Consider the following 72,089-nt stretch of genomic DNA (forward strand, 5'->3'; position numbering starts at 1 on the left):
TCTAATGGCTCGAAGATTCTTGACTCTCTATTGTTCTTTAAAGCTGGTCTGTCTCACAGTCTTGAAAAGATCACTTTTCATCTCATCACTAGATGAGATGAAAAGTGATCTTTATATTTATATAAAGATCACTTTTATATATTTTATATAAAAGTGATCTTTTATATAAAAGATCACTTTTATATATATTTTTCATTCTTGGTAGTTATAATTTGTAAGATACAAAATCTTACAGAATAAAAGTAATAAGAAGTTGGTTTTATTAATTAAGGAATAGGAATTCTTGTTGCTAGTTGAATAAGATAGTAATATCGTCTGATTTCAATAATAAGAATTATTCACTATGAAATATAAATTTAATGGGTAGTAAGAAATAAAAGCAAGGTCCGAGCACATTAACTTCCGTTATAAGCGGGGAATAAACGAAGAAAACTATTGTAAAGCAGCATGGGTCCAAGCACAAACAGACGAGTTAAGGTTTATGCGGGGCCGTAAACAGGAAGTGGTTTCTTGACCAGCATTTAAGTTTATTTAAATAGATGCTGTGGTCACTAGTGGGAGTTGTGTTTTTAAAACGTTACAGGGTCAAAGGCGTTAGATGAGAGGGAGTGTTTTTATTTGGGATAATCGGCAAACATCAAAGGGCACACTGTATGGGAGAAAATCTGGTAGAATAGTAAAAGGGGGAGTATTGAACACGTGCTACTAGGCAGGCTGAGTAAGGATCTTCTAACAAATGAAAGGAGAAGAATCCGAGGATTGGAAAGAGTGACTGGTAATAGGCGTGGCGGACTCGGGAGTAAGATGAAGGAAGGTAGAACAAAAAGGCAGTGAAAGGGTTGGAGAGGGGGTCAGAAGCAGACAGAGAGGTTTTTTTGAGTGTGGGAATGAAGGGGTTGGAAGGAGAGTGTTAGGCAGAGCAGCGTTAAAATGTTAAGTTAAGATGTAGCAGTGAGTCAGTCAGTCAGTTAGTCAATACGTCAGTAAGCCACTGGCAGACAGAGTTTTTTTGAATGAGGGAGTGAAAGGAATGGAGAAAAGTGCCCTAGAGAAAAATTAAAATCGTCGGACAATAAAGGAAGCCAGACGTATTGTCAGTAAAGAGCAGAAGGCAACTAAAATAGTTGAGAAGGCAGAATAGGTAGAAGTTAGCTCATTGTAGGACCTTACACAACAATTGAGAAGAAATCAACTCCTGTGTTAATAAACAAGATGTCTGATGCCCAGGAGATAATGGTGCTGAAGCCGATAAAATATGGAGTCGGACAGAAGGGAGAACAAACCTGCTGACCAGATGAAATGAATCGCTTTTAAGGAGCAAAGGTACCCGAGACCCAGGAAGCAAATCCGATAACTCCTGTCGAACTCTCCAAGGGTTTGTGAGATGCGTTTCAGATGGAATAGACCTGCTGTTCATCGCAAGAAAGATGAAGGACATGCCGCAGAGCCCTTCAAGATAAATAAGTAAGTGATTAGTTTTCTTAAGTATTCTCATTCACAAAAAAGACTGTAGATACCCCGCTAGCTGAATTAGTAGAACTTTTAAACAGAACACTGAGATATGTATAAGAATTACCCAGTTGTAAGGGTAGGTTATTGTAGGATATGTGCTGAAGGACAATAACTAGAGCATGTTATTAATGTATAGAAGTCTTTTGTTTATTCGAAGTAATTGATTCCTTGGGAACATGCTTTGTAAAAAGGATAGGTGGAACAGGACCAGAGTATGTCTGCCAGAGGCAAAGGTTGATGACGTTGTAGAGCGGATATCATCTTTTAAGGGCACAAAAGGTGATATAGTTGTACACGTTGGCACTAATGATATTAAGAGTAGGAGACCGGCGGAATTACTTAGCAAGTACAGGTCACTGTTGAAAAAAAGCCGTGAATTAGGGTTGAACTTGAAAGTGTCTGCAATTCTGCCCAGACACGATAGGAGGGAGTATATGATGAGAGCCTTGTCGATCAATTCGGCCCTGGAGGGATTGTGCAAGGCTCAAGGGGTAGAATTTTTTTCAGCCTGGACTGTACTTGTTAACAGGAGAGATTGCTTCTACAGGGATGGGATACACTTAAATAGAAAGGGTGCAAGAATTTTTGCTGATGCTGTCGAGGCAGTGTTAGGTGGGTCGGAAAACTGCTAGTTGGGGGGGATACAAGAACTAATAGATTAACAGTAGCCACTGGCAGAGGTGGAAGTGATTCTTGCACTGCTTCTATTGAAATGAGCAGAAGCCTGGAAAACAAGATGCAGGATATTTCAGAGACTGCTGGTAGTCATTGCGGTACAAGTAAACACATAGGTTGTGTTAGGGTAGCTAAGAATAGAAACAGGTGCATGTATACCTGCGTGTACACCAATGCTAGGAGTTTGGTAAATAAATTTGATGAATTTGAGGTATTGCTCAAAACATCAAAGGCAGATATTGTTGGGATATCAGAGACGTGGTGTCACACAGATATAAGTAATGCGGAACTGGAATTTGGGGAATACAATGTGTATAGAAAGGATAGACAGGACAGGAGGGGAGGAGGGGTTATGCTATTAATTAAGAAACACATAAAGTCCAAGGAAGTGAAGCCAGTCGACATCGATGGACAGGGCAGTGTCGAGTCAGTTTGGTGTGACATAAGCATAGGGAAATCAAAATTGAGTGTGCTATAGGCCTAATGACTCTGATGAGTATAATAAGATAATGTACAGGGAAATAGAGTGGGCCAGTAAATCAGAGAGCCTTATAATGGGGGATTTTAATTTCCCAGATATTGACTGGAATTTGTGGGTTGGTCACTCGCACACTAGCAAGGCTTTTGTGGATTTATTGGATGATTGTTTTCTACATCAGCATGTTCGTGAGGCAACAAGAGGGAGCAATACTCTTGATCTGATTATCAGTAGTGATTCTTCATGCATTAAGAATCTGCAGATAAATGAACCACTAGGTGGCAGTGATCACAGTGTGTTGAAGTGGGATTTACTCAAGGAGGTAACTACCATCAGAGGTAAAGGGAAGGGTTTTTGTTTTCGTAAAGGCGACTATGATGGTCTGAGACAGTATTTAAATTCTATACAGTGGGACCAACTGATGATGTTACCAACAGCAAACTCAAAATGGGAAGCATTCAAGGAACTAAACTTGGAGGCTACCAGGCTTTACATAGCAACTAAGAAATATTGTTCAAGGTTTAGGCCTAAATGGTTGTCAGATGAATTAATGAGACATGTGGCAGAGAAGAAAAATGCATGGGATACATACAAATTAATGGGTGATATGGAAGCCTATGATAGATATAAGTTGGTCTGTAACCAAGTCACAAAGGAGATTAGGCAGGCAAAGGCAGACTACGAAAAATCCTTGGCAAAGGATGCAAAGAAAAACAGAAAAGAGTTCTTTACATATTTGAACTCGAGAAGGAAAGCGATGAATCAGATTGGTCCACTGGATATTGATGGTTCAACAGTTGAGGATCCTGCTCAGGTGGCTAACAATCTAAACGAGTATTTTGCATCTACATTCACGCATGAGGAGTTATTCATGAAGGAGAATGATGTAGGTAAAGTAAACATTGTCAGTGAGCTGGATGATTTTGTAATAACTGAGAGGAAAGTGGAGGAGAGATTGTTGAGGATAAACATAAAAAAGGCACCTGGGGTGGATGGGATCTATCCAGTTATATTAAAGGAGGCAGCAAAGGAAGTATGCAAACCCCTAGCCATAATTATGAGAGCTTCTTTGGACTAAGGGGAGGTACCCATAGACTGGAGATGTGCAAATGTAACCCCAATTCACAAACGAGGATCAAAGGCTGACACAAGTAATTATAGACCTGTTAGTTTAACTTCTGTTCCAGGTAAATTAATGGAGGCACTGGTTAAAGAAGCACTGCAGGATCATCTAGACAAGAATTCAGTTATAGCTCAGACGCAGCATGGTTTTGTTAAGGGCAGGTCTTGCCTGACCAATTTTATTGGATACTATGATGTAGTCACAAAAGAACTGGATGCAGGGAATAACTTTGATATTATATATTTGGATCTTAGAAAGGCTATTGATACTGTTGCACATGGAAGACTGCTGCACAAATTGGAGCAGTGTGGCATTGGAGGCAAATTGCTGCTATGGATAAGGGGTTGGTTGAGTGGCAGAAGACAGAGAGTGGTAATCAATGGACACTGCTCAACGTGGACTAATGTTATTAGCGGAGTTTCTCAAGGTTCAGTGTTGGGTCCGTTGTTGTTTTCGGTGTTTATGAATGATATTGATGATGGGATATCAAGTTTAATGTCCAAGTTTGCAGATGATACAAAGGTTGGCAGGGTCGTTAAGGACACTACTGACGCTATGCTGCTGCAACAGGATCTGGAAAGGTTGAACAGATGGGCTGAGAGGTGGCAAATGAAGTTTAACATTGACAAATGTAAAGTACTACATATGGGAAACAGTAACCCCAGAGCAACGTATCAACTCTGCGGTACTACACTGACAGTGGTGGAGAATGAAAAGGAACTGGGGGTAATTGTGCAGGCAGATATGAAGTTCTCTGAACAGTGCAGACAAGCTGCAAGAGTAGCTCATGGTGTCTTGTCAATGATATACAGGAATTTTTCTAGCAGGGATAAGGAGGTGATTATTCCCTTGTATAAGGCAATGGTTAGGCCACATCTTGAGTACTGTATACAGGTCTGGAGGCCTCATTTCAAGAAGGATGTAGAACTGCTGGAACGGGTACAGAGAAGGGCAACAAGATTAGTGAATGGAACAAAGGGTTGCTCTTACGAAGAAAAGCTTAAGTTTTGCAAATTACAGAGTCTGGAGACTAGGCACCGGCGAGGTGATCTGATAGAGGTGTATAAGGCTCTGAATGGTTTGAGCATGCTCAATGCCAATGGGATTCTTCATCTTGTTCAGAATAATCACCTCAGAGGGCATAAATTCAAATTGAGGAAGGACGGATGTCGGATAGATGTGCGGAAATTTGCCTTTGGCCAGCGGGTGGTTGGTTGGTGGAACCGACTTCCATCACTTGTTGTAGAAGTTGATAGCCTAAACAAATTTAAAGCTCAACTGGACAGGTATTTCGAACGAACAGAGGGGTGAAATGGGAGTGTGTTTTTTTTTTTTTTTGGCTGATGCTGAATAAGCTTGCTTTCTTGCATCATATGCCTCTACTAATGCTAATGCTAATGCTAATAATTATTTAATATGCAACAATTAAATATATTTTGGATGGGAATTAGAAGTGAGTGACACCTGTTAATAATCATTTTAATAAGTAAATGAATAAGTATTGAATTTTGGAAAGGAATTAGAGGGAATAAGAAAAACGACGGTAGCCATCAAATGTTCAAGTAGTTATTTGCAGAAATTTGATAGTGGTGTAATTACCTGTATTGAAGAAGGTTGTAGAACATAATCTGTTAGAAAACGGAGTAACAATTATCCAGAAATTAAGAGTATAGAAGCTTAATCCAATTTTGGAGTAAGAAATTGATTTTGTAATGGAAAGAGAATGTTAAAAGATTCTTTGAAAGTCAATTGACCTCAGGTGTAAGGAGGAAGAAACATTATCAGTTCTTGAAAGGGGAATTTTGATTTTCGTCTCTTTCCTGTTAACGTATCACTGTTTTTGACAACTCTGATTCCTTTCAAATAAACAAAACAAAACAAATAAACAAATAAAGTTCAACAAAATTAACAGTAGAAAATTTGATGTAACTCGTGCAGTTTGCGATGATGGCTGCCCCCCAATGAAGAAGACCTCGCATTCTCTCAACCCGCTTGCTTCTCGGGCATTTTTGCCTCCAGGGAACGGACGACTGGTGGTGGTGGTGGTGTAGGCATTCTCTTCAACACACAAAAATTCTCACTGACTAGCTTAGCCACTCTAAAAACAGAACTGTTTGAAGCTGCAAGAGCCTCACTAAGGATTCAATGCCACAGACTTGACGTGTGCACAGTCTACATCCCCCCTCCTACAGTAAAGAACACTTTACAAGAGATCTCCAACTGGATGCCACCCCATTCAATGCCACCCCAAAGCAACATTACTTGTGTGTGGAGACTTTAATATTAGCTCAGGCCAACACAGTCTTCGCAGATTGTTATCTTCTAATCTGGCTGCAGTAGGTCTGACCCTCCAGAATTTTTCCCTACCTGAGGCGCTAATCTATTAGACCTCATATTTGCAACGTACACCCTCACCGTTGACAGCCAGCCTGAAACAGCCATCATGTTAAACCATCTACCAGTAGCCCTCATTCTTCCAATCACTTCCAGGACATCCTGGCAACATCAGGCACCAGTTAAGAAGACAGTGATTAGCCCTTCGCTCCTCAATCCAGAGAAATGCTGCTTCGCAGCATCCATTTTTACTTGGAAAGCCCTAAAACAATGTCATCCACAGTTCGGGCTGCACTTTCTTACCTGCTGGCTGCAGTCTATTGCTCGAACTGCAGAGTCAAAAACAGTTTCAATCTCCTGTCGAAGCAAAGCATGGTGGATCCAAGATCTCAGCCTTAAATTTCAGAATAAACAAAGACCACATGCAAAATGGAAAGCAAAATCAGACCGACTACACAGGATTGCATATCCAAGAGCCCGTGCCCAGTTCAATAGAAGCAAATCTGAAGCCATTAAAGCTTACATCGACAAAACAATCAAGATCGGGAAGGCACCGTTTAAGGCAAGGCATGATGAATTCCCTCAACAACTTAATCCAGTCGAATGGCTAGACTACATCAAAAGATTTAAGCCAAAGTCAAAGTCAGACCTTAAGAGCATTCACAACAGTTGTCAATGAGATGTCCTCGCTACCATCATCATCACAAAAAGAGAGCTTATCCAGGCCATCAATGATATCCCACCAACGTCTTGCACTGAATATGATGGGGTCCCACAATTCATTCTTAAGAGCGTTAGTGTTTTCATCATTGATGCACTCCTAGGTATCTTTAATGGAATCCTCACAACGAAAAGTTTCCCAACAGCCTGGAATCAATATATTGTCCAACCAATCCCCAAAACACAAGGCGCGACATCAATTTCACAATTCAGGCCAATAATGAAAGCCTCATGTCTCCTCCTCAAAGTCATGGCGAAGTGCCTTCTTCCCATACTAACCAACCAAGTTTTGCCATGTGAATCACCATTCATTCACTATGCCTTGAAACGCAGGTCCACCATTACCAACCTACTGGGGATCGCCAATATGGCTGCCGTTGTTACTGCCACGCTGAAACAGCGCTCTGCGATTTATGGATTAAATTATGAGTTCTTAGTGCTTTTATTTCAGGAAAAGTATGTCCAGTGATTTATAAACTACAGTGGACTCTATAGGTGAGGAACTTTTGAGTATTTAACTGGAATTTTGCAAGTTACCAGCGTTTTTTATCTGTTTCCTTTGTTTGCCAGACCTACACTGGTCACCATGTGGCTGGCAGCAGGGATATAGAGAGGCACCGATTTTAACGCGGAAGCCACGTTGGTACCTTGTACTTGACTGGGGAGGGTGCCACGATCTGTGATATATCCAGAGCAAAAGTTGCTCTAACAAGCTGTGCTTACAACTGTTTTAAAAGACAGTGAATAATGTTTTTAGTGACTCCCCCCCGCCATAAACTTCCATGATGTTGTGGAATCTTCTCTCACGTGCCTATTTCAATATTTTAGATGTCACAGGAAACCCCATGCGGAGGTAATCCCACTGCTCTAGGGGCATTTTAACACTTGACTCCCCCCCCCAATGATTTGACCTTGGGGATAGCTGAAATCGTTGCCAGGGTATTGTGTGACAACCATACAACGCACGAACTTGTGTGACCCACCAAACTTCGTCTTTTTAAATCAGCTACAAGAATATATAAACAGAACCCCGCTAATCCGAATACTCCGATTTTCCGATCTGGCCAGAAATGCCTTCGGAAAACCCCAACCAAACCGAAGAAAACATCGGAAAAGAACCAGAACCCATCCTGATTGATGGCAATAGGGACGACACCGAGGAACAAAAACCGACCCCACTTTCAAAAAAAAGGAACAAGAAACCGGGCGTCCCGAAATTCGAACGGGAAACCAGGTCGCAATCTGACCTGAGCAAAAGTAATTTGGAACAACAAAACCAACTGACTGAGATGACTGAAGAAACGCAAACCCTAGACCACACCTTACCAGGGGGCCCAGTACCAGACCAGATTCTCATACTCAGGTCTGCACTGGAGGAAATTTTTGCAAAGCAGAACAATCGAGTTACAACAACGATTCGAGCAGACATTGTCTCACTGTGGACAAAACTGGAAACTATCCTGTACAAAACCCACATAGAGAACGAAAAAATAAACGCCACATTAGAGGCATACCTGCAAGGCGGGGCAAGAGAAATGCCACAGCGTGCCCCGACCTTCTCAGAAGCGCTGAGGAACAAAACCACCACTGCAAACATAAATGAACCTGCTGCCAAACCTGCAAGAGTGTCCTCGAGAAGAACACTCCTACCAACACCCAACATAGTCATCCTAAAGTCAACAGGACAAGATGAACATACAAGCGAAGAAATAAAGAAGGTGGTAATGGAAAACCTGCGGAAAGACCTCGAAGCTACCCGAATTAAAGCAATAAGGAAAACAAGAAACCCAGGGATTGTAATAGAAACGGAGACCAAGGAAGAAGCGGAAATAATCATGTCCAATGCAAAGATCCCAACCTTGGGCCTTACTGCTGAAACCCTAAGAAGAAAAGGGCCATCTGTCATAATATTTGACGTGGACCAAGACATCACCCCCGAGACTCTAACCGGGGAAATCTATAGGAAAAACCTACAGAGAGGACTACCAGAGAGGGATGAAAAGCTAATGGTAATGCCCAAGTATAAAACAAGGGCCAGAAGCAGCGGAAACTGTAACTGGGTAGTGGAGCTGGCCCCAGAGGCCTGGCAAGTCCTTCGGGAACAGCGATCAATTTATATAGAGTGGAGTAGCCACAGGTACAGAGAACACGTGGCTATAGTAAAGTGTTTCAGGTGCTGCAAATATGGGCACACGACACACACATGTAATCAAATGGAACCAACCTGCGGCCACTGCTCCGAAAAGGGGCACAACTTCAGTAGCTGCCCAAACAAAGCAAAAGACCCTGTATGCGTCAACTGCAAGCTACTAAGGCTAGATCATACGCATTCCATAAGAGATCCAAAATGTCCGACATATCAAAAGTTCAAGTGTATATATCAACTCAGAACCGATTATGGGTACGCAACGTAAAAAATATAACGATGGAGTGCTAAAAATTCACCAAATAAATGCGCAACGTGCGAAAGCAGTGGTCGCCCAAGTATGCCTAAAAGCAGAAGAAGACAATGCTGATCTCATCCTTATTCAAGAGCCCTACACTCACATGAAGAAGGTTAGGGGATACCCGCTCAGGTTTAAAATAGTACAGAGTGACGAAGATACACCGTGGGCAGCAATTATAGTCCGCAACCCAGAAATAACAGTAACCAAGATCCCACAGTTATGCACGCCATGGGCAGCATGTGCACATATAATCAGCTCTGTCGGCTGCCTATATGCAGTCTCTCTCTACTGCAGACCTGGCGTCGAGATTGACTTCGCCATTACATATCTCCAGGATGTCCAAACTACCCTAGCAGGACAGAGGATCATAATAGGTGCCGACGTCAACTGCCGATCCCCAGTCTGGCACAGCGCCACGCCGGACCGGCAAGGCACCAGAAACGGCCAAAGACTGGAAGAGTTCCTGGCTAACTCAATATTGACGGTTAAAAATCAACCTTTCTGCCTCCCAACCTTCTGTAATACACTTTGGGAGGCGACCATTGACATCACCCTAATCACAAGAAATATCGATTCCCACGTGACCGACTGGACGGTGCAAAATGCTTGGACCACGTCGGATCACCGTACCATCACCTACCGGATACAGAGAACCACAGCAAGAATCGCAACAGAAAGGACGATGCTAAACAGATTTGCAATCTCCAAAGCCAATTGGGAACTCTACCGAGAACAGCTTATTAGTAGAGCCCAACATGATAGAATTGGGCAAACCAGACAGTATGGCCAAGAAATAAGAGAGGACCCAGACGAACTGCAACAAATAATAACAAACATCATAACCAAGGCAGCTGAAGTTGCCATAAAAAGAAAAACGCTTTCGAGCAAGACCATGCCCTGGTGGACCCCAGAGCTGCAACGACAAAGGAGATTAGTCCAACAAAAAAGGAAGGAATATCAGAGAGCACGGAGGTCGTGGCCACCCGCTGAGGTCACTTACCTGCGCCGCCAATATACAGTACTGAGAAATACTTATACCGAGAGTATAAAGAAAAGTAAAAAGTCCTCCTGGGAACGACTGGTCTCAACTAAAGGTAATGAGAATCCCTGGGGAGTGGTCTACAAGATCACAACAAATAAACTCCCCAGGGGGGAAATAACCACAGCAACTATAACGCCGCAACGCACCCTCACCACAACATGGGACGACTCGGTGGCCAACATTTTGAACACCATTATAAAAGACCCACCGAATATACTCACGGAAGACCAACAAGCTATCATACAGGCAAACGAGACCTATAACACCCAACAAATGGAGCCGCCAATTACCATGGATGAGCTGCAGGAAGCTGCAACACAAATGCGCAACAAGAAATGCCCTGGCCCTGACCTCTTGGACCCAGAACTCGTTAAGAGGGCGGTGGAGCACATACCGGAACCCCTGCTGCACCTATTCAACTGCTGCCTCAGAGTGGGCCATTTCCCAACTAGCTGGAAAACAGCACATCTCAAGCTCATCCTGAAAAACCCAACTAAACCACCTGAACAACCAAACTCTTACCGTCCTATAGCGCTGCTATCAACACTAAGTAAACTCCTGGAGAGAATACTACATCGAAGAATACTCAGCCACTACAAAGAAGCTGACCTAGAGTCACCCAGACAATATGGGTTCAAACCCGGACTCTCCACGATTGAAGCAATTCGGAACCTCCTAGAAAGCGCAGCACAATGTAATGAAAAGTACTTCCTGGTAATTGCGGTCGACTTCGCTGGGGCGTTCGACACCCTCTGGTGGCCGAGCGTCCTGGGCAGACTCCGCAAGGCAAAAATCCCCATGAATTTATATAATTGCATTAGATCCTACCTCTCAGATAGAAAAATCAGGGTAATGGCACCGTTCCGGAGCCTGACAAGATCGGTCCGCAGGGGCTGCCCGCAGGGATCTGTCCTGGGGCCGCTCCTGTGGAACATTGTTTTTGATGAATTCCTGGCACTCGACTTGGGTGATGTCAACGCACAAGCTTTCGCGGATGATCTCGTCCTAACGGTGGTAGCGAGCTCTAGATCACAGTTAGAAGCCCGTGCAAACCATGCACTGCAAGTGCTCCAGGACTGGGCAAACCTGCATACACTGGAGATTTCCCCGACCAAAACGAACTCAATTCTACTGAGAGGAACACTCAACATCAGACGGCCGCCCCAGATAAAAGTAAGGGGAAGCACAATCAAACTGGCAAAACAGATGAAATACCTAGGCATTATCCTAGATTCCAACCTGTCCTTTAAACAACACCTCTTATATCTGAAGGAGAAGCTGAGAAAATACGCAGCACTAGTAGTCAGAGTAACACGCAGAGACTGGGGACTAAACAAAAGAACATTATCCCTCTACTATAAAGCAATTTTCGTCCCAGCAATTACTTATGGAGCCCCAATATGGTACGTCAAAGCAAGAACTGCAGTAAATAAAAGAATCCTCGATACAATACAGCGAAAAATACTCCTCACCATCACCAGGGCGTGTAACACGGTGAGTACCTGTGCGTTGCAGGTCCTGGCGGGAACTCTCCCTCTGGACCTGGAGGTGGCGAGATGTGGGTTGATGTACTACCTGGCAAAGGGAACACCGACCATGTTTGACACTTTTACACTGGACCCTACAAACAACCACCGAATGGAAAAACAGAAAATCATGGAACACCTGAAAGAAACTTGGCAGAGGAGATGGCAAGAGACGACCAAGGGTGAAGTCACACGGAAATTTATACCCTACGTAGACAAGACCTATCCAAAAGCCCCCAAATGGTTCTACCCAGGACTGAACACCACCTTCCTCCTGACGGGCCATGGGCCCTTTAACGCAAAACTGAATTCATTCGGACTGACCGAGGACCCAACTTGCACCTGTGGCAATATGGAGACGTGGCAACATATCATGCACAAATGTGAATGCTATGAGGAACAAAGATCAGTACTCATCACCAGTATAAAATTTGTACCAAAAGACAATGAGCATCACCTCCTGGATTCGGAAGACGAGTACACCGCGTTCAGCCGCTACGCCCAGGACATCTTTAACAGAAGGAGAACAGAAATCGCTATCCGCAACAATATGGAAACATCTGAATAGAAGAACTCCATTGAAACTAACCAAGGAGGAGACTACAGCATGAACATACCGCATGACTACAACCGATCAGAAGAAATTACCAACAAAGATAACTCTCCATTCATGACCTGGTGCAAATGGCCAGGACTGATGCTCTCAACGAATATGACTACCTGAATTGACATCAAAGCAGTACTACAAACTGACCAGAGTCATCACTCCTCTTCCTGATCCCATAAGATGAACACGAGACAAGTGAGACTGAACCAAGACTGTGACCCACCTGAAGCAACACTGAACTGAACATCCAAAAACCATGACTGTGACTGCAGCTACGCTGTTGCCTCGCCTTTTGGCGATCTGGGTTGGACACCTAGTCTGGCCCACTTTCTCTCCATATCCTGGCGGTGGGAGGGGCCGGGACCGTCCCCTCCCCCGTCTCCCCCGTTTACTTCTCCTGGTGCGGCATGGGCATGCCACACTGATATCTGGGGTCGTCTACCCTATTGGCCTCATACTTCTGTCTTTCCCCTCCAGTCTTCAGTCTTTCCCCCACTCTCTCTCTCTATACATCACAGTGTACGCCCCACACGACAAAAACTTAAACTTCCAAATTATAACAGCCAAATCGTGCATCAATTCCGAAACTTAACCTCATTAGCGAACCACCCCCTAAAATCGCGTTATTATTATTATTTTTATTTATTATTACTATTTTTTTTTTTTTTTTAGGCCCTAGCCACTGAAATCTCAGGAAATTAGGTGGCAGGGCCTGCCAGAGTAAATAATTATGCTGGGTGTACCTGGTCTGCCTCCACGGGGCTGAGTGTGGGCAACGTTGGGCCCCAGCAGGGGTCTAGCGGCTAAATGGCCAGAGGAACAACGATACACAACACAATACTTCCAAATCCCATACACTTTTAAATCTCTGGCCTTAACAGTGATCTGTTACACCCACAAAGAAAACCACGCGGAGATGGGGGAAACCCCTGGTGCCGTTTGACACGAACACACTTTACACTTTACACATTACCAACCTACTAACCAACCTTTTTTTTGTAGTAAACTACAAAAAAAAAAATACTTTGATTACCAACCTACTGCAAACCACTAACACCATTCTGGGGGCTCTACAAGATAGGGCTGAGATGGCAATTGTTTATCTGGATATCCAGTCTGCATTCGACAGCATAGATATCCAGCCCCTCCTGCAACTTTGTAAGGACGGATACCAGATAAAAGGCAATATACTGGAATTCTTGAAGTCGCTACTTACGACCAGGGTCCTTCATTTGACTGTGAATAAAAAATCTTTCACAAGGAAAGTTTGTGTATGTGTTCCCCAGGGCGGAGTTCTTTCAGGGCTGCTCTTTACGGCTGCAATCCACCCATTCCTGTGCCAGCAAACAGAATTTATAAGTTATGCAGACGACTTGAAGCTCCTCTATCGGATCACCGGGACAGCCCGACCTGATTCTGTTTCTGAAATCATTATCAACAGCCTTAAGAATCTGATTACATACTTGGCACAGTTTTCTTTTAAGATAAATCCAAACAAATCTGCACAAATGGTGTTTTCACTCAAATCAAACCCAACGCAACTAAACCTGGAAATCCAAGGAATCCCCATCGCCCCAGTCACCAAGCACAAAGATCTCAGAGTTATATTCGACCCTAAACTGAATTTCAAACACCATGTTGCAGACATTCACAACAAGGTCTACAGATCCAGATGAGCGCCAAACAACACCTCCGTCATGTCACAGAGCCTGAGTACACGCTCCAATACATTTACCGGTTTCTGCAGCCAGTCATCACCTATGGTTCAGAAATCTGGGCGTCGGCAACGAAACGACGCTAAAAACCATTGCATCCGATGAGTACTGGCTTCTTCGGTGGGTCCTCTTCAAGCATAAACTGCCACCACTCACACATACTTCAGAGGAATTTATTGTAGCTTAAACACAGAGCGTACAGATATCACCCAACTTCTAAATTTCAGAAAAGTCTCCAAACGGATATTCGCCCTTCGCTTGCTCGTGTCAATTAAAATGATAGCGGGTGAAGTCAATAAGCCAAATTTTTGGCAGATGCAATTGGAGGATCCCCCCGAAACCCTTAAGAGCCCTTCCCTCTCTGTAGTCTGCGGCGTGGAGGCTCAGAATAGGGGATAGATTCCTGCCCATGGAGATGCTCCACAACGTGCAAGAGATGGATGTGGAAAAAGTTCATAGAGGACAAATCGTACAGAAGACGCATCATCAGCGAACAGCTTTCGTCTTCAGCCAAGTGACTGCCATCGTCTTTTCATCGCTTTTCATGTTCTTTCATTTCCAATGTTAATATCAATTTTAAATGTAAAATATGTAATTATACGTTTTATGTTCTGATATATGTTTTATGCAATTTTTCCTGTTTGATCAATTTTATGTTAAACCTCTAGCATTGTCGCTGTTGTGGGTATTATTGCATCAGGCAATCATGTAACCATTCACTGCCTGCAATAAAGATATTAAAAAAAAAAAATGTGGGACAAGATTTTGTATGGTGATGGTAGTATACCATAGAATAACGATGAAATGAGGAGACATGAGAAATTTCGGACAGGTACAAGGGACATTTATAGGGGTTGTATAAAAATTAAAAAAAAAAAAAAAAAAAAACATTACAGAAGTCGATACAAGATGCTCGAAAATATGGTCACATAATATCGATACGGCGTATGATCCCCTCCTAAGGCTAAACAGGCCCGAGGCAGGGAACCATGCTCGATATAAGAGTGTGTATAAGATTCTGTGGCAATCCCATTCTTCCACAGCGCGTACTTTAGGTCACAAAGTCACCGAGGAGTTGGCTGTCGGGGTGCAATGCGTCGCCCAAGGGCATCCCACACATCTTCAATCGGATTTAAGCCTGTTGATAGTGCTGACCACGACAGTCGTTGGATTTCTTCAGTTTCAAGAAATGAACTCACTCCGTCACTTAAGCTCTATGTGCAATAGCGTTGTCGTGCATGAAAAGAAAATCAGGGCCAACCACACCCCTAAAAACTTGCACACAGGATTCGAGGATCCGTTTTCGTTACCTCTGTGCAGTTACGCTATCGCACTCATCAGAGAACGGAACTGTACCCCCATTTGTCAGGGATCCCAGTCGCATATTCATGGCACCAGCTTCGATGAACTCTGCGGTGGTTTGGGGTTAATAGAATACAAACCACTCGCTTCTTACGTAATTGAATTGAGCCTTCTTAACACAGTCGGTTGGAAATGTTTTCACCTGTGGCCGCAGCAACCTCAAAAGACAGTTGATGACAAGACATCGTAGGGTTTGTCTTGTTGTTATAGCCAGATATTGGTCTATTCTGCTTAAGGTAGCCCTCGGGCGACCTTGGCCAGCTCTCTTCTTGTAATGGGTTCTGTCTCTTGAAACTGCTTCCATAGCGCTCAGACGACACTGCGTAACACATTAAGCTAATGTGTCACTTCTACAACATAATTATTAAAATATTTATGCGATTGCCCCGATCCAACGCCCTGCTATCTCAAAGAATCGTCTAAACGACGATGACTTGCCACACTGCGTACCAGAGATGTAACTGTCCCAGTGAGCAAGCCAAAAGAAGGAAATGAAGTGATGTGGTCGAAACCCCTTTTTTAATAGGCATGAATAATTTGTATAATGTTCGGCTCCATAAGGTGGTAGATCGATTTCTACTGGATACTCGGAATTTGCAGCCATCAACTTCTATTATATACTCGGAATTTGCAGCCATCAACTTCTATTATATACTCGGAATTTGCTTATGATATCAAAAATTCGCCTGCGGCGACACCGTTCACAATAAAATATTCATTAAAAGCGTTTTGTTCTGTTAATTTTGTCGAGCAGTGTATTATAGAATTTTTCTCAGCAATTTATTAAAAACGTGCAGAACAAAATCGTTTACATATCGTACCGTTAAATAGCGAGAAAGGAAGGCAAACATATTTGTTTCTACGGAATGTAAATATAGTAGATACTAAAAGGAAACCATTGTTACAATTTGGATTATATGCAACCTTCCTGATTACTGGACATGATCTTGCCTTCAGGTTCCATCAGTTGGGGCTTAGAGATAGCGGTTGGTGTGAGTGTGGTAATGATGAAACTTCAGAGCATCTGATGTTGATGTGTAATAATTATTTGGACTTAAGATCTCGGCTGGAAAGATCTGTTAGACTGTTGGAGAGGGAGAATCTTTGGGTTCTGTTCGTGGATAGGAGAATATTTACATATTTCAATAATTATGTGGTTGAAGTGTTCAGGAGAAGGAAAAGTCTGATGCTAGATAGTAGAGGCCCACCCCTAAGCGGCAGGGGCGGTAAATCCCATGATTAAGATAGGTGGACGAATTGTCAAGACCATATCTTTCTCATGGGAGGCTAAGAGGCCGTAGAGTTTAAACTGAGTTTTGTTTTGAGTTTTAAATTTTCTAACATAAAATAGAATTCCAAAAACGAGTAAAAAGATTCCCACTAAGGCGTTATCCATGGATAGGCTTCGGCCTAGGAAATGGTGTCTTATTGGAGACTTAAATGGAATGTTCGGCAAACGTGAAGTAGGCTAAGGAGAAAACAACCTTGACTAGTGGATAACTTAGTTTGTACACTTTTAAGTGCAGTACGTCTAACTCAGAGACTGGCAGAATAGGTTGTAGTTGGGATTAAGTCAACATTATAAAATAGATGTAGGGTTTTAATGTTAAGTCCCCAGTCTTGTCTGGTAATTCGGAGCAGCACTGCGGTAAAACTCTTAACTTTGACGGACTGGTATAAAAAAAGGCCAGAAACAGAGAAACAAAACAAAATGCATACTGCACTACACTACACTCATTTCTGGTTCTGTGGCGTTGTTCAGAAGACGCTCTACATAAGACACATGTTCATGTCCACACATTATGGGGACATAAATTTCCCCTAAAATTGCAGGATATATAAACGAAAACTTCCATTCAACCAGAGGGTAATCAATTATTGGAACAAACTTTCATCGTTTGTTCTGGCAGTGGTTAATTCAAATGAATTTGAGAAAGAATTAGATAAATTATTAGATGGAAATGTATGGAGGAGGCGGTTGAGTTTCTTTTCATTTATTTATCATTATTATTATTATTTATTTATATATATATATTTTTTTGCTGATGCTGTACAATCTTGCTTCTTTGCGTCACTGCTGCTCCTACTACTAACATGGTCGAGTATTTAATGAAACGATCACACGCTTAAATTTGCTTGTTTCGGTCAGGATTTGTAGGAGGGCTTAATAATTTGCATAAGTCCATAAACTTGTGCTGTCAGTGCCTCCATAATGGATACCGATATGGAACATTGTTAAATATTTTACTTCATCAGTATACACTGGTGTTCAAAGAAAGTGCATCAGCTAGGAATTTCACATTTCTAATCCTTTTTCGCGATGGTATGTTACATTAATGACCAGCATCACAAACAGAAATATAAAAAAAAAAAGATATTTATTAATAGTTAAGGCAAAGCTAAGTAATATTTGACAGGTTGCTCTCAAAATATTCCAAAATGAGCATTTGCAACCTTTATACAACAGTTTTGGTATATACGATAATTATGGCTGAAATGTTATCAGAAGCCCTCAATTTGCTTCAATTTATCATTTTAAATGGAAAACAAAATGAAAAGTTCACCAGGTGCAAACTAATATTTAGTTGAACCGCCTCTGGCCATGAAGACAGCAGCCTACTGTCGAGGCATTGACAAGATCAAGTTATGAAGATAATCAACTGATAGTTCGTGGTTCCAAACACGAATTATGAAGTTCACGAAGGGGCTTTGGTTTCTTTCTGGCAACTGCAGCTTCCACACCATGCCAACAGTTCTCTATAGGATTCAGGTCCGGTCTGTTTCCTGGTCAGCTAAGAGTTGTAATGGACTGTTCTTCCAATCATTTTTTCACCTGTAACAAATGTAAACACATTACTGTCGAACCTGTAATGCAGAAATGAAGCTAAAATAACTACAGAAGTGCCTACTTACACTTATCGCTCGATTACAAGGAGCAGAGTCGTCCTGAAAGGTGCAATTACTTGGCAGGTTGAAATGGTCTCTAATCGTTGGCAGCAATTTGCCTTCCAATGTAGCCAGGTATCCAATGGCATTTACGAAACCTTTTATAAACTTCAAGTGACCTACTCCGCGATACGAAATGCACACCCATATCATTTGGCTGGTAGAGAATTTTACTGTAGACACCATACAGTCTGGATGGTATTTTTCACCACGTCTACGGTGAATCCTTTGTCTCCCATCAGAGCCATGCAGGTTGAATTTCTTCTCATCCGAGAAAATAACTGACTTCCACTACTCATTTGACATGCTGCTACTTACAGTCTGCGCGATAGCACAGTGGCAGCGTCACCGTCCTCCCCACACTGGGTGGAAAAGGTCCGGGTTCAAATCCCGTCGATGACGCGAGGAACTTTAATGGGCTCTTTTCACTCCATGGCTGAGTTAGTCGGTCTCGGGCGTAGATAGTAAGGTTTTTCCCCCAGAAACCGGGGTTAATCGTCCATAGAACACACGCAATTAACAGACACACACAGCACGGCAGATGAATTTAATTATTCGGGGTGCCTAAATATAATTGGGTTTCTTTTTTTTTTTTTTTTTTTTTGCTCCTGCTTAACAGGCCATGTACCGTTCCAGCAAAAATTAACAGCCATGGGAATAGAAAATAACCCATATTGCCACTGTGGTGAAGAGGAGTCCTGGGAACACCTTATGTACGAGTGTCTCACTTACGAGAATGCCAGACTTCAATTCCTCACAGAGATTCAAGGAAACCCCCACAATTAGGAGTCAACTTTACTTCAAGAAGAGGCCAAGATGAATTTAATTATTTGGGGTGCCTAAATATAATTGGTTTTTTTTTTTTTTTTTTTTTTTTGCTCCTGCTTTACCGTTCTTTAACACGCCACGACTAGGCTGTTTTCAATTCTAGAAGAGCAAGACTTGCGGAACTTAAGGCAGAACAGAATAACGTGCCACCCATGCGATCCTCGACTGGGGTAGGATAATGCAAGCACCCTGGGTGCAGGATTTCAAAGGCATGTTGCCCTGCTAACCCAATAACGGTAGGATTCATGCTAGCACTCCTCAGAGTGCAGGATATTCAGAGAGAGCAAAGCGTTCACGCAGGATCACTTGCTCCTGTGACTTTCAACTACCTACCTTAGAGTGGACTGCATTCCATATTGGTCCACTCCGACTACTGTTCCCCACACTCTGACTTCTTCTTCTTCTCTTACTTCCTCATATGCTCCATCCAAAAAAAAAACCCCTTTTTTTTTCTTCTCTTTTCTTTTTTTATTATTATTTTTATTGTTATGGCCTCTGTCTGGAAGCCCAGACAGAGGCCAGAGTATAATGTGCAGCCTGGCTCACTTCCCAGTAGTTGTGGCAGGCAACGTAGAGTCCCAGTAGAAGAACCGCGGCCAAGAAGCCAGAGACACAACAACAGAACAAAGAACAATACTACATAAACCAGCATTACACTTTTTCTAGTTGTGCAGTAGTTCTGCATTCCATCACAGAGTACATAGGGCGCAGATGTGGGAAACCACTGGTAGCGCCTGAACCTAAATACTATGCCACTATGCTCCTTACACCAAAATAATCGGGCCGTTTTCATTTTTTGTGTGAGGAGGCGCCATTTTTGAAGAGGCGTCTTCTGACTGTTACTGCGCTTGCTACCACTCCTGTATGTTCTTCCCATTCTCTTTTCAGCTCAGACAAGAAGCTTTATGGTTTTTAAGGCATAAGCGCTTTAAAACGCAGTCCTGTTTTGGCGTAGAGACTCGTTTGCGTCCGGTTACTTTTTTTTCCTATCAGCAGAATCAGTATTCTTGAGTTTGGAAAGCAATCTACTCACTGTCGACTGATTACAAGACACTCTATAAGCAATATGACGGGAAGAATATCCTTCCTCACGTAAAGCAACAACAGCACTCTTTCTTCGTGGCGTCAACTGCTCGTAACTCGCCATCCAGATACAAGCAAGGAATGACTGCAACTCTTGCAGAGCGTGCTTATATAGCTGAAAGTAACATCTGATGCAATATTACGTCATCACCTATGTGTGTCAATCTTATCTGATGCAATCTGTAAGAAATATTGCTATATACTTACGTTATTAGGAAGGCAATTACAATTTTAAGGGGTTATGCACTTTCTTTGAACACCAGTGTATATAGAAACGCGTGAATACAGAATCAATTTAAATGAGAGAGAGAGAGAGAGAGAGGCACTTAAGGTTTAATATGGTGTACATTCTTCTATAAATATTGTTATGTCTATTGGACAAATGTGTGTGTACTACTAAAGATAGCATGCAGTTCTGAATATTTGGTTTAATATACAGAACTGCTAAGTTCTGCACGAATTGTATAGAGCTGATCAAAATGATGACAACCGTTGTTGAATGTGCCATCTCCGAAGAATTCCTTAATCCATCGCTATTTTTTTTTTTTTTAGCTCTCTCAGAGTTAGCGTTTCTTACAAAACAAAACTGAATGTGACAAAAGCATTTCAACTGAAACAGATACAGTCATCTATTTTATATTTTAATATATTTCCTTGGGCTGCTATTAATGGGCAAGAAGAAGAACAGGACATTTATAGATTTCGGTTTATTTCAAGTTAGTGAATTGGCACTAAAACGAGAAACGTGAAAGTTGTGCAAGTTTGTGAAATGGGAGTTATTTTCGAAAGTGACAACTTAACTTTAGTTTACTTGTTCGAAATCTGGTGATTTAGTAATCAGGAGACGTTTCAAAATCCATATTTTGAATATGAAATCAAATTTCGCTGTCAACACACATTGTACATTAAGAAACAGCCATAGGATGGCTTTCCAGCACAGTATACTTCCGCAAAGGTGAGTACAGTGATCTCAGACAGCTTTTAAATTCTATACAATGGGATCAACTGATGATATTACTAACAGCAAATTCTAAGTGGGAAGCATTCAAGGAATTAATCGCGGAAGCTACTAAAAATTTCACACCTATTAAGAAATACTGTTCAAGGTTTAGACCTAAAGGGTTCAAATGAACTAATGAGACTCGTGACAGAGAAGAAAAATGCATGGGATGCACAGGAGCGGATTAAGGTCGGTTGAGGCCCCGGGCGCAGAAGAAAATATTGGGCCCCTTAAAAAAGAGAGAGAGACAGGGAAAATAAAAATACATGTTAACCATTTTTTTTTAAATAAATAAAAAATATTATGTACTATTAATGTTTTATTTCCAATAAAAATTGAATATAATATATGTATAATATAATTAATAATAGCATAATAATAATCACAAAGTTTTGAACTAATATGTTCAACTAATTTGTTGGGGTTTTGCCTGGGCCCTTCAGAAGTCGGGGCCAGGGCGCGCGCCGATGCGCCCGCCGTTAAATCCGCCTCTGGGGATGCATATAAATTAGCAGGCGACACACAGATATAAGCTAGTCTGTAATCAAGTCACAAAGGAGGTTAGGCAGGCGAAGGCAGATTACGAGAAATCTTTAACAAAGGATGCTAAGAAAAACAGCAAGGATTTCTTTACTTATATAAACTCTAAAAGCAAGGGGATGAATCATATTGGTCCACTTGATATCAGTGGTTCGACTGTTATTGATCCTGCTCAGATAGTAAACAAACTGAATGACTATTTTGCATCTACATTCACACATGAGGAGTTATTAAGGTTTGAAAATGACAGAAGGTTACGAAATTGTAGCAGGGTGCTTAATGATTTTGTAATAACTGAGAGCAAAGTGGAGGAGAAATTGTTGAAGATAAATATAAGAAAGGCACCTGGGGTGGATGGGATCTATCCAGTTATATTAAAGGAGGCAGCAAAGAAGTAAGCAAACCCTTAGCCATAATTATGAGCGCTTCCTTGGACTCAGGGAAGGTCCCCAGGGACTGCAGGTGTGCAAATGTATCACCAATTCACAAAGGGGGATCGAAGGGTGACACGAGTAATTACAGACCGGTTAGTTTAACTTCTGTTACAGGTAAAATAATGAAGTCACTGGTTAAAGATGTATTGCAGAATCATCTAGACAAGACTGCAGCAATAATTCAGACACAACATGGGAATTCAGACAGAGTTAAGGGAAAGCCTTGTCTCACAAATTTGATTGGTTATTATGATGTGGTTACAAAGCAACAGGATGCAAAAAATAATTTTTATATCATATACTTGGATTTCAGGAAAGCTTTTGACACTGTTGCGCATGGAACACTACTGTACAAATTGGAGCAGAATGGTATTAAGGGTAAATTGCTACAATGGATAAAAGGATGGTTGAGTGGGAAAAGACGGTAATGGTGGTAATCAATGGGTGCTGCTCTTCGTGGACTAATGTTATTAGTGGAGTCCCACAGGGTTCGGTGTTGGGTCCACTGTTGTTTTGTATATTTATCAATTATATTGAAGGTATATCAGACTTAGTGTCGAAGTTTGCAGATGATAAAAAGGTTGGCAGGGTTGTTAATGACAATAATGGCAGTGTGCTACTACAACAGGATCTAGAAAATTTGGGCAGATAGGCTGAGAAGTGGTAACTGAAGTTTAAACTTGACAAATACAAAGTACTGCATATGAGTAGAAGTAACCCCAGAGAAACATACCAATTGTGTATTACTACACTTAAGGTGGTAGAAAATGTAAAAGACCTGGGAGTAATTGTGCAATCAGATATGAAGTTTTCTGAGCAATGCAGAGAGACTGCCATGGCAGGTCATGGGGTTTTGTCAATGATATATAGGAATTTTGCTAGCAGGGAAAAGGAGGTGATTGTCCCTCTGTATAAGGCGATGGTCAGGCCACGCCTTGAGTACTGCGTACAGGTCTGGAGGCCTCATTTTAGGAAGGATGTAGATTTTCTTGAGCGTGTACAGAGAAGGGCAGCAAGATTGGCGAGGGGAATGAAGGAGTCCTCTTACCAGGCGAGGCTTAAGTTCTGCAAATTGTGGTGGCTGGAGACTAGGCGCCTGCGCGGTGATCTGATTGAGGTGTATAAGGCCTTGAATGGGTTGAGCACGCTGAATTCTGATGGGATTCTTCTACTTGTTCAGATTACGACCCTAAGGGAGCATAAATTTAAATTAAGGAAAGACAGATGTAGAATAGATGTGCAGAAATTTGCCTTTAGCCAAATGGAAGTTGATAGGTTAAATCAGTGGTTTTCAACCGGGGTGCCGTGTCACCTTAGGATGTCGCAACAACATTTAGGGGTGCCATGTGTTTTGGGTTTTAAGTTACTTAAACTTATTATTATTTTTTAATTTATATGTTTATTTCATTATAAAAAGGTGTACAGTATCTTTTTAATTTTGTGGTGATCTATAATTGATGTTTACTCAGTACCTCTATATAAAGAATAAAACTATATACTGTATATATATATATATATATATATATATATATATATATATTATGAAATGTAATTTTTATAATTATATTATTGTAATAAATATCATAAACGCATAAACATAAATAAACGCAAAATAAAATAAATTATGTAGAGGTGCCGTCATTAAAAAAAGATTGAAAACCACTGGGTTAAATAAATTTAAGGAGGAACTGGACAAACATTTAGAGGGAATTTTTGTGTGATTTTTTTTGGCTGATGCTGCATCACTGCGTTCTTGCATCACATGTCACTACTACTACTGCTACTACTGCTACTATATTACCGTAACGAAGATTTTTCTATCTATGGATTCTGTTTTTACCCTGTTAAATGCCAACTAATTATGATAGTTGGTATTTTACTCAGCTTTTACACTCTTAAATATTGAATCAGAGTTTTGTTCATAACAGTGGCACATTTTGTCTCAATCTGGCTATCATGAGTGCTTCAATAAAGAGAACATCAGAAGTGCGTCTTTGCTTTTTTCACCTGGCTGAATATCTGCCTGCGCTCAGAATTTCTATGAAAAATTGTTAAAAAGGCAAGTTCTTTTCCTTGACAAGTTCATTAATTTGTCTTTTTTTTTTTTTTTTTTTATTAAACATCAAACATCCTTTGCATCATGAATTATATTTGAACATGAATCCGTGCTACAATGCCGCTCACCAGTGACTGGTTATTTTACTTTTCTACTTTTCAAATTAGTAACTATAGAAAGTGGTCATATGGCTTTTCTCGCCACTTTTATAATCTAATCTTTAAATGCTATCAATAGTTGTCACTGTTCTACCATTCTAGAACTACAATTCTACCAATCTAGGTAAATTCTGAAACAGGCGTTTGCACCTTCTTCAAAATCTTTTTTACTTCGTTGACGAGCATCAACACGGAGTACAGTAATAATGGTTTATTCCTAGCAAGACGAACTGTACATAAATATGTGTTGTATCTTAAGGAAGGCGGCTCCTGAAGGGTTATTAAAACTGACACACTAACCACACTAAGGATCTTCTGAAACAGGACCAGGACCGGACACGGAATCGACACTGCTCACCTGTCTCAAGGCAGGAGACATAGAAATGATCACAAAGTCAGACTCTACACATCTCCTGAACCTGATAACCTCTGAGACAAACAACACACCGGACATGATTATTGCTGCAGCTTGTCGCTAAGGCCATTGGCTTCCCCATACCAGTGCACTCTTGCACGGTACTTTCTTCCTACTTCCTGGGTGGAGGGGAAGAGGTCATTGTCTTCTCCCCTCCTCGCCACCCCATTTTCTTCCCTCTGCTGGGGCATGGGCATGCCTCCCTGACCATCTGGGCAGCCTTCTCTATTGATCCCACTTCTGTCTTACCGCCAGTCTTCAGTCCCGCCACACCCTCTCTAACTTTGCGGCCGCTTCTAATGAAACCAAAATTATTCTAAGCCCACACTCAAAACCTTAGTCAACCATACAACAACTCTGTTACCATTCGGCCTACCCCCTTTCAGCGTAAATTATAGTAACTCTCTTTTTTTTTCAAGGTCCTACCACTGAAATCTAAGGAAATTAGGTGGCAGAACCTGCCAGAGTAAATATAACTAAAGTGGGTGTAGCTGGTCTGCCTCCACGGGGACAAATGTGGGCAACGGTGGATTCCACTAGGAACCCAATAGCTAAAAGGCCAGATATACAACGGTACAAAACATTACACATCACAATATCCATTCACGTTTAAATCTCTGGCCTTTACACTATACTGTAACACACGACAATGAATACTACGCGGAGATGGGGAAACCCCTGGTACCGTTTGACCCGAAAACACTATACTTTACACTATCCGCTGTATACCATTCACTTCAAAACGGTTCTACAAGCTATTGAAAAATAAATAAATAAATTACCTCTAAATCATTACCAGAAGGAAATCCAGACGAACTGAATGAAAGTGTCATATTACAGCCACCGGAGTACTAATTTATCTGCCACGTGTAATATGTCAATAAATTGCATGTCTTTTCTGACCAATTTGCCTCTTTGCTGGACGAAACCCGAGTTTCTGGGAGAAAGTCAAGTATTCGAGAATACTCTTCAGTACTCTTGAATACAGGAACTCCCAGACTTACGTAAAGGTTGAGTTCCATGGAACGCTTCGTAAGTCGGTTTTTCGTAAGGTTGGGAATTTCTCCTATGCTTGTGCAGCAACTGTGCTCGCTGAATTGATTGAATCAAAAAATAAATTTTTGAAGAACATGTAAATAGAATTATTTATTATATTTATCCAAGTTTTTATCTCATGCGCAGGAAAAATGGGAAAAGTCTGCAATTTAAAAAAAATTCAAACATAAAAAAAAAAAAAAAAAAAACAGAGAGGAGACAAGCATAACGTCAGTAAGTTTTACCTCTCTAGCATCGTTGCCAGAATCAACGTCTTCAGCTGATAAGTACACCGCTGCAAAGGTTGAGGGCTGTGGAGATTTAGAAGGGGTCGGCCGCTCAACCTTACAAAAAAATATTAATGGATGACTGGACGGTGTCTGTTTTCTTTTCATCGTACATTTCTTTGTAACAAGCAACCATATCATTCACCCCTCTGTTAACTTTCAAGAATCGTTCGCTGTCAGGATCCATCTTCTCAAACCTTGCCGTTGCCGATGCAATTTCATGAAATGCCATTTCTCTGGTGATGAAGCGTCTCGGCTCCTCATTTGGTTCATCTCGAGCTTCGTCAGCATTTTCGTCTTTCACTATCGCTGCCTGCAAATCAATAAGTTCTTCGTTGGATAATTCCTTCTATTCTTCCTCTATTAACTCCTCCACGTCCTTGACATCAACCTCCAACTGAAGTAACTCTGCAACCTTTACAATCTTATCTGTAACCTCTTCATATGATTCGTCTTTTTCAAATCCTTCAAAGCCTTTAACGTGCCGTGGGCATATTTTCTTCCATACTCCATTTAAACAACTTTTAGTAATTTCCATCCAGGCCTTATTAATGTTTAAGAAGTCGTGGAAAATATTGTAAGATTTCCAAAAGTCTCTTAATGTCAAATTTTCTTATCGTCTACTGCAAATAATGCCTGAGCAAATGTTGTGCGTAAATAGTATGCTTTTAAATTCGAAATAACACCCTGATCCATAGGTTGGATGACTGAAGTCGTGTTTAGCGGTAGAAATATGACTCACACGTTCGAATTGAAATAATCTAGATGCGTAGGATGTCCAGGAGCATAATCGAATAGAAAAAAAATCTTGAAAAGAACGTCTTTGTCTTTATAATATTGTTCAACCTCGGGAATGACGCAGCATTTACACCAATCCACAAAGAGAGATATTGTTATCCATGCTCTCTGCTTCGATCGGAAATGCGTGGGTAGGGTGGCTTTATTGATGCCCTTAAATGCACGAGGATTTCCAGAATGGTACACAAGCAGTGGTTTTAATCTGTAATCTCCCGCTGCATTAGTCCCCAAGCAGGAGTTTGGCCCCATCTTTTGAATGCTTGGAAACTGCCACCATTGTCTTTTCCTCTTTGGCAATGTATATTCGATCCGGCATGTTTTTCCAATACAGAGCAGTCTCGTCACCGTTAAAAATTTGCTGCGTTCAATAGCCGCCTTCATCAATAATTTTTTCCAACACATCACAAAATTTCTCTACAGCTGCAGAATCGGCTCTGGCCACAGAGAATCGACTGCATATGTTAACGTTGTGGAAACGAGCGCGATGCTTGAACCTATTAAACCACCTTGAGATTATAACAGACATCTGGTCCTTGAAGTTGTCACAGACATTCTCTCAGATATGCCAGACAAGCTGCACTTGCTACCTGGGAGTCAAAAACGCTGACGGAACTGATATTCGGGCGACACTCAAGTCAAATGGACCCAATTTAGGCGAAGTCCGGACGGTCTGTGACAGCCAAATCCTCTGCTTGCACCTTCACGATGGTGGGACTGTTAGTAATCCTGGGTATAACCTCCATGCACAAGTACGTGGTGGATGACCACCCAGGTGTGAACCAACGTAAGCAGGGGTCGAGTTGTGGTGCCCCCACCACATGGAGGAATGCCGCCCCTCTATGTTACCAGGCAATACTACGTGGTAGATGACTCTCATCAACCGGTGCAATACCACCACTTTGCTTATTGGAGGCTTGAAGTGGTGGAGCCCATGTTCAGTCTCTACAGCTAAGTTCCAGTCAACCCTTCCCTTTCTCTTCCATCATGCAGTATGTTTGATGACATTTGAGGTTATGATGAACATCGTGGCGAGATCCAATATTCCTCACATTTCGAGGGTACAGCTCTAAAACGGTGTTCGCAGGCCGGCCGCAAGTTAGTACACCGGACCAAACCTAATGGTAACTCTCTAGGAGGCTTCCGGATCAGCTAGTGTATAATCTTGCTACCTCTACTCTGTCAGATAGTGACTGGGGGGGAGTCCGAGTAGTGTGTATGGTGGAGCATTGTCGAGGCCACGTTATGTCAAGGACCTGCGTATGTTCTTACCATGTTTACGCCATATCCAAAAATTTCATTACTTCATACAGCATGTCCCACCCACTTTTTCTTACTATTAAATACACTATGAATTGTCAAACTAATAGAGTAAGCTTATCTGCGAAAAGATCTAAACCTCCCAAGCACTTCCTAATTCATTTCACAAATATACGTGGTCTCAATTCTAATCTTAACGATGTCCATTTCCACATGCAGTGTGTGTAAAGTGTAAAGTGTATTGATGTCTAACGGCACCAGGGGTTTCCCCCATATCCGCGTTGCTTTCATTGTAGGTGTACCAGTTCACTGGGAAGGCCAGAGATTTAAACGTGTATGGATTTTGTATAAGTGTAATGTTATGTATCGTTGTTCATCTGGCCATTTAGCCGCTGGACCCCTACTGAGGCCCAACGTTGCCCACACTTGGCCCCGTGGAGGCAGACCAAGTACACAGTAGTATGGAGCTTTACATACACAGTAGTATGGAGCCTCTGGCAGGCCCTGCCACCTAGTTTCCTGAGATTTCAGTGGTCTGCCAAACCCCATGTACTTTTTCTGACAGAATCTCAGTTATCGGTTGATTCAATTACTGCTCACCTCAGATGCCCAAATTATTCGCTGTATAATTCCTTTTGCTTCAAAGGTGGTACTTGTGCATATGTCCGTTCCAATATTCCCTGTCAGAGAATTGGTAATTTTAAATCTCTTCTTTTGGATCTTCTCTGGCTTAAAATCTCTCTACTTCATTCTGCCAAATTCATCTGTTGTCTTTACCGTTCTCCCAACTCCACTAATCACTTGGAACTCTTTGACTTCCTCTCTTTGCAACTTGACTTTCTCCAGTCCAACTTTCCTAATAGTGAGGTAAATTTCCTAGGTGATTTTAATGTTCACAACTCCAGCTGGCTTCCGTTTTCTAGTCACACCAACCCAGCTGGTAGAGATGCTGAGGCTTTTGCAATTACTAAGGACCTTGCACAGATTGTTCATTTACCTACAAGAATACCGGACAATCCTAATCATACAGCCAACATGCTTGATCTTTTTTCTCACAAACAACCCTTCTAAGTACACGGTTGAAGTGACAGGTCCTTTAGGCACTTCAGATCACAACTTGGTGATTGTCTCTTCCACAATGTAGCCTTTATCTCATAGCTATTCCGAACCTCGTGTTGTTTCGCATTACAAGAATGCAAAATGGGATAACCTGCGAGATTTCCTTTCTTCTTTTCCTTGGTCGGATTACTGTTTCAAAACTTGTGATGTCAATGTTTGCTCAGATCATGTCAGTGAAATTATTCTTGCAGGAATGGAATCCTTTATCCCACACTACACTTTAAAATCTCGTCCTTTATCTAAACCTTGGTTTTCCAATAAATGTGCTAAGGCTGTTCAAGAGAACAATGTTGAATATCGTAATTGGCTTGTTTCTAACTCTTCAGTTTCATTTTCTGCCTACACCAAAGCTCGCAACAATTGTAAATCAGTTATTAATCAGTCGAAACTAGAGTTTGAACAGGCTAAGAGTAGAAAACTTGCTTCTTGTTCTAATGGTAGCCGAGCATTCTAGTCCCTTGCCAAAGCTACTGGTAGCAACATTTGCCCATCTCTGCTCCCACGTCTGTCCAAACCAGATGATTCTGTTGTCACTTCAGACAAGGATAAAACTGACCTGCTAGCATCCAATTTTTCTTCCAACTCATATATTAATGATCTTGGTAAAACACCCCCCCCCCCTACCATTCCCAACACGCTCCATTCAATGCCTCCTGTGGTCTTCCGTCAAAAGGATGTCAGAAGGATTTTGACGAATCTTGATGCTAAGAGAGCTCCAGGTCCCGAATGTATTTCTCCACTAGTTCTCAAAGCTTGTGCTCCTGAACTTACTCCTATTCGTTGACGCCTTTTTTCACTTTCTTATTCCAAAGGTGTTTTTCCTTCTGCTTGGAAATTTGCTCATATCCAGCCAGTTCCTGAAAAGGGTGACAAATCCCTCCCATCCAATTATGGTCCCATTGCAATTACTTCTACTCTTTCTAAAGTAATGGAGAAATCAATTCCCGTCAACTCTTAAACTACCTAGAAACCTTCCGTCTGATCAACGATCGCCAGTATGGATTCCGTCAGTGTCGATCTACTGGTGATGTTCTGGCTTATGTTACCCATTTATGGACTAATTCAATGGAAAGGTTCGGTGAAACACAAGTAGTTGCTCTTGATATCTCAAAGGCTTTCGATCGTGTTTAGCATAAAGGTCTTCTAAACAAGCTTCCATCTTATGGTTTGCCAACTGTTTTTAGTAATTGGTTATCCAGTTTTCTCTCTGATCGCTTACTGAGGGTGATGGCAGATGGCTCTCTGTCTTCTAACTTTTCTACTAATGCCGGTGTCCCCCAAGGTTCAGTTCTTTCCCCCACTCTTGTATATTAATGACCTTCTTCCATTGACTGGAAATCCTATCCATAGTTTTGCCGATGATAGCACATTGCATTCCACTTTCCATTTTGAGAAACCTTGCACTGTTCAATCACCCTCAACTTCTCGAAAATCTGCTACCAATTCCTTAAATGCCGATCTTCAGGTAATCTCCAGTGGGGCAAAGACAACTTAGTTGATTTCAACCCTTCTGAAACTCAGTCTTGTCTTATATCTCGCAAAAAGGATTCTTCTTCTCCTATGCTTATCTTTAGTGACACTCTGATTTCTAGGCAAAATGATATATCTCTTTTGGGGATTACCCTGACTTCTAATCTCTCTTGGCACAAGCACATTACAAATACTGCTTCCTCTGCATCTAAAAAACTTGGTTTTCTCTTTCGCTCTCGGCGGTACTTTTTTTCCAAACAGCTGCTCACTCTGTATAAATCGCAAATCCGCCCTGCCATGGAATATTGTTCCCACATCTGGGGTGGTGCCCCCAAAACCTTCTTGATGGTCTCCCTAAAACCTTTCTCTCTCAGATTTCTTGATTCCATTCAGAAGAGGGCAGTTAAGTTAATTAATGATTCATCTCTGACAGAGTCTCTGCACTCGCTGTTTCATAGACGTACTGTTTCTGCTGCATGCCTCTTCTACAGATACTTCCATGGGCATTGTTCTTCTGAATTGGCTTCTATAATTCCCGCTCTCGCTTTCAAAACAGTCCGAACACGTGCCGCCACCATCCAACATCCATTTACTGTCCAACTTCAAACTCACAGAACCAACTTTTCATCCTCCTCGTTTAGTCTTCAACTGCCGTTTTAAAAACCCACACAATTGAGGTTATCAGTATTTTCGAAAATGCAGTAAGTTCGAGTTTACTACCCGTTTATAATTAGACGCACGAACAGAAAAGCCCAATAAATCGGCAAGTGCAAATTCTTTTCATTGTTTTGTGGTCGTGACTTCCAGAAACGTGCTTTTGAAAAATATCACAAAGGCTTTCAAAGCTGATTCTTATAACGTGATAATGATGAAAGGTAGTACAATTTCCATTATAAATATGGCCTTTTACAGAGATTGTTGTTGTTGTTTGTTATTTGTTGCATTATCAACTAAGGCCATATTGCTCCGGTGATATGCGGTGGTCATTCCCTGACCTTTCCGCATCCTCCGTATTTGGTGGTCACGGGCTCGAACCCCGGTCTAATCAAGAAGTGTGTGCTACGCACTGCTACTCCTGCCCACCTGCCCAAGGAGGCGCGTTTTAGAGAGATAAATAGCTTAGTAATATAGCGAAAATTTCATACTTCCAAGGACTTGGAACGAATTATTAAAAAAACAAAAAAAAACAATGTATTACTGGGTTCACATTACGATATTGTCACGATATTTATTTATTCCTACGGGATTCAAAACACGTTTCCACGTTTTTTTTTTTTTTTTTTTTTTAATTTTGCACAGGCAGGCAACAACTTACGTAAAGTATAATTTCCGTTAGTCGATATTACGTAAGTAGGGGAGTTCCTGTACTTGACTCGCGAATGGGTGGGCCATTAGAGAATTTAATTCACATGCATACACTGGTTTCTGAAGCGAGAAAATAATGAAGGCCCTATTCCAAAAGTTTGTATAGCTCAGCCTTAAATTAATTTAAGCTGTCAACTTCCAGCAATGAACCCGCGGCTAAAGACAAGTTTCTGCACATCTATTCTTCAGTTTTTCCTCAATTTGAATTATGACGCCCTCAGGTGCGGAATCTGAGCAAAAGGAAGAATCCCATCAGCATGGAGCTTGCTTAACCCATTCAAGGCCTCATACACCTCAATCAGATCACCTCGTAGATGCCGAGTCTCCAGACTTCAATTTTCAGAATTTAAGCCTTTCTTGGTAACAGCAACCTTTTGTTCTACTCACTAATCTCGTTGCCTTTCTCTGTACTCGTTCCAGCAGCTGTATATCTCTCCTAAAATGCAGTACTCAAGGAGTGGTATGCAGTACTCAAAGTGTGGTATGCAGTACTCAAGGTGTGGTATGCAGTACTCAAGGTGTGGCCTGACATTGCCTTATACAAAGGGATAATCACCTCCTTATTCCTGCTAGTAAAATTCCTATATATCATTGACAAAACCCCATGAGCTACTCTTGCAGACTGTCTGCACTGTTCAGAAAACTTCATATCCGATTGCACAATTATCCCCAGATCTTTTTCATTCTCCACTACCCTGAGTTGATACTGCAGAGTTGATATGTTATGGCTACCCATATACAGCATTTTGCATTTGTCAATGTTAAACATCAGTTGCCACCTCTCAGCCCATCTGTTCAACTTTACCAGCACGGGCTGATCCGAAAACTGAACGAACCCGGTGCTTGAATTTGTTAGTGAACACCTGGCAGAATAGATGGAATTCTACCGAAAAAGGAGCCATTACAAAAAAATTCGTTCCGGACGTAACTACACTACTTTCGTCATCCACCAGAAAATAGTTTTCACCCTCACTGTTTACCTCCTACATACTAATTGGAAATGGTTCTCTTAACGCAAAGGCGCCTCCGTAGCCAGATGGGCAGGAGCAGCAGTGCATAGCACACGCTTCTTGATTAGACCGGGGTTCGAGCCCGTAACCACCAAATACGGAGGATGCGGAAAGGTCAGGGAATTACCACCGCATATCCCTGGAGCAATATGGCCTTAGTTGCTAATGCTCCTAAAAACCAAACAACTTAATGCAAAACTTTACTAATTCAGACTTTCTAATACTGTCTCCTGTGGATGTGGGCTACCGGAAGACTCTTCTTACGTCCTTTTTGAATGCTCCATTTATGAGGACCTAAGATTGGCTCTTAATGCAATAGTTCCAAACTTGTCTCCTGGATGTGAGAAGATACTCATATCTCTCAATAATTTCCAAGCCCTTCAAACCTTCTGCAATGCTGCTTTTAATCGCAGGAAGACTTTCAACCTCAATATTAAAACTGAAAACTCAATATTCAAAACTGAAAACACATCATAAATCATAATACCGCCTGTTGCCGCGTCTGTCGTCCTGATGACGTCATATAAAACATTGTTGTGGTTTTCAAGAACACGCAAAGGTTTTAACAGATGCTGCACTTTTCTGGCTCATTCGTTATCAAGACTCTCTGCAATTAACTCCCTCCTCTGCTCAGTGATACCGTCATCAACCAGTGACTTCTGATACCACTCCAGATTAAAAGAACAGATTTTATATCTAGAACTTGTTCCTGAATTGCAGATCTTGTTTTTGGATGACATTACTACTGCTGTTTGACTGTACACCTTTTCTCCTTGTGGATTACTTTGGGCAGCACTGGTTAAACATATTTTCTTTTTCATTTCTTCGTTTTCTGCTGTCCTGTGTGTGCGTGCTGTGGTGTGGTGTGCTGTGCTGTGCCAGCTTCCTGGCACAGGGGTTCTTGTGATTGAGTCCAAACTCGCTTTGGACATTCAGTACGCGACTGTTGAGGTTGGCCATGGTACATGCGTAGTTGTGGCCTACCTCCCCGTGGTGTAGACGGACACTGGGCAGGCTTTCCAGGTGATAGCCTGCCTGTTGACAAAACGGCCAGAAACAACTAAACAACACAACAACATACACACTGCACAAACATAATAATATGACACATATTTCTGGCCTCTTACACAGCACTGTAATCATCACAGTGTACAAAGGCGGAGTTGACCTTTGTTCAAGTACCGTCCTACATACCTAAACATCAATGCTGACCAGGTACACCCTTTCATGGCAACGGTCTTCCCCTCTGGTGGTGCCGTCTTTCAGCGGGATAATGCGCCATGCCACACCACGGGGATTGTTCGACTGGTTCGCGGAACGTGAAGAAGACTTCCAGGTATTGCCGTGGCCTCCAATTCCCCATACATCAATCCCATCGAGCATCGGTGGTTTGTGTTGGAACAGCAACTCCGATCTGCGGCGTCTCAACCACGGACCTTACAGGAGTTAAAGGATCAGTTGGTTCCGTGTTCGTAGCAGATACCACAGGACGCATTTAGAAATCTTGTACCGTCCATTCCTCGCCGGGTACGAACTGTTTTGGCTGAACGTAGAGGACCAACATCATATTAGGTAGGTGGTCATAATGTTTTGGCTCATCGGTGTATTTATTATTAATTTTTAAAAATGTTTGTACAATGTATGTTAACTTTTATCACTACTCTTGCCTCCAGGTTGTGACAGGTTTTATGTTGTACAAATATACGTACTATACACGATTTATAGCAGTTCATATTCTATATACAGCATATGATACTTTTGCAATAAAAAATTACAATATTAATTGATTAATTGGCCAAAACTGGTGTAAATGAGTCTGATTTCCATTTTAACTTTTGCGTATAATTACGGTAATTTCCGAACAATAAGATTTTAACGCACTCACATTTTAATGCACTCGCATTAAAATGTGAGTGCGTCTTACGGTTCATCATACATTTATATTATATCGCGTCTTATATTTTATATTTTATGAAAGCCAAATTTTGAAAAACTATTTACTGCATATTGTTTGAACACAAATTCACATGTGCTTACTTAATAAAACATCAGTATAAAAAGATTTTACTCGTTGTATGCAGTCAATACCTTAGACGATGCCTTAGAAGCACTTTCGGATACACTACACTTTATTGCTCTTGAGGGGGCATCAAAACGCATTAAAATTTCCGATCGGGCAAATTCCTGATTTAGTCCAGAAGTAAAATATGCTTTCAAGAACAAGCAAAAACTCTTCTGAAAATGGAAAAAAACTGAACACCCACCTGATTATATTCAATATAAAGAAGCTAAAGCACGGTTCATTAGACTGAAACGTCAAGCTCACTATGACATGGTGCGATCACATTTAAAGAAAGGAAGCGGGATATCTAATAAGAAAAGACATACGGATATAATGCCCGAGCACATCTTCTCAGAATGGACCCAAGCCACCTTTGGAACTCCTCTGGCAGAAAATCAAGTTGACAGTGAAGCCAACACAGAGAAAATCCGTGAAGCAATCAGCAAACTGAAGACAGAGGTCTATGCTGAACTGTCTCAAATGAATATCGCCAGAGATGACATTAAAGCCGCTGTGAATAGCCTCAGGAATAAAGCCACAACTGGGCCTGATAAATTCCCGCTCTTCATGATTAAGATCAACAGTGTATGCATTATAGATCTGCTCCTTCACATTTTCCACAAAATTTTAACTGAAAACCACTTTTCGAAGATATGGAATACGTACTTCGTTAAACAAGTTCCTAAAAATAAATCCTAAATCCGCCTATTGCAATTGGATGTTCGTTTCAAAAAATATTTGAGAAATCCATTTTAAATACCATCAACCATCACTGCTTCGGGCATAGACCGGAGTCATTCAGTGAACCCACAAAGATCTACTACCACGAATCTTATGGAGACTCTATTTCGAATCCAACAATGCCCTTAACTTCAGACAGCAATTAGATATTGTCTTCTTAGACGTTGCATCCGCTTTTGACAGTATCCCCAACTCGGCTATTACTATCATCTTGGAGGAATATTTCCATATAACTGGGTACGTATTAGCTATAATAACGGGTTCTTTGAGGGAGAGACACAACACTGCCATAAATGGAATTTTCAAAGAGACCTTTCGAGTCAACAGGTGGTGTCCTCTCTGCTACGCTCTTTGCAACAGCACTGCATCCTTTCCTGACCCAAAATCAAAAACAATTTGTCGTATATGCAAACGATTTGAAATTTTTCATCACCTCGAACGACCAAAGCACATCCTTACAACGAAACAAACTCCAAAATCGCCGAGTTTCAAGAATACCTTAATTTCATGGGGCTCCAACTAAACAAACACAAGACAACACAAATGGTTTTCACCAACTAGATAATAAAGAAACATATATCAATACGCGTGAATGGCCAAAAAAAGTCAGGACACATATTGGATTGGTCTGAAACGGGACAAAAACCTAAACTTCACATCGCACTTCGGACATGTAAAAAAGAAAACTTACGCAGCGCTATGGACCTCCAGACAGGAGCTGGTAGGTATCAGGAACCCTGGCCTGGTTAAACAATATATTTTACGATGCGTCATCCCCATCCCTCTCTACGCATCTCAGATTTGGTCTTCTGTCCCAGATGCTACCATCAAGGCTTTCCTGGGTTTAGAGTACTGGATGCTGAGATGGTTAAACAGGATCACTACGCAGCCATTTACAATCTCAAGAGCTATTTTATATGCCAACTTGGATGTCACGCCTTGGTCTCACATAATTGTCACCAAGGACATTCTCACGTTTGCAAAACTGCTGACCGGGAGACTCGACTCGACGAAAACTGACTACCTGCTGACTCGGCCCCGCATGACGCAAAGGTAGACGAATAGGACACCATCCCCTCCACTCAGTAGCCCGCTCACGCAGCTCGGAAAGCTTCAGCGATTTTTTCCTTTTAACACCATTAAGATGTACAAGGATCTTCAAGCAGACCCAGAAAAGCTTTGCACAGAGAAGAGGTACAGGACTGAAGTGTTTCAGAATGCATTACTCCACCTATAAATGTTGAGTGAAGCCCACAGATGAAAACAAAAGAGAATGCAGGAAATGAAGAATGAACTGTTCGGGACTGTTTTTGCTCCGCACTGGTGCTTCTGTTATGTTTACATTATACGTCTTGTCTTTCTGTTATCTCGTTGTAAATAGTGGTGTAGATGTGAACATTCTCTAATTCCTTGTAAAATTGCAAATTATGCTTATGCTCTCTCTCTCTATCTGCCTGTCATGTAAAATAAGGCAATGATATGTATAATATAATTAATTAAACAATGTATAATTTATTAAGACAATGATATGTATATAACTTATATTTGTATATATGAATGTGCACCCCCTTGTTAATAGCCGTAAGCGGGTGTCTCTTAGGAGAAAATAAAGATAATAATGCGTTAGCTATTCTCACACTAGTCATTTCTACTGTTATGGTGTGACGCTCCACTTTCTTCAAAATGTCATCGTCCTCAGGTACATCAACTGCTGATTCTACATTTCTTGAAATACATGGTAACTGTGTCTTGTTTCACCAACTCCCACTAATTTTCGTCTATTCGCACACCTGGGAAATGCCGTTGTCGCCACTTTCGCCCTGTCAAATCGCGATTCGGTGCCTCCATCCATTTGGTCCACTCCTCACGCATGAATACTCTAAAGAGTTTGTTAATTGAGATATTCAATGTCGTTAATTGGCTAATGCCTCCTCAAATTACAGCTAACTCCATATTTAATTCGGTAACTGTCCTTTTGCTTTTGTTACGTGAAAGCTGAAATCTAAAAAGAGCTAGCTTTTTTAGAAGGGCACCTGGACGTTTTCGCTATACTGTATCTAGCTGAGGCTGAAGATAAAGACATCACTGCAAGCAGCCTGACGTAGCCCAGTGGTCAGGAGCGAGAGTGCATAGCACGCGTTCCTTGAGTGGACCGGGGTTCAAGCCCGTGACTACTAAATACGATAAATATTTGTATTTACGATTCATTGTAAACTCTACTGACTTGGTTGTCGTGCCAGAGTATAAACAGAAAAATTTATTTATTTAGTACACATTCGGACAATAAGACGTAGGGGGATTTTAGGTAACATTTTCTACGAAAAAAATGCGTCTTATAGTCCAGAACATACGCTAATTAGACTTTTGTAATGGTCGGGCAACTCAAATTCGCAATTATAATTATAATAACTTAATTATTTCCCTGTACGGACAATTGAGAATTGGGAAGAGAGGAAATGTAAGGAAAAGAAAGGAAAGTCAATTAGGAAGAACGATGCGAAGTGGTTAAAAGTGCATTAATAATACAGTTAATGAAATAAATTAGGACAGGAAAATCTGTAGAGGAATATGCACAAAACTCATATTTTTTTAAATTAAAATTAAAGAACATTACGAACTGAAACTAAACGTTTTCGTGATATTCATATTCTTCCAACCTGTGAATTAGAGCAGGAGAAAAGAAACCTGCGCTTATAATTATATTATAAGAAGATAAACTGCCCATAAGGAAATTTAAATTCCACTGTACATGCATTATAGATGCTATTTTTTTTCACATGCATACTACAAAGTGTGAAGGAAGAATCCCAGACAAGAGTTAGAAAAACAGATATGTGTTATCTATAACGAAGCCTTTGGCTATCTCTCTCTCTTTCTCCACGTCTGTTGGCTACTCAACTAGAGCAACCGGTCGCTGAGTGAACCCATTGGTTTCTCCTGTCCTCCTTGGCGGTTACAACATTGCCTATGAGGTCAACGACACTCACTCACTGCTTGTTCGGTTTGAGACAGTAAATACCTCTATATACATATATATATATAAGACAACTCGTTGATGACTTCCACAATGTAAGAGTCCATTGTGGGAAAATTACTTAAATATCACGTTTTGCAATGCACTATAAATCTTCAAAATTTAAGGTAAGAATTTTTTTTATTTTTTTCTCTCCCTCTTTCTTTCTTTCTTTTTTTTTTTTTTTTTTATTATTTTGTTTACTAAAAATGAAGATACCTGTTCCGGTCAGTTTTACCTACACTTTAATATCACGAGACAGTAAGATCTGTTTGATTTTTTGATATTTTAAGTTTCACAATACAATAAAATATGAGCCCTGAGAATGCATAAATGAAAACGAATTGTAAAACTACTATACCTCAAAGTCCGCCACCTCGGGGAGGGAGAGTCAGAGAGCGGAGGACGAAGAGTCAGAGCGCCAAACGTTTAGTTTTTATGAATGATAAAGAGCGCAGAGACGCCAAGAATTTGTAGTTTCCTTACTGATGAAAACAATATATCATCGAATCGCAATGTGCATTTAAAATACAGTATATAAATTTAGAAGTATTGAACATGCAAGAGAGGAATTATGTGAGTTTCACAACATTCACCTGAACGCTCTCCTCACTGATCCGGCAGTAGTTACGACTACTGTCCTTCCACACCATATGGAAAAGATCTGGGTTCGAGTCCTGTGTAGACAGAAGAAACTTCCATTGAGATTTTTTTGATTCTTCATACCGTGGACCAGTCAGTCGGTCTCGGGAGAGAATTGCATGATTCCCCCATTCCAGAAAATCCAACAGACACGCCAGCAACAGAATTTACGCAATTCAGAGAAGCGAGATACTGACGACTCATCCTTAATTTCATTGCGCAAAAATCTAATGCAAGTCAGGGCTCATATGTTAACAAAGATTTAAGAGTGTCTTAAACATTATTGTAAATATAAGCTGATGTTCGAAACATGAAAATACCAGAAGAATAATATGAATAATAATATTAATTGATTGATTAAAATTTAATAAAAGTAACAGCTAATAAAAACATTTCAGTACATAATTTGAGACAGTTATACGGCAAGAGGTAACAAACTAACAACATCATAGTTACGTCACCACAATACAGAACATTCAGTTAACAATCAGCAGGATATTTTTTGTAGAGTCATGGGAATTAGAAAATGCAAAGTAGCTCCGTACCATACATTTCAATTAATAATATATATTTTTAGATGATCTATTTATGGATGCAACTATGTTCAGAACTGTACAGAAAATTCGTAAAATTGTGAAACTATTTAGAAAATCACCAGTGCGAAATATTGTACAGTACTATAAAGTTATATAAATTCTGTACGGGAAAAAAAAAATGCAGCTGCTAAATAGGACTGCCAAAATCCGTTTGAATACATTAGAAAATATGACTGAAAGATTTCTTAGAATTAAATCTCCTATTCAAAGATCTTTGCAGAATCTAAGTCTAAGCCATTTGTGAATATCAGAGGCTGATTACGAAATAGCATCAAATATACTCAACATTTTAAAACCGGACAGAATAGCAATTGTAGTTTTGAATAGCGAAGTTGCTATATTTTTAACTGGTGATGGTGTACTGAAATTTTTATTTAAGGCTTTAAGAGAGAACGCTTCTGAAATAAGTGAGAAATTCCTCGTTGCATTGAGAAAAAAAAAAAAAAAAAACACAATTGTCATGTCAAAAGAAGGGATGTGTCATTAATTTCATTAATAAAATTTATTCAAGCCTTATGATAGGAGAAAAGGACAATTACTTTGCCATTAGTTTGAAAGGTGAAGTTATCAGAAAAGATAAAACAATCATGAAAAGACTTTTGATTTATTCAGATGACAAGAACTGCGCTCAAGAACCAGGTGAAAGAAATCTCGGGAATGGATCAAGATGTTAGTATGACTCTGAATCAACAATTGGAAGAATCAATCCGTAAAAGCTTGATACCATGCCAATTAATTGATGATGACTTCCGGCCATTATCCAAAGAAATTAATGTAAATAAAGCAATGGGAAAGATAACAACCAATTTGTAACAACTTAAAAATACCTTAAGTACAGTTAAATTAACGTCAACTCAAAATGAACGAATTTCTTCATTTCGGCAAATTGTCTCCAAAAGAAGGGCATGATTATCGGATAAATCAGACTGTCTGTTTCTTAAACCCTTAATTTTTGAAATGTAATGAAAACTAATGAATGGATATAGGTGTTTTCTTTTTGATCGTTCAATGTCTTATAGGCTTTGTTTATTGTTATGTTTCAGATAAAATTCATCACACGGTATTAATTTTGAATTGTATTATTATTATTATTATTATTCTTCTTTATTTTTCTTCAGAGACAGACAACATTTTATAGTATGAAATTAGAGTGTGTTTGCATACTTCAGATTCAGCAAATTGATTAAATCGGTAAACATCATATTAAGGTGAACATCACATTAAGGTAAAAAGGTAAACATCATATTAATTTAAGAAAAATTAATTATATTATAAACAAGCAAATACAAAATAACTTAAGCAAAACGAATTATAAGAAACAAAACAGTTTAAAGTTCAATTATTATCTTTATGTTTTTTTTTTTTTTTTTTCTAAATGTATAGACTCTAGCGTGTATACATTTAATTATCAGTATTAGTTTTAGTTATCACCCAGGAAGCGCTGAAGTATCCTGGGCTTTTTCTGCTCAGCTAAAAAAATAAATAAATAAAATAATAAGAAGAAAAAACTTCGTGTGTCACTCCTAACGTAGGTCTACATTCAGCTCACCTTTGAATCTCCCAAAACTATCAGTCTCAACTACCCTGAGATTGTTTCGAGAGTGTCCAGGGTGCCATTATTTTATCTCAGATAAGTAGCCGTTTTATTACTGAAAATTTATTGGCTTTTTTTTGTTCTATTTTTATTTAAAACTAGATGGGCAGTGATTATTTGTGTTAATATGATAAAGTCGGTAAATATTTTACTTGGGCTCTGAAATTGCTGAATAACGAGTATCGGAGTAAGAGGAAATTCTGTCCCTATTGTCAGTGTTAATCGTATTGAGATTTCGTATTCCTTTTCATATTGCTATTTCACATTCCGTTTTGTACAAATGTAACATTATAGCGTAGTATAAAAACGTAAACTTGATAGTATAAAATAATAACTTGGTAGTGTAATATATACATAATAAAGCAAACTTAGTAGCGTAATACATAATAACATACACTTGGTAGCATAATACGAATTATTGCATTTAAGTATATCTTAGTTTAGTATTCTCAAATTAAATTGAATTTAAACTGAAATCATGCCTCAGAGTAGAGCAGCAGAGTAAAAGGCTCAAAGTAGCAGGAGTGCTGTGGCTGGGGAAAGAACTGAAGTGGGCAGTTCTACGAATCACAGCCCTTACAAAATGTTCTGCTTGTTCGACATTTGCGGATATCTGGAACGGAACATGATATAGCCAAAGAAGATGTCTTTGAGTCTGTGTTTGGTGCAAACAGTGTGAAGAAAACAAGAATGAAAGTAGCGTTCTGATATGAGTTTGAAAAACAGAGTTGATACTCTCGAAGTAATTAAAATGAGGGGGGGGGGGCATCAAGCTCTCAGCAGCCCGCCTGAATGCCCGAACTGACACTCGTGCATCAGACACGATGGAAATTCCAAAGACGGAATGCGCCGGTTCCACAGGAGGGAACCAGTGTATTCTGTTATTGTCGTTGACTTTACTGTCAGGGAAATGGAAAATATATATTGTAAGATAATGATAGGTGGAATAGGACTAGGGTATGTCTACCAGGGGCAAAAGTTGATGCCGTTCTAAAGCAGATATCATTTTTTAAGGACACAAAATGTAATATTGTTGTACACGTCAGCAATAATAATATTAAGAGTAGGAGAGCTAGGACTTGCTCAACAAGTACAGGGCAATATTGAGGACAAGTCGCGAGTAGAGCGATTGAAGTAGAATTTTTCTGTGTGGTCTGTGTTGTTAACATTATAGACTGCTTTTACAGGAATGTAATACATTTAAACAGAAGGGGTGCAAGAATATTTGCAGATGCTATTGAAGCAGTGTTAGGTGGATTGGAAAACTATAAGACCGAGTCTGTATTTCTCCCGGCCCCCAAGCAGGGGGAGGACATACAGACTAATAGATTAAATAAAAAAAACAGGCAGATGTGATTCTTGCACAGCTTCTGTTGGAATGCGCAACAGCCTGGGAAGCAAGGTCTTCAATGCCTGCTGGGGGTACTCATGGAACAAGCAAATACATGAGCTTATTATTCTAATAGTAAAATCAGGTGCGTGTGTATCGTTGCATGCATACTAATGCTAGAAGAATATTACATAAATTTGATGACCTTTTATCTACTGGTTAAGTAGTCCAATATAGATATTGCATGCATATCCAAGACATTGCGTCACACGGAAATATGGTGTGCAGAATTTCATATGGGGAGTACAATATGTACAGACAGAACAAAGTAAAGCGTCATATTAAGGCCAAACGAACTAATTCTTATACAGTAGTCATGTGTATTACGTCCGTAAAATTGCATATGTTCCCAAGTCGATTTGCTTGTTTCGCTGGAGAAAAATCTGAATATCAGGAGGAAAAGCCTTCTTGTTCACGCGTGACACGGACTGATTTAGCCAAGGAGTTAAGAGTCCATGAAAGTTCCTCCCGTCATTGACGGAATTTCAACCGCTGTGGAGAGAACGGTAAAAAAACAGCTCATATTGCTCAGGGGATATGCGGTGGTCATTCCCTGACTTTTCCACATCTTCCATATTTGGTGGTCACGGGCTGGAACCCCGGCCTAATCAAGAAGCGTGTGCTACGCACTGCTCCTCCTGCCCACCTGGCTACGGAGGCGCCCCATGCCGTGGACTGCACAGAAAAGACAAAGCCTGTATTAATAGGGACACCCAAGAACTAAATTATATGCCTATGTGGATCCTTTGGCCTTTGAGGTCGTCGCAGACATTCCCTCAGATATGCCACACAATCTGTGCTTGCTACCTGGAAGTCTAAAACACTGATGGAACTGATATTCAGGTAAAACTCAAGTAAAGTAGACCTAACTTCGGCGAAGTCGGGACGGTTTTTAACAGCCAAATCCTCTGCTTGCACCTTCACGATGGTGGGAATGTTAGTAATCCTGGGTATAACTCTCATGCGCAAGCATACTTTGGGTGAATACCCAGGTGTGAACTAAAGTAAGCATGGGTCGAGATGTGGCGCCCAAACCACACGGAGGAATACCGCCCCTCGGTGTTACCAAGCAATACTAGGTGGTAGATGACTCTCATCAACCGATGCAATACCACTACTTGTTTATTGAAGGCTTGAAGTGGTGAAACCCATGTTTAGGCTCCAGAGCAAAGTTCTGGTCAACCCTTCCCCATCTCTTCCATCATGCAGTATGATTGATGTCTTTTGAGGTTATGATGAACACCATGGCGAGATACAAACTTCCTTACATTTCGAGGGTACAGCTCTAAAACAGTGTTCGCAGGCCAGCAGCTAGTTAGTACACCGGACCGGACCGAACCTATTGATAACTCTAGGAGGCTTTCGGTATAATCTTGCTAATGTATAATCTTGCTGCCTCTACTATGCCAGATAGTGACTGGAGGGAGTCCGATAGTGTGTATTCGAGGGGGGGCGCATTGTCGAGGACACGCTTTTTCAAGGATTTGGGCATGTTTTAACCATGTGTACGCATTATCCAAAATTTTCATTACTTCATACAGCGTTGTCCCCCCCCCCCTACTTTTTCTTACTATTGAATACACACCATGGATTGTGAAAGTAATAGAGCAAACTTAGCTGCGAAAAGTTCTAAACCTCCCAAACACTTCCTAGTTAATTTCACAAATATACGTGGTATCAATTCTAATCTCAATGGTATCTATTTCCACTTACAGTCTGCCAAACCCCATGTACTTTTTGTAACAGAATCTCAGTTATCGGTTTTCAACCACTGTCATTTCAGTTCCAAATTATTCGCTGTATGATTCCTTTCGCCTCAAAGGTGGTACTTGTGCATATGTCCGTTCCAATCTTCCCTGTCAGAGAATTGGTAATTTGAAATCTTCTCTGGCTTAAAATCTCTCTATCTCATTCTGTCAAATTCATCTATTGTCCCTACTGTTCTCCCAACTCCACTAATCACTTGGTACTCTTTGACTTCCTCTCTTTGCAACTTGACTTTCTCCAGTCCAACTTTCCCAACAGTGAAGTAATTTTCCTTGGTGATTTTAATGTTCACATCTCCAGCTGGCTTTCGTTTTCTATTCACACAGACCCCACTGGTCGAGATGCTGAGGGTTTTTGCAATTACTAATGAACTCGCACAGATTGTTCATTTACCTACCAGAATACCGGACATTCCTAACCACAAACAACACTCCTAAGTACACGGTCAAAGTGAGTCATCCTTCAGGCAACTCAGATCACAACTTGGTGATTGTCTCTTCTCCAATGGAGCATTTATTTCATGGCTATTCCAAACCTCGTGTAGTTTGGCATTACAAGAAGGCAAAATGGGATGACCTGCGAGATTTCTTTTCTTTGGTCGAATTACTAATTCAAAACTTCTGATGTCAACTTCACTGACACGATCTGTTTGCTCAGATCGTGTCAGTGAAAATATTCTTGTAGGAATGGAACCCTTTATTCCACACTCCACGTTAAAATCTCGTCTTTATCTAAACCTTGGTTTTCCAATAAATGTGCTAAGGCTGTTCAAGAGAAGAATGTTACATATGGTAATTGGCTTGTTTCCAATTCTTTAGTTTCATTTTCTGTGTAGACCAGAGCTCACAACAATTGTGAAGCAGTTACTAATCAGTCCAAACTAGATTTTGAACAGATTAAGAGTAGAAAACTTGCTTCTTGCCCTAATGGTAGCCGAGCATTGTGGTCTCTTGCCAAAGCTATTGGCCGCAACGTTTGCCCATCTCTGCTCCCACTCTGTCAAAACCAGATGGTCTATTGTCGCTTCAGTCAAGGATAAAGCTGACCTGCTAGCATCCCATTTTTATTCCAAATCATGTATTAATGATTTTCGTAAAACACCTCCCGCCATTCCCAGCACGCTCCATTCAATAGTTCTTGTGGTCTTCCGTCGAAAGGATGTCCAAAGGATTTTGAAGAATCTTGATGCTAAGAAAGCTCCAAGTCCTGATTGTATTTCTCCACTGTTCTCAAAACCTGCATTCCTGAACTTACTCCTGTTCTTTGCCGCCTTTTTTCACTTTCTTATTCCAAAAGTGTTTTTCCCTCTATTTGGCAATTTGCTCATATCCAGGCAGTTCCTAAAAAGGGTGACGAATCCCTCCCATGCAATTATTGTTCCATTGCAATTGCTTTTACTCTTTCTAAAGTAATGGAGAAATCAATTAACCGCCAACTCTTAAACTACGACGGGTTTCCGAAAAGTAAGGTAACACATTTTTTTTTCTTAATAATGGTGAAAGAGAATGAGATGAAACGCGGTGGACAGATAGACCCGTTAATAACGTTCAAAAAGACTGCCAGTGCAATGCTGCGATACTATCGCCTTACAGAAGATTCCAGTTGCAAAATGGCGGCTACCATGCGAGTGTGGTCCAAAACAAGTGTTCGTGAAATTATTTGCTTTTTGCAAGCAATAGGGTCTTCACCAAGTGACATTCACCGTGAACTGGTTGCTGTGTAAAAGGTGATCACAAAGAAGCAGGTGTTTTTTTTTTTTTTTTTTTTTAGTGCAATGAATTTAAAGCGGGTCTTGTTGACATTGAATATCGACAACGGGCGGGCAGGCCTTCATCGAGCAAGATAGAAGACAACATTTCGCGCATTAAGGGCATTGTTCTTGAAAACAGGAGAGTGAAACTTCGTGAAATTGCACAAATAGTGAACCTTAGTAAGTCGACTGTTCACGAAATTATTCACAATGTCCTTGGTTTTCAAAAAGTGTGCTGCCGTTGGATCCCCCGACAATTGTCAGAGGAGGACAAAGCAAAACGCACGGCGATTTGTCTAAAGAACCAGTTACGATACAGAGACGAAGGAGAGGATTTTCTCGATCGCATAGTCACAACAGACGAAACGTGGGTTCACCACTTTACCCCGGAGAGACAAGGCTCCATGACCCGGAAACATCCACAATCTCTTGTGCGCAAAAAATTTGAAATTGTTCCTCTTGTCCGAAAACTGATGGTCACAGTGTTCTGGGATAGCCAAGGCGTTCTGTTGGTGGATTTTTTGCCGAAGGGAGGAACAATCAACGCACAGCTTTACTGTGCAACGTTGGAAAAACTGAAAGCCAACATTCGACGCAAACGACTAGGACTCCTGACAAGAGGCGTGATTTTGTTGCACGACAACGCAACTCCACACCACTCGTTAGTGGTTGCGCCGTAATCGTTGGGGAAACTCTGTCACATCCCCCTACAGCCCAGACTTAGCGCCTTCAGACTTACATTTGTTCGGCCCTCTGAAAAAACACCTTTCAGGAAAGCATTTCACTACGGATGAGTAAGTTCATCAGGCGGTGCAATGTCGGTTACTGAGTGTGGGCACGGACTTCTTCCGTACTGTTATTGATAAACTGATCCATCGTTGGGACAAGTGCATCAATAAAACTGGAGACTTTGTGGAGAAGTGGTGCATGTCACTTATTTCTTGGTGTGTAATTTCAACTTCGTATTGGGTATTGGGTATGTTGAGGGTCTAACGCTCCTGGGATTTTTCCCATCTCCGCGTAGTTCTCTGTATCGAGTAACAGTGCCCTGTCAATTTCAGAGGTTTGACAGCGTGTGGGTCATGTAGAATGTAGTATGTTGTGCCCATTGTTCATCTGGCATGTCAGCCGCCGGGCTTCTAGTGGGGCCCGCGTTTTACCATACTCAGCGACGGGAACGCCGGCCGGGTGTACCAATAAGACTAATTGTACTCTAGCAGGTCCTGCCACCTACTTTCCTGAGATTTTAGTGGCTAAGACCTAAAAAAAAATTATTCGCGGCTTGTTTAATATTACGATTTGTTTAAACATTGAGTGGGGTTTTCGCTGAATGAGTTTCTCTAGAGGTCTAATAGTTCGGGAAGTAATTTTGGTGTATTAGATTTGGACCTGTGGTGTAATACGCTGTGTAGGAAAAAAAAAAAATTTGAGGGGGGACAGAAGACTGAAGGGTAGAAGTAGAAGAAAGGAACTGATAGGGAAGGTAGTCCCTCGTTTTTCAGTGGGCATGCCCATGCCACACCAGAAGGAAAAGTGGGGGTGGCGGGATACAGCGAAAGAGTCGTCCCCTCGCCTGGGAAAGCAGGCTGGAACAGATGACCAGCCCCGTTTGCCAGATGGCCTTCCTCAGCTTTCAAGGGAACCGTTCAAAGTTCAGAGGATGTCCGTTCCAGTTCTTGTATTTTTGTCCTTTCAGGAGTCACCACACCACGGAGCACTCAGTGGTGTACGCGGAAAGAAACAGTTTGTCGTTTCCATTTAGTCATTGCGGTTTTCTCGTTTTGTCTAGTCCGGTTTTCGGGTTGTTGTCTTGTCTGATTTCACCTTGAGAGAGTTGGTGAGAAGGTAGGCATTTTGTTGCGTTGCATGTTCTGTATCACCATTTTTATGTCACTCTGTGTAAGGCGATGAGTGTTCTTCGCCTGGTGAAAAGCTGCTGAGAAAGTTTGTTAGTGCTCCATATTCTTCACTCGAGTCCAGCAAATGTGATTCCATATTTTTGGGAAGTACTTTATTGTTGTCATTAACCTACATCGCAGGTCCTCATAGTTTGGGCAGTTCCACATGATGTGTGTCCAACTCTCCGCTTCACCACACACGCATCTCGGGTCTTCTTCCAATCCCAGCTGGGCCAGCTTTTCTTTGAAGGCGCCATGGCCTGTACATATGATGTGTGGAGCCCTGGTTTGAACCAAGTGGGCGTTTTCGGGAATATTTTCCCCAGGTCCAGGATGAATTTTTTGGTGATAAAGCCTTTGGTGGTTTCAGTCCAACAACGTCGCCAGATCCGGGTGAGGTGGTTCTGAAGCCTGTTCTTTTCCTCTTTGCATGGCATGCTGTTGTTAACCGTGTAATCTAGGAAAATGCAGCGGAGTCACTTCACTATATGGTACTCTATTTGATTCCACTGTTTGCAATTTCCAAGTCTAGAGGAAGGACCCCCGCCGGGACCTGCAGGGCGTTAGTGCTTGTGGTGCTACAGGCTCGTGTGACAGTGAGCAACACAGTTCTTTGGATTGCGTTCGGGGTCCTTCGATTTACAACCATTGCCGTTTTGATATACCAAGCTGGAGCTTTGTACAAGATGGCTGAGAGGAAGACTGTTTTATAATACAGGTTGAGGGTATGTTTTGATAACCCCCAGTCCCGTCGTGCGATTCTTGCTAGTAGGCCAGCGTATCTTTTTATTTTTGTGCGAATGTAAGATATGTGATGCTTGAAGGAAAGATTGTTATCAAGAACAACGCCAAGGTATTTCATTTTGTCGTCTTGGTGTCAATCTTAATTTGGGGCGGCCTGCGGATGTCAAGTCTGCCCTTGAGTAGAATGGGTGTAGTTTTTCCGACGATACTTTTAAGTCATGGATCCTAGCCCAGTTTTGGTGCTTAGCCATGGCCTGGTTTGCTTTTACCTCAGCTGGGCCCTGTTATTCGCAGCAACCATCAGGATCAAGTCATCCGCAAACACCTGGGAAAGCACGCCCTCGAAGTCAAGGTTGAGGAACTCGTCGAGGATAATGTCTCCCAGGACAGAACCCTGGGGGCATCCCCTGCGGCCCGGTTGGTGAATTTTACCACATGGTGCAGTAACCTGGATTCTTCTGTTGTCAAGGTATGATTTAATGGTACCATAGGTTCCCAGGCAGCTGAACCCTTCTGAGCCTCGCCAGGAAGCTCGGTCACAATATGGTGTCAATCGCCCTGGCAAAGTCCACGGAGATCGCTAAGAAATATTTTTATTGGCATGCAGTAGCAGAACTGATGAGGTGACGCAGGGCTTCGGTAGTGGACAATCCTGGCTTAAATCCATATTGCATTTGGGTGGTCAATTTTGCTGTTTGATAGTGATGGCTTATCCTTGAGTGCAGCAACCTCTCAAAGAGTTTACTAGCAACTGGTAGGAGAGCGATTGGTCTGTAAGAACTTGGTAGTATAGGTGTCTTGGTAAGATTTTTCACTATCAGTTTAACTACAGCAACCTTCCAAGAGGTGGGAAAGGTACTGGAATTCAGACATCTATTGTATAATTGCATTAGAGTAATAACTGCGGAGCGTATTCTACCACTTTTTTAATTATTTCCGGCTCCAGGAGATCGGGACCGGGGCATTTTTTATTTCTAATTTGTGCTGCAGCCAAGTTCAATTCCTCCAATGTGAAAGGTGGTTCCTGCTGTCCGCTGGCATATGCTTCATTCTCGGCACAGATGGGAATTTGTTCCGGCAGAGTTGGTGTTGGTTCAGGATAGATAGCCTTCAGTATGTTGCTCACCGATTGATGCCAGTTTGTTATCAGTTCCTTGTGGTGTCTGTGTTGTGGTAATAACTTCTCCCCTGGGGAGCTTGTTGGTGGTGATTTTATACATCACTCCCCAGGGTTCCCTGTTTCCAGTTTCAGTAATCAGATTTTCCCAGGTCTTGCGTTTGCTTTTGACTATTTCGCTAGTATACTTATTTCTCGCCGTTCTGTATATATTCCTTAATGCCTCCACTTCAGCTGGCGGCCAAGATCGTCTCGCTCTCTGGAAGGATTTTCTTTTACTAATGACTAATGTTTCTTTTTTTAATGTCTCATCTAAGGTGTATGGGACCAGTCCTGGGGTTTGTTTTCTTCTCTGGATGGTCTTTTGGCTTGCATTAGATCACACAGGCGTTGGATTTGCTCCATTTGCCTAGCAGCCGCGGAAATAAGGACTTTTTTAAAACATTCCCAGTTCGCCTTTTGAACCGCAAAGCGTGTCTCCATTTGTCTGGGAATTTGGTTGTACTCCAGGTTTCTTTGTAGGCGACAAGTAATTACTCTGTGGTCGGTGGTCCTCCACGAGTCCTGGACCCACCAGTTCAGGATGTAGCCTGCCCGACTTCCAGTGGCCAGGGTGACATCGATAGTCGCCTCCCACAGAGTGTTGTAAAAGGGTGCCAGTTGGTGCGCCTGTTTATTATGAACAGTTGCGAGGTAGAGATGTATTCTTGCAAGAGTTGGCCGTTTCGGGTTCCGTTCCGGTCCGGGGTCAGGCTGTGCCAAGCCAGGGAACGACAGTTTATATCAGCTCCCACCAATATTTTTTGATCCGGGACAAGGTCGACCATATTTTTCAGGTATCTGATGGCAAAGGTGATTTCTTTTCCCGGTTTGCAGTAAAGTGAGACCACATAAAAGCTGCCCAGGGGGTATATTGCTGAGTAATTTTCGTGACAGTGTAGTTCGGATTTCTTACTGCTATGGCTGCCCACGGCGTTTCTTCCACTGTCTCACGATTTTATAATTGATTAGGTATCCACACACACTCGGTTTTTGGGTGTGTAGGGTTCTTGCAATAGCAATATGTCTGCTCCTTCCTCATCAGCCTTGATTCTGAGCTGCTCTGCGACAGCCCTTGTATTCTGTGCGTTCAGCTGCATTTAATTTAACTCTGGTTGTGTTATAGTGTTTACTGCATCTCTCCATAATCGGTTCGGAGTTGGTAGAGACTCTTGGTTTTGAGGTAAATGGGGAATTTTAGATCCCTTACTAAATGTGAACATTCTAACTTTGCAGACGCAATTTACGCATATTGGATTTTGTCCTCCGTTTGGGCACGTCTTGTATTCGTGGCTTTTACTGGAGCAGTGGCCACAGGTGGGGGTATCCTGGTTACACGTGTGGGTGGTGTGGCCAAATCTGCAGCACCAGAAGCTTTTTGTGGTGGGAGCCCCGCTCGATGTAAATTCTATTCTGGTGCTTAAGCTTCGGCCAGGCGTCTGGGGCCACTTCAATAATCCAGTTTCTGTTAGATCCCATATTTGGTTTGTGAAGTATCTGGGCATGACCAAGTTTTAGCCTTGTTCTTGCTGGTTCACCGGGTGGAAAAGGCCCGGGTTCGAATCCTGTCGATGACGCCAGGAACTTTAATGGACTTTTTTCACTCAGTGGCTGAATTAATCGGTCTCAGGCGTAGATAGCAAGGTTTTTTCCCCCAGAAACTGGGTTTTCCGTCCAGCAAAACAGACAAATCTACCAGAGAACACACGCAATTAACAGACATAGACACACACGGCAGATGAATTTAATTATTCGGGTGGACTAAAAATAATAGTTTTTTTAGTTTTGTTCTTGGTGGTGTAACTCTCGTAAGTTCCTGAAGATAATTTCTGAGGCGATTTGACTGGGTATCAGGTCTTTATCCACTTCAAAGACGATGATGGTTGGACCTCTTTTCTTTGGCATCTCTGCTGTAAGCCCGAGGGCAGGAAATTTTGGGTTATCCATTATTGCTTGAATATCTTCCCTAGCCTCCGTTTCAATAATAATACCCACATTTCTGGTTTTTCACATGGATTTTATCTGTGTAGTTTTTAAGTCCTCCTTCAATTCTCTCATGACTCTGGATTTTATTTCTTTGCCGGTCTTAGCTTTCTCAGTATTTTCAACATCAGCGGGTCTGAGGACGACCAGGATCTGTGTCTTCAATAATGGTTGGCTCTTCCTCTGTGGGACGATTGTTGTTTGCTGTGGTTGGTTTTGATTTATCAACAGCGCATCGGCATATGTGGACGCATGCTGTGGCATTTGTTTTGCCCCACATTTCATATAGGTTTGCAGCCTCGCTGCAGCTCTCTCAATTTCAAAGTGTGTTTCTGTCATGATAGTTGCCTGTTAAATATTGTGACGATTTGTGCCCTCACTCCTGCGAAGATTCTGCTCGATTGCTCCTTAAAAATGCTTTCAAGGGCGGTCTTCGGGCTGAGTGCCTTTTCGTGTATTGTTCCCTCTCGGAGAGCAGGGTCGAGGGATGGCGTCTACTGTTTGTCCTGCTTATCTTCTGAGGAATCCTTCAAGATTAGTATTTTCTCCACTGTGTTCCTCGATTCCGTCTTCGACCTCGTTTCCCTTTCACCGTTTGCTTCATGCCTTTTCTCTTTGCTTGTGGGGTTCCAGTTCGGGGATCGTCTTCTTGGCGATCCAAAATTGTTAGGTCGTTGTCTCCCCCTTGTAGTTGGGATTTTTTTGTTGATTTCTCTGTTCTTCCTTCCAGTTTTCCTGCTTTCCGGATACCCCTGGCCGGGGGGAGGGGGAGGTGATGGTCCCTCTGTCTCCTTCCCTCCTTGCCACCCACACTTTCCCTTCTGGTGGGGCATGCCCCACCAAATCTTGGAGTCACCCTCCCTATCGACTCCATTCTTCTGTCTGTCGCTCCCCCCAGCCTTCAGTCTCCCTCCTACTCTACCTGCACGCAAGCGAAAGCCCCACACATCCAAACTTAATTACAGCCAAATTTGATTCGCCCACAATTTTCGGCCTCACAATTCTAGCACAACCACCACGCGATAACCTCTAAATTTTTTTTTTCTTTTTTTTTTACTTAGTTATTTTTATTATTTATTTATTTTTTTATTTATTTATTTTTTTTATTTATTTATTTATTTTATTATTTTTTTATTTTTTTATTTTTAAGGTCCTAGCCACTGAAATCTCAGGAAACTAGGTGGCAGGACCTGCCAGAGTACTTATTTAAAATATTGGTGTACCTGGTCTGCCTCCACGGGGCAAAGTGTGGGCAACGTCTGGCCTCAGCAGAGGCCTGGCGGCTAAATGGCCAGAAGAACAACGGTACACAACTCTATTGACCCCAGTCTTTCCTAGCTAATCCCCCCTAGCCTTCAGTCTTCTCCCCTCTCTATCTCTATGCCAGCGCAAGACCCACACCAAAATTCTAGCTTCTTTAAATTATTTTGCCCTCTCCTCGGCCATTAAATTTTCAAACGCAATCCCTTTAAACCGGGAAACATGTATGTAATCAACATACAACGTGCAATTTTTTTTTTTTTTTTTTTTTTTAGGTCCTTGCCATTGAAATTTCAGGAAAATAGGTGGCAGGACCTGCCAGAGTAAATGCAAATTACTAGGTACCTGGTCTGCCACCACGAGGCGAAAGTGGGGCAACGTTGGGCCTCAGCAGGGGCCTGGCGGCTAAATGGCCAGAAGAACAACGGTACATGACACCACACATTTCAAGATCCATACACTTTTAAATCTCTGGCCTTTACAGTGAATTGTATCACCACACAAAGTAAACTACGTGGAGATGGGGGAAACCCCTGGTGCCGTTTGATCCTAGATACACTTTACACTTTCCGGATAAATGGGTCCGTGGCTGAGTTAGTCGGTCTCAGGCGTAGATAGCAAGGTTTTTCTCCCCAGTAACTGGGGTTTTTTTCATCCAGAAAAAACAGGCAAATCGACCATAGAACATACACAATTTACAGACACGAATACGGGTTAATGTATTTAATTACAGGCAACCCTAAAATAATAATAATAAAATAATTTCAGGATAAATGGGATTTATCCGTAAAACGGATTTTTCCAGTTGCTATGATAGGAGGGCTCTAAATGTGTCGAACGTCGTAAACCACAAGTCTGTGGCACCATTTGTAATGCAAAATTTAAGTTTTTGAGCTCTCCCCCTCGGGGTGAATTAATCAAATCAAGGTATTTACCAGGTTTAGGGTTTCTACTTGCTTGTCAAGTAGGTAGGACGTCGACGGCCAATGGCGTGTCTTCCTGCCGATCACGTAACCAAGTTGTTGTTTTAATGTAGGCTGGGGAAGGAGCAATGCCACCCAACAATGAACATCATTAGATCACACAAAAACAAAATCAACCAGGATTTTAAAATATGAAGATATATCATTATGTAAATTATACAGGCAGTAATCGGAGTTCGAGTTCGTTGTCCTACACACAATATTAAGTAATAAAATTAAGTAATACATTAACTGTAATAATATTAAGTAATAAAAAGACTATTGTTAATTCACCAATGTTTTCAATGTCCGAACCTATATAGCGTAAGTGAGCTGCTCATGCTAACGTGAGCGGCATAATGCAGAAATTTTTAAAAGTTCCATAGATAACAAAACGCCTTAGAAGTTCGGGTAAATACTAATACCAATAGACTCACCACATCTTCTAGAATCCTCCGGTCGTCACGAAAATCCAATTAGATCACTTTTAATAACTTTGAAAAGTTAAAAGAAGGAGCAGAGGCACCAAGCGTCTGACCGGAATCAAGCCAGCGCTCTCTCTCCTTCAACTTCTTATTATTAAACCTCACCGAGAGAAAAAATGCGTTACCTTACTTTTCGGAAAGCCCTCGTATCTAGAAACCTTCCGTCTGATCAACGATCGCCAGTATGAATTCCGTCAGTATCGATCTACTGGTGATATTCTGCCTTATGTCACCCATTTATAAACAAATTCAATGGAAAAGTTCGGTGAAACCCAACTTGTCCTCTGTTCAGTGAAACACAACATGTCCTCTGTTCGGTGAAACACAACTTGTCCTCATAACCCATACTAATGCTCCACCAACCCGCACTAACCTACATAAATCTGGCCTTTACGCAACAGTTGCTCTTGATATCTCAGAGCCTTTCGATCATGTTTGGCATAAAGGTCTTCTACAAGCAGTTGCTCTTGATATCTCAAAGGCTTTCGATCATATTTGGCATAAAGGCCTTCTAAACAAGTTTCCATCTTATGGTTTGCCAACTGTTTTTTGTAATTGGTTATCCAGTTTTCTCTCTTACCGCTCACTAAGGGTGATGGTAGATGGCTCTGTGTCTTCTAACTTCTTCACTAATGCTGGCATCCCTCAAGGTTCAGTTTTTGCTCCCACTCTTTTCCTCTTGCATATTAATGACCTTCTTCCATTGACCGGAAATCCTATCCATAGTTTTGCGGATGATAGCACATTGCATTCCACTTTCCAGTTCAAGAAACCTCCCCTGCTCAATCAAATTTTAATTTCTCGAATATCAGCTACCAATTCTTAAATGCCGACCTGCAGGTAATTCTTCAGTGGGGCAAAGACAACTTAGTTGATTTCAATCCTTCTAAAACTCAGTCCTATCTTATATCTCGCCAAAAGGATTCTTTTGCTCCTATGCTTATATTTGATGACACTCCGATTTCTAGGCAAGATGATATATCTCTTTTGGGGATTACCCTGACTTCTAATCTCTCTTGGTACAACCACATTGCAAATATCGCTTCCGCTGCATCTAAAAAACTTGGTTTTCTCTTTCGCTCTCGGCGTTACTTTTCTTCCCAATAGCTGTTCACTCTGTACAAATCGCAGATTCGCCCTACCATGGAATATTGTTCCCATATCTGGGATGGTGCCCCCAAACTTCTCTCAGGCTTCTAGATTCTATTCAGAAGAGGGCAGTTAGATTAATTAATGAATCATCTCTGTTAGAGATGATTCATCTCTAACAGAGTCTCTCCACTCTCTGTCTCATAGACGTTCTGTTTCTGCTGCATACCTTTTCTACAGATACTTCCATGGGCACTGTTCTTCTGAATAGGCTTCTATAATTCCCGATCTCTCTTTCGAAACAGTCCGAACACGTGCCGCCACTAGCCAACATCCATTTTCTTTCAAACTCACAGAACCAACTTTTCACCTTCTTCGTTTATTCATTCAGCTGCCGTTTTGTGGAACAACCTTCCTTCATACATGTTTCTTGAAAATTACAGTCTACAAAATTGCAACTGTAATGTCAACAAATATCTTCTTTCGGCTTCTCAACCTACAACCCATGCACAAATTCAAGTACTATAAGTTTTGGGTCAAAACACAAGCCCCTAGGCTAAGAGGCCGGATGAACAATACGGCTAAAACCCACCATAACCCATACTAATGCTGCACCAACCCGCACTAACCTACATAAATCTGGCCTTTACGAAGTATGTAATCATCACATAGCTTGACGCGGGGTTGAAGGAAACTCCGGGCGCCAGATAAAAATTAACACTCTAGGCCAGCGGTTACAGAACTGTGCGCCGCTGCGCCATAGGTCACCGCAGCGAACTCACAGGGGCCACGCGGGATATTTTAAATTTTAAGGAAAACACAGCGATACTCGACATCTGTCGGTCAATACGCGAACTGCTAGCTCGAGGTGGTTCACAGTTTCATTACTTATTAATTTGTTTGGACCTAAGTACTTAATAAACGGAACAGCCTGTGGCGTGGAGGCTCAGGATAGGGGGATAGATTTTTGCACATGGAGATGCTCCACAACGTCCAGGAGATGAATGTGGACTACAAAAGTTCATAGAGGACAAATCCTACAGAAGATGCATCATCACGGAACAGCTTTCGTCTTCAGCCGAGTGACTGCCATCGTCTTTTCATGTTCTTTCATTTCTCATGTTAATATTAATTTTATATGTAAAATATGTAATTATACGTTTTATGTTCTAATATATGTTTTATGTAATTTTTCTTGTATTAGTTATTTTATGTGAAACCCCTAGCATTGTCGCTGTTATGGATATTATTGCATCAGGCAATCATGTAACCATTCAATGCCTGCACTAAAGATATTAATAACTGTTAGGTATTTCTTTTGGCCTAAGGGCGCCTTGAAAAAATTACTGAGATATAAGGCCGCCTTGAAAAAAAAATTTCTGAGACACTAAGGGCAGTTTTAAAAAAATTACTCAGAGATTAAGGGCACCGTGAACTGAGAAAGTTTGTGAACCTCTGCCATGTTTGTTGAAGATATTTGGTTAGTCGTTTATTTTCTGCATTGCTGTTGTTGGTCGGGTCTGTGGTGAAGCCAATGCAAGTTACACTGTTCCCCTCTTGATAGTTGATATAGCATGCCACAGCGGACAATCTCCAGGTCCAAGGGTAGGAGCCCCACAAAAGGGCATGGAGTGCATGTGAGCTGACCGTGCAGCATGCTCTGGAAACGGTGAGTAAGATGCTGCACTGTATCGTTTCTAGCTTTCTTTTATTGACTGCGGTGGTTGCTTTTTTAAACCAGATCCCTGCTGCATAGCTGATGGCTGGAATGAAGAAAGCCTTGTAAAAGAGGTTCAGGGTTCTTTTCCTTAAGCCCCAATCCTTTCGCGAGACTCTTGCTATGAGGGCTGAGTAGTTTTTGATCTTTTTTTTTGTAGATATACGAGGTGTGGGGTGAATGAAAGATTTTTGTCAAGGATGATTTCTAGGTATTTTAATTCCGTGGTCAGTTTTATGGTTTTTCCTTCTATTTTTATCTGAGGTGGCCTCCTGATATCAAGGGAGCCTTTCAAAAGTATTGAGGATGTCTTATAAGGTGATATTCTTAAGTGATGATTTTTTGACCATTCTTGGAGGGTATCTATGGCCCTGTTTGCAATAGCCTCAAGTTGTGCACGATTGTCCGCCTCCAGCATCAGGACCAGGTCATCTGCGAAGGCTTGAGCACCTGCTCGGTTTAGATCCTGGTTGAGGAAGCCGTCCAAAACCAAGTTCCAGAGGAGAGGCCCCAAGACTGATCCCTGTGGGCATCCCCGGAACACCGGCCATGTGACTTGGCTATAGGGTGTAGATACTGAGATTCTTCTGTCCGAAAGATAGGTTTTGATGCACTGGTATAAGTTGCTGGGAATGTTTGCCTCCAGGAGTCTAGGTAGTGTTAGTGAAATTTCTGTAGTATGTGTTGCGAGTATCCGTCCTCTTTACCGACCAGGCACAAGGACAGGCAGGATACAAAGGGAAAAGGCGCTGTGCTCTAAGTTAAGCATCATACAAAATGTAAGGAAGTGCATTCAGTTGATATGGGTGGTCAGTGCAATGTTAAGCCAGTTTGATGTGACATAAATATTGGAAAAACGAAAATAAGAGTAGGCGTGAGTTACAGGCTTAATGACTGTGATGAGTATAAACACAGATATGCAGAGAAATAGGGGCCAGTAAATCAGAATGCCTTATAATGGGGGATTTCAATATTCCAGATATTTATTGAAACTTGTGGATTGGTTACTCACATACTAACAAGTCTTTCGTGGATATCTTGGATGGCTGCTTTCTACAGCAGCATGTTAGTGAGGAAAGAAGAGGAATCAATATTCTTGATCTGATTATCAGCAGCGATTCTTCATTGTATTAAGAATCGGTAAGTAAAAATACCCACTGGATAGCACTGATCACAGCAATTTACTTAAAGACCTAACTACTGTCAAGAGCAAAGGAGAGGATTTTGTTCTACTAAGACTAAGGGTGACTACAGTGGTCTCATAAAGTTTTTAAATTCTGTGCATTCAGACCAAATGATGATTACCAACAGCATTTTATGAATAGGTAGAAGAAGATTCATAGAAGCTACTAAGCATTTTATTAACAGGTAGAAGACGATTTATAGAAGGTACAAAGTTTTTTTATACGAACTACAGATACTGTTCAAGTATCTGAGTGGATGTCAGATGATTTATGAAACTCGTGGCAGAGACGAAAAATGCATGGGATGCATATAAATTATCAGGTGACGCAGAAGTTTAAGTTGACATAAACTAGTCTACAATCAAGTTACAAAGCAGATTAGGCAACGTAAGGAAGATTACAAGCAGTCTCTGGTAAAGAATGCCAAGAAAAGCAGTTGACTTCTTTACTTATACAAATTTGTACTAACAGTAGAAGGAAGGGACTGAATCATATCGGTCCACTTGATACAGTTGAAGTTGTTTAGCAACTTCAACTGTATCAAGGATCTTCAACTGCTAAACCGGGTTTAGCAGTTGAAGATCCTATCCAAGTTGCTGACAAACTGAATACGAATTTTGCATCTACATTCACACAGATGAGAAATTCTTTAGGGAGAAGAATGCAGAAGTTTATGAATTTCTAACAGGGAGCTAAATGATTTTGTTATAACTGAGAGAAAAGTGGAAAAGAATTTGCTGAAGTTAAACATAAAAAAGGCACCTAGGGTAGATGCGATCTATTCAATTATATTAAGGAAGATAGCAAAGGAAGTAAACAAACCATTAACTGTTATGTGAGCATCTTTGGATTCAAGGGAGGTCCCTATGGGCTAGAGGTATGGAAATATATCTCAAATTCATGAAAGGGGATCAAAAGGGGGCATGAGTAATTAGAGACGTGTTAATTTAACGTTTGTTCCAAAGAAAATAATGGAGTCACTGAATAAAGAAGTAATGCACAACAATCTAGATATCTAGATTCTAAAAAGCAATGCATTTATTTTAGAGTCAAAGCATGGATCTGTTAAGGGGCGACCTTGCCTGATCAATCTGAACTGGATACTGTGATGCAATAACAAAGGAACTGGATGGAAAAAATTAATTTTGACATCATACAAAAATTTGTATACTGGAATTTCAGGAAAGCTTTTGATAACTGTTCCACATAAAAGACTGCTATAAGGATTGGCGTGCTGGGGCATAAAGGGCAAGATACTGCTATGAATAAATAGATGGCTAATACTATGTGCCAGATGTTTCCACTAAGAAGACTCTTAGCGGCCCGGACGTGGGTGTTTTTACATTGGGGTTTCCATCGAGTGACAGATCTCCTGATGATGACCCAGTGTTACAAATGTATCACTTATGACCATGGGGCTAGATACTGTAGAGGAGATGCCTTTTGTGACTATTGTGCTGATCGCAACCATTTAAGGAATGTAAAAAAAGTAAATGAGCCGCCAAAGTGTGTCAACTGTTGTGGGAGGAAATTCCCGTCTGAGCACACCACAGTAGACAGTGGAGATGGGGGAAACCCCTGGTGCCGTTATACATCAATACACCAGTAGACAAGAAATATCCAGAGTATTTCAAGGCTATAGACATCATAAAAAGAACTGACTATGATGACTAAGATATGGATGCTGCGGTTGCTGCTTGGAGGAGCCTCCCCTGGGTTGGCGCATGGAGAGTTAGTAGAGGCACTAACAAAAGTATGTGTTATGATGAGTGGTTGCGCTTGCTGGTGGGCTGAGACTGCTGTCAGGTTTGAAAGCTGCGTTGCGTGTTGGGGGACCCTCTAGTGGTGTAGGTTCACACAGTGTGATGTATACTGAGTGATCACTGAATTATGACCACCTACCTAATACTTTGTAGGTCTCCTCTTTTGCCCTCAGTACAGGAGCTATCCGACGTGGCATTGATTCAACAAGATGTCGGAAGAGTTCGGGAGGTATGTCCAACCAAGCCGTGTGTAATGCGGTCAGCAGTGCAAGTATGGAGGTGATTGGTGTATCCAGACGCCTGATATGCCTTTCCATAATGTCCCACAAGTACTCTATAGGATTACTATCGGAAGGAGTTCGGAGGCCAATCGATAAGCTGGAAATCAGAACTGTGTTCCTCAAACCATTTCTACAACAAGTGCCTGATGGCTCGGTGCATTTCATCTTTGTAGACACCCTCGCCATTCGGTAAACAGTGTAACATAGCGGGGTGTACATAGTCAACAAGCAGTTGACGATAGCGGAGACCATTGGTATGTTGTTCCCCATGCACCAGGGTGTATCCATTGGTGTATCCAGTCGCCTGATATGCCTTTCGACAATGTCTCATATAGCTGCGGCCGTGCATCTTTCGAACCTCAGGGACCACTAAACTCAAAATTCTGAATCCCGCGAACCACTACCATGATTTTTTTCATAAAAGTAACATTCTAAATATGAAATGGTACTTACACTTGATTTTGCACTCCAAGTTATTTGCAAAAAATTGGATATCATTAATGTTAATATAATTAATAATGTAATGGCCTTATAATGATAAAAAAGCAGTATAATAAATAAACGCAGATACATTCATTATGAAAAATGCTAAAAAAAAAAAAAAAAAAACATTTTAAATTTCATTTTATTAAAAAAAGAATTAACAGAAACAATTAATATTAACAATTATCAAATATCGAGTGCACCTCGACATAGTGGTGTATAAAGGATTAATTATAGCAAAATAATCAGTGTGACATTTATTGCTGCTTGTTTGAAATAAGCTGTTGGATCCTTGGCTCCAATGATGTTACTGGAAAACGGAGAGCCGTTTGTATTTCTAGCCGAGAGTGGTACTTGTTTTTAATTGTCGTAATTGATGAAAATGTGTTTTCACACATATATGTAGTTGCGAATGGAATTAAAATTTTGATGGCCTTTTGACTCAGCACTCGGTACTCACTTTTTACGGAAAGCCAAAAATGAGATCTTGTTAGGGACGAGTGGAATTTACCTTAGAGACTGTCGTCGGACGATAGATCGATTAGGCTTTCTTTTTCTTTCAGTTCAAATTATTATCCTCGATTTTCGCCGAAAATGGATCTATTATCCACATATTTCTTTGTCTGGGGTCCTTTTCCTTTGGGTAATAACGACCAAAAGAGTCAGTGAGCGACTGTAAGTGCAATCGAACAAGAGTTATTACCTGTCGGTTGACATCCTCCTGTTTCATATAATCATCAAAATTTGGGAACATTTGCAGATCTTCTTCAGCCAACAGCGTTTGCCACAGCAATATCTTCCTTTGAAATGCATCCATTTTGCCTCGCAGTGTGAACACGTCCGTAAGCTGTCCTTGCAAGGACGTGTTCAGCTCGTTTAACAGAGAAAAAATATCTGCCTGGTATGCAAGCTTGGCTAGCCAATCACTGTCGGACAAGAGATCATGGAACCTCGAATTATTTTGCTGCTGAAAGAATAACTTGATTTCGTGGCGCAGGTCGAACAATCGGGTTAGTACTTTGCCCGTCGACAGCTATCTCACCTCAGCGTGAAGAAGAACATGAGTATGCTGAGAGCCCATTTCTTCACAAAGTGTCTGAAATATTCAAGAATTGAGCGCTTTGTGGCGAATTTCGTTTACAATTTTAATTACATCAGAGAGTACTTCGTGCAGTTTTGGAGATAATCTTTTCACCACAACTAGCTCACGATGTATAATTCAATAAGTAAACAAGATGTCTGGGTGTCCAACGTCTTTAACTTTTGCAACAACTCTTGAACGATGTCGAGTCATATAAGCGGCACCGTCTGTACATATCCCAACACATTTCTTCCATTCAATATTGTGTTTCAGGAAATAACCATTAAGTGCATTGAAAATTTCAGAGCCTGTTGTTCTAGCCGACAAGATTAGCGAACAGAGGCGTTCTTCCTTTAATTCTCCTTGGCAATCAAACCTCACAAAACAAAGAAGAACTGCCTTGTTAGTTATGTCTGTTGATTCGTCAAGTTGAATTGAATTAAACGTAGAATTTTTCCCAAGTGCAATTACTTGATTTTCAATGTCTTCGGCCATGTCTTCAATTCTACGCTTCACAGTGTTAGCGGACATAGGAATTCCTTTCAGTTTCTGGACAGCCTGTTTCCTCGAAACCTCTTCACAGGCTTGTAACAAGCAAGGCTTAATTAATTCTTCTCCAATTGTATACGGCTTTTTACATCTCGCGATTTGAAGTGCTATCAAATAAGATTTTACTAAAGACTTATCTTCAACAATCATTGTTGCTAATGAACCTTTTGCTTTTGCAAATTTTCACGCATCCTTTGGAAGTATTCATTTGGTTTTTAGCTAAATCTGGGTGTTTTGACTGCAAGTGTCTGCCGAATTTCGAAGGTTTCATGGCATCATTGGATAAACGCTCAGAACATATAATACAAAGCGGCCGTGGATCCAGTTCACTTCCAGGTTCTTAAATAAATCCAAACTTCAAGTAGTCCGCATCATATTTTCTTGAAACTTTGAACTTTTTCTTCTCTCCGCTTCCAGTTCTAATGTCCTTTCTGATGATGCCTTGCGGTGGCTGCGGAGGCTCTGATTCATTATTCAACTCATGACAACGCGATGTATTACCCAAGAAACGCAAAATGCTTGCTTGTTTTTTCTCACTCATTGCGGTTATTTTATTTGAATCTAAAACCACACAAGAAATAAGATACCACACAAGAAATCAAACTCAAGCTCTTTGATGCCATTAAATATCACACTGTACACATTAAAATAAAAATATCACTGGTCACTTACCTTAAGAACTGCGACCCGCGCCGTGCCCAGGCTAGGCCATTGATAAGAAATAGAAATAGCTTTCTATATTTTTTTACAATAAAAGCATCGCTAATATCGGATATTGCACTGGGCCTTTTATAAACATGCAACGTAATAAGGCAAAAATTGCAAAAAAGTAGAATCAGAATATAATGAAACATTTTAATAAACACGAAAATTGCAAATATATTCAGATTACTCTGCGAAACACCAAAATCCTCTCGCAGACCACTGGTTGCCGACCACTGCTCTATAGGATTGATATCGGAGGGAGTTCGGCGGTCAATCGATATGCTGGAAGTCAGAACTGTGTTCCTCAAACCATTCCTGCACAACAAGTGCTCGATGGCTCGGCGCATTTCATCTTGGTAGACACCATCGCCATTCGGTAAACAGTGTAACATAGCGCGCTGTACATAGTCAACAAGCAGTTGACGATAGCGGAGACCACTGGTACGTTGTTCCACATGCATCAGGGGTCAAGTGCCTACCAGTGAAACATGCCCAACACCATACAACCACCTCCACCGGCCTGCACTTTTGATACCATGCATGAAAGTAAAAAAGAAGGAGTAAAAAAACGTGACTCATCCGACCAGCACACCTTCTTCCAGTCTTCTAACGTCCAACTTGCATGCTATTTGCACCAAGTGAATCTTTTACACTGAATGAACCTTGGTTAGGAGAGGATGCCGTACGGGTCGTCTGATGGTACAGCCCATACTTGCGACGCATGGTCATGCCAGATATTGTTCCGGATTGGCCCATGTTGTATTGGGTAGCCAGCTGTTCAACAGTGCTGCGCCTGATCGCCTGTACGAGTCGGCGGACCCGGCGCTCATATCTAACATCAACCTTTTTCTGACCTTAGCAGTTTTGCCGTCGGGTCGTTGTTTGGCCATTTTGACGCCAGTCCTGGTACACTTTAACAAATGCGGGTCTCAAACACCCCACCAGTTCAGCCGATTGGGAAATCGAGGGACCAGCTCATCGAGCACCCACAATCTGTCCTCTATCAAAATCCGATAAATCGTTCCTTTTACCCATCCCGCTCGGAATTTTACTACCTACTGAACCACTGACACCTTATCTATGCTACGTAGGTCGACTAACTCGGCACTCTCGTACCTCACGTGGTCAAAGGGTCGCATTCAGATTTCACAGGGGTGGCCATAATTCAGTGATCACTCAGTGTATATTAATGTCAGACCATGAAGGGTGTTGTGCTATATAAATATATATTGTCAAGAATGATGTCTATGAACTCGAGTTATTTCGTAGTTATTAAGTAATGTTGTTTATGATAAATCAAAGGAATTCTTATTAGTTATATATTTTATACAAATGCAGATAGCAACTGCCAATGACTGTGTTATGAAGAGAGCGAGCCTCCCCCACCAGACCCGAGTTGGGCTTTCGAGTAGGGTCGGCCTAATGGATGTTCGCCCCACTCAGACTTATAGTAGCTGCATCAGATTGTTTAAATTTAGGTTGAATGACGAGTTGTCAATCGATTAGGAAAAAGATTTCCGGGATAGGATAGGGCTACCTAACTCCTCGTGGTGGGCGTGGAGACGCCGTTTCCGCTGCGATAAAGGTCGTTTCTCTCTGTCATTGAGTTATGTTGTAACTTATGAAATCCCAACCATGAAAGGTTTAGATACAAAAAAAAAAAAAAAAAATATATATATATATTAGGGTTACCCGTAAATGATTACATAAACTCGTATTTGCCTGTTTTTCTGGACGGAAAAAACTTGCAATCTACGCCTGAGACCGAATAACTCAGCCACGGAGGGAAAAAGCCCATTAAAGTACCTCGCGTCATCGACGGGATTCGAACCCGGGCCTTTTCTACCCGGTATGAGGAGGACGGTGACGATACCATTGTGCTACCCGCGCAGACAAGGTTGAGATACAGCTGAAGCTGAGAACTAGCGGTATTTGGGCGGAAGAACAGGTGTCAGTTAGGACAGAGGTTCATATAAATGACAAATGACTCCAGTCCCTAATAACATTCGGGGCTGGGGTCATTTGTTGTGTTCTATATTTATTAATGATATTGAAGAAATATCAGGATTATATCTAAGTTTGTAGATGATACAGAGGTTGGAATGATAGTTAATGACTGTAATCAGGGTAAGCAACAGTTACAAAATTTGGAAAAATTAGGCAGATGGCTGAGAAATGGCCATTGAATTTTATCAATGACTAATGCAAGGTACTGCATGTGGGTAGTAGTAATAACAGATTAACATATTAACTGTGCGGTTCCACACTCAGAGTGGTGGGAAATGAAAAGAAGACCTGGGAGTAATTGTGCAGTCATATATGAAGTTCTCTGAGCAGTGAGAATGAGCAAAAGCCCAAGAGCTGTCCTACCAGGACAGCTCTTGGGCTTTTGTCAATGATATACAGGGTGATTCACTACCAGTGCGACAAACTTGCAGGAGGTGTAGGGGGCACAAAGACGAATCGGAATCACATAGTATTGCAGGGTCCCAAAATGCCTTCATCATGCGGCAGAGGACGTTGAACGGGAGGTCGCGTGAACAGCGATCCCGCTGGAAGTCAGCATTTGTGAAACGTTGCTGTTGAAGAAACCAAGTAGCAAAAATCCTCCGGAGTGGATAATCCGCAGGCTCCAATGACTGAACGCGTTGCAGATGGTATGAACTCATTTGGTTTGTTGACAGTATCCTCCATACAGTGGATTGGGAAATACCCAATCGTTGGCCTATCGCTCGAGTCCTCGTATTCGGATTGCCTTCTGCAAGCCGTAGGACATTCTCCTCATTGTCTAGCGTCCTCGTCGTTCGCTCTCGATTCATGGTACCTCTCGTGAAACAACGAGTCTCACGTAACCTTCTGTGCACACGTGCGAAAATCGTATGATGAGGAGCACGCCCGTGCGGGAAACGTTCCTGGTACAAGCGCAGAGCCGCGCGCCCGTTACAGTCCGCAGCTCCATCCGCAAGGTGCATGTCGGCCAGTTCAACGTTTCAATACTCGTTCATCCTACTGCCTCGGGAACCGGTTCGCAAATGCTGACTTCCAGCGGGATCGCTGTTCACGCGACCTCCCGTTCAACGTCCTCTACCGCATGAAGAAGGCACTTCGGACCCTGCAATGCTATGTGATTCCGATTCGTCTTTGTGCCCCCTACACCTCCTGCAAGTTTATCGCACTGGTAGTGAATCACCCTGTATAGGAACTTTACTACCAGGAATAAGGAAGTGATTACACAATCGTATAAGACAGGGTTAGTTAGCATCTTGAGTACTGCGTACAGGTATTGCAGCCTTATTTTAGAAATGATTTAGAGCTTGCTTCTGGAACGCGTGCAAAGAAGGACAACAAGGTTGGCAAGGAGAACAAAGGGGATGATTTGTGCTGGTAGAACAGACATTTATTTCCTGGTTTTGCTGGCAAATCTGGTCGATTTGCCAGGAAAACAGGCAAATCGACTAGAGAATACACGCAATTTACAGGCACAATACACATCGGTAGATGAAATAATTTCCGGGTGACGCTAATGTAATAGTCTAACAGACTTACCAAAAAAGGCTCCAGTTCTGAAAATTGCACTGTCTGAAGACTAGGCACAAATGCTTCCCACAGTTGTTGAAGATTGGATGGTTGCACCTCATCCTACAGGCACTCAGTTGGATTGAAATCTGATGAATATAGAGGCTACAGTAGGCTCATTCAGTATTTGGCTGCATTTAATGCCAATCCTCATTCATTACAATGGTTTTGTTGGTCCTATTACCATTGTGCATGGAGTTTTTTAGCTTCATTTTTATTCTTTACCCGTTGGGTAAAGAATAAAAATCTTATCCAATGATTGGCCGATAATTAATCAGATATACTTAACTAAATAATGGTGTATGTAAACGATTCTATCAGAAGCGATTGATTTCTAAACATATGATGGAATACCTGTTATCCAATATATCAATTATCCGATTATTTTCCCCACTTTTTTTAACTTTAACTTTTTAATATTTAACTTTTTTTCGCTTTCCTAATTTTCCTCCCTATTTTCCCTAAAAAAATAATACATTTTAGAGAATAATATATACAGTGAGTGTTCACTGAATAACAACTATTTACCTAATACTGTGTTAGGCCATTCGCACGGATAACAGCCACCATTCGCCTAGGCATTGAGTCCAGTAGATGTCTGACGACGTCTGTAGGTATCTGCAACCATGCTGCCTGAAAGGCTTTCCAGTTTCGGAAGATATGACGGTTGCGTGTCCATACGTCTCACTTCCCGTTCTAAAACATCCCACAGGTATTTAATTTGATTAAGGCCATGGGAATTTGGGGTCCAATCAAGATGGTGATAGCTTGGAAGAACCCTTTTCTGTCCGGCAGAAAAAATGCAGGGTGCAGTTGGTCTCCTGAGAGCTGCCAGTAGACTTCACCAGTATGTAGACGCTAGGGGAACGAATGTGAACGGTTGTATGTTGTTGTTGTTGTTGTTGTGCTTCCTAATTTGTTTCGTTTTTTGTGTATTAAGGAAGCAGTATTTCGTTCCATTTCAGTGTCACTACATCAAGAAAGACTCATGCAAATACCAGATGCGACCATTCAATTATAAATGAGGACAAAAGATGAGTACTGTTTGAATTTCTGCATGCTCTTTGCCTATAACTGGTTTACTTGCGTGTTCGACCATGTCCATTGTTCAGACAGTTCTCTGAACACATGTCTGAGAACAAACTGTGTGACCTTGACCGGACGTCAATGGTTTGCTAAAGCGTCCCATTAATCCTCACTCTTGCGTACAGTAGGGTAAGCGCAGATGGACTTACAGCTAAGCCTTTTGTCTGACATACGCACTTCCAAAATATAAAAATGAACTTGACAAATTTCCCCGTATTATTAGCATTAGCATTAGTAGAGGCATATGATGCAAGAAAGCAAGCTTATGCAGCGTCAGCCAAAAAAAAAAAAAAAAAAAAAAAAACCTTCCACTTCACCCCTCCGTTCGTTCGAAATACCTGTCCAGCTGAGCCTTAAATTTATTTAAGCTATCAACCTCAACAACAAGGGATGGAAGTCTGTTACACTAACCAACTACCTGCTGGCTAAAGGCAAATTTCCGCACATCTATCCTACATCTGTCTTTCCTCAATTTGAATTTATGCCCTCTCAGGTGATTATTGTTAGCAAGAGGAAGAATCCCATCAGCATTGAGCATGCTCAAACCATTCAAGGCTTTATACACCTCTATCAGATCACCTCGCCGGTGCCTAGTCTCCAGACACTGTAATTTGCAAAAATTTAGCCTTTCTTCGTAAGAGCAACCCTTCGTTCCATTCATTAATCTTGTTGCCCTCCTCTGAACTCGTTCCAGCCGCTCTACATTCTTCTTGAAATGAGGCCTCCAGACCTGTATACAGTACTCAAGGTGTGGCCTGCCCATTGCCTTATACAAGGGAATAATTACCTCCTTATCCCTGCTAGAAAAATTCCTGTATATCATTGACAAGACACCATGAGCTACTCTTGCAGCCCGTCTGCACTGCTCAGAGAACGTCATATCTACCTGCACAATTACCCCAAGGTCCTTTTCATTCTCGAACACTGTCAGTGTAGTACTACAGAGTTGATATGTTGCTCTGGGGTTGCTGTTTCCCATATGTAGTACTTTACATTTGTCAATGTTAAATTTCATTAGCCACCTCTCAGACCATCTGCTGAACCTTTCCAGATCCTGTTGCAGCAGCATAGCGTCAGTAGTGTCCTTACCTACCCTGCCAACCTTTGTATCGTCTGCAAACTTGGACATTAAGCTTGATATACCATCATCAATATTATTTATAAATACAGAAAACAATAATGGACCCAACACTGAACCCTGAGGGACTCCGCTAATAACATTAGTCCATGATGAGCAGTGTCCATTGATTACCACTGTCTGTCTTCTCCCCCTCAACCACCTCTTTATCCATAGCAGCAATTTGCCTCCAATGCCACACTGCTCCAATTTGTCCAGCAGTCTTCCATGTGCAACAGTATCAAAAGCCTTCCTAACATCCAAGTATATACTATCAAAGTTATTCCCTGCATTCATCTCTTTTGTGACTGCATCACAGTATCCAATCAAATTGGTCAGGCAAGACTTCCCCTTAACAAAACCATGCTGTGTCCGAGCTATAACTGAAGTCATGTCTAGATGATCCTGCAGTGCTTCTTTAACCAGTGCCTCCATTAATTTTCCTGGAACAGAAGTTAAACTCGCAGGTCTATAATTACTTGTGTCAGCCTTTGATCCTCCTTTGTGAATTGTGGTCACATTTGCACATCTCCAGTCTATGGGTACCTCCCATGAATCCAAGGGAGCTCTCATAATTATGGCTAAGGGTTTGATTACTTCCTTTACTCAGTTATTACAAGGTTATCTAGCTTACTGCCAGAGTTGAATACACCTCTGGCATTCCCCTCCTGAATAACTCCTCATGTGTGAATGTCGATGCAAAACATTCATTTAGTTTGTTAGCTACCTGAGCAGGATCATCAACCCTTGAACCATCGATATCAAGTGGAACAATCTGATTCATCCCCTTCCTTTTATAGTTTACATAAGTAAAGAACTCTTTGCTGTTTTTCTTTGCATCCTTTGCCAAAGATTTCTCATAATCTGCCTTTGTCTGCCTAACCTCCTTTATGACTTGGTTACAGATATAACTATCATAGGCTTCTGTGTCACGTGTTAATTTATATGTATCCCATGCATTTGTTTTTCTCTGTCATGTGTCTTATTAGTTCATCTGACATCCATTTAGGCCTAAACCTTGAATAATATTTCTTAGTTGGTATGTAAAGCCTAGTAGCTTCCAAGATAAGTTCTTTGAATGCTTCCCATTTTGAATTTGCTGTTGGTAACATCAATAATTCCATAATTCCATAATGTGTGACCACTACACCAAACTGCCATTTTTACTGTGCCGTTACATAGTTTCTAACTTTTCTCAGCTTGAAACATACACGAGAAACAGTCCGGAATTAGTATTTATAAAAAGTTCAGTTCAGAATATTTATGCGAAGAAAGCTACGAACAGCGCTCCCTTTCAAGATTCACTGGCATCAATAATATCTTTCTCATAATAATCTTATTTTGAGCAAACGCCTAAAAACCAAGGAATCTTCGTACTTCAGCTTGGCTAATGCTACTCTCTAAAATAGGACAATAGCTAACGCTGCTATCTAAAATAGGACAGTAGCTAATGCTACTCTCTAAAATAGGACAGTAGCTAATGCTACTAAAATAGGATCAGTGAATGGCAGATATATACATCGTGATGTGGCAGCGACCACAATCCCATTACTTACAGTATAGTCCTTGAACATTCCGATAGGCAGCCCTCCTCTCAAGATTTCACCCGATACAGATTAAAGGAGATCCACAAAGAAACCAGAAAACATATCACAGAACAATCTACCATGAAAAGCGCTTTGTATGGGAAAGGCTTGTTGAGAGGAACTGTAACTCAGACTCATGGGAACTGACCTATAGGATCATCAGTGAGAAGTTCCATCCAAGGGAGGTCTACCCATCCATCCGAGATAGAAAATATGCTGAGACCCTCTCATGGGAACAATCAACTTCCAAGATTTTGGACTCCATCATTCACCGGGATGAGAGTAGAAAAGAATCAAACATCCAGAATGACATGCGTGTTGACTGTCTTGCTTTTCAAGAACACCCCTATGAAAGAAACTTTGACAGAAAAGGAACTGAAAGTGCAATAGCTACGACTAAGTTTGGCAAATGCTCAGGTCCGGACCAAACTGAAGTGGAGGTCATCAAAAAGCTTTAGCAGTTCTCTCCAGCTATACTGCAAAAAGT

Source organism: Mastigoproctus giganteus, chromosome 1, assembly GCF_048544385.1.
Source record: "Mastigoproctus giganteus isolate SK-2022 chromosome 1, ASM4854438v1, whole genome shotgun sequence".
NCBI lineage: Eukaryota > Metazoa > Arthropoda > Arachnida > Uropygi > Thelyphonidae > Mastigoproctus > Mastigoproctus giganteus.